At 41.4% G+C, this 72,089-nt stretch overlaps 2 protein-coding genes across 2 annotated transcripts in view; both read right to left on the bottom strand.

The window, feature by feature from the left end:
• Positions 1-1,691, bottom strand: part of LOC135202090 (uncharacterized) — a 33,793-nt gene extending 32,102 nt beyond the window's left edge. Inside the window, exon 1 of the mRNA XM_064231351.1 lies at positions 1,533-1,691. The gene's annotated coding sequence lies outside the window, so the exon portion shown is untranslated. The remainder of the gene's footprint in view (positions 1-1,532) is intronic.
• A 38,340-nt stretch (positions 1,692-40,031) lies between these two features.
• On the bottom strand, positions 40,032-60,815 carry LOC135202081 (autophagy-related protein 9A-like). The gene is made up of 2 exons (XM_064231337.1): positions 59,622-60,815; positions 40,032-42,411 (listed from the first exon to the last, which is right to left on the bottom strand). The coding sequence occupies exons 1-2, from the start codon at positions 60,255-60,257 to the stop codon at positions 40,561-40,563; spliced, it is 2,487 nt and encodes an 828-aa protein (XP_064087407.1). The 5' UTR covers positions 60,258-60,815; the 3' UTR covers positions 40,032-40,560.
• Between the last annotated feature and the right edge of the window lie 11,274 nt (positions 60,816-72,089).

The following is a 72,089-nucleotide window of genomic DNA, read 5'->3' as shown; positions in this document are numbered from 1 at the left end:
TTCATCAATGACAGGTCTGACCAGATACGTACTCTACCCTCGATACAGGTGCAAGGTTTTGAGTTTGAACGTCAGCTGCACTCTCTCTCTCTCTCTCTCTCTCTCTCTCTCTCTCTCTCTCTCTCTCTCTCTCTCTCTCTCTCTTGCTAAGATCTTAGCTTCTCAGTTTCCATGTGCTACTTTGCAAATCTTTCTCTCTCTCTCTAATATATATATATATATATATATATATATATATATATATATATATATATATATATATATATATATATATATATATATATATATATATATATATATATATTATATATACATCGTTACGAGTTTCTCAGTTTCCATGTGCTACTTTGCAAGTCTCTCTCTCTCTCTCTCTCTCTCTCTCCTCTCTCTCTCTCTCTCTCCTCTCTCTCTCTCTCTCTCTCTCTCAACAAAGGAGGCATTCAAACCCAATCTAGCGCATCGCCTCCAATGATCCCAGAGAAAGAGCCGAGAGACTATCATCATCACATCAAGTTCAAAGGAAATGTATCGCAGAATGACCAACTACCGCGAATGGAGCAATGCCCCTCAGTAAACGCTGCTGTATTTTCTGCGTCATAAGAAGACGAGAAAATGTCATCACCGCCTGAAACAAACAAATGCCTTGATTTCAATACTAAATGGAAGTTGAACGGACTGCTTTAAATTTCATAGCAAGAGCACCAACTAGCATAAGGCCAACAGTATTTTATAACCACAGTTCTGACTCCCGAAATCGGGAAGGTAGGAGGTGACAAAATGAAATGCATTAACCCCTTATCCAAGAATGGTTCATATTTAGGATGTTGCCGAACAGGTATTAGGTACCCAAGAACTCAAGAAGACGAGCATAGAGAGTGACCAGTATGCAAACCACATGCAGAGAGAGAGAGAGAGAGAGAGAGAGAGAGAGGAGAGAGAGAGAGAGAGAGAGTACGCACGTTTATGACAAAACAACCCTGAATTCAGCCGCAGGCCTATGCCACTTTTGTTCTCTCGGCCAATTTAGTCTTTTAGGGCACAACGAGTTACCAAATCTAAAGTCTAATTTAAAAATGAGATTGTGGATTTTACGTAGGCCTATGTAAAGAATAAATTGGAAGTTCCGAAAACAATTCATGTCAAAGTTCTGGGTAAAACGTAAGTCAAAATTACTTGCTAGCCGTTAGTAATTCATTATATAAATAAGTCGATCACTAGTCTTCACAAATCACTAATTCGTTTCCATCTACCTGAAGAATTAAATATGGCAGGAATTGCAATCTCATTTCCCGAAGTGAAAAATTCTTGTAGCTATTCATAATCTGCCATGTTACAACTTGAGAGTTATTTAGAAGTAAAGCCAAATAGGATACGATAATCTACAACCTTGCAGTAACCACCCACAATTGCTAAAAGCGTGCTGTTGCCATGACGTAACGAAATAGGAAAATACAGTGCGCAGGTGTAATTCAGGAAGGCACTGCAAAATACACACTATATCAAAATCTATGTAGTCTTAAGAAACAACTCACCAGGGACTAGAGGTCTGCTGATAATATATGGGACTAAAAAATTAAAAAAACAATCCACGTTCCAATGATCGAAGATCACTACGTACACATGAGCACCGTGCAACCTTGGACTCACTCACTCACTGAGGATTCAGTGAAGAGAAACTTCACCGAAACTGAATAGGAATAAGCGCCCCCCCCCCCAAAGATGATCCTCCCCTCCCCACATCCTACCAAGTCCACCCCCAACAGAGCCATCAGTTCGGATTTATTTATTGTCCCAAATTCAATCTAAGGAGACACAGTCTTTACCAGCTTACACGATACTTATGGAAATAAAAGATGTTTAAGAGAGAGATATGCAGTTGATAACGTAATCACTAAAAAGAAAACGTAAAACACATTTATTTTGTATCTGGAGTCAACTCAAGGTCCCCCAAATGGCAGTCCCCCCCCAAACTCCCTCCAGGTAAAACGTCTTCCTGTGGAAGGGTGTACGATAATTTCGTTTCTTTTTATCGCTAACATTTTTCTTTTCGTTTGCACTGCACAGACTAAGAGTTGAAAATATGCTGACTTACTATACGCTTCTGTGGGCAAACAACAAACAGTAAATGGGGAAGGGGATACACCGCAAGTAGCGAAAACTCGCTACAACAGAACTGGAAACAATCACATCGTAACTTCAGTTATGGAATGCCGCCATGTCTGTGGGCACAGTGTTTGTCTTCAATAAAACAAGTCTTGGGGGATTTCTTTCATTATGTGAAACAACGAAAGTCATCTCAGACCATTCTGACATTTCTATTCTATACAGCTGAACTGAGCGAGGGAAAAAAAACCATTACTGGAAGATAAACCTTGAAATGGTTTACTTTTCTATACTTAGATGTCGCTGAAGTCGTCGCCATATGAGGCTAAGGAGTAAGGAGTTTCTTGAGTGACGAGCAATATTCCCCGACTCCCGAATAAACGCTAATAGGTGACCAACATATTCAGAAAATCATATCACGCCGAGGCTGCTTGAGGGAGTGTTTCTGTTCTTAATTCGTGTGCCAGGCTGCATCCGATATCAAGTTCTGGGAGCAAGACGGAAAGGTCCAATGTCAGACAATCACATGCACCCGATCAGCATGACGCTTTGGTAGTTGCGATTCAAAACCATTTACTGAAGATCCTGTCTCAGGGGCGTGCACGGACTTTCAGAAGGGCCTCAGGGGTTCAAGTGGAAAAAAGGACACTATCCTAGTTTTTGAAAATGAAATATACCATGCTTTATATGCTACAGTTTATTTATAAATAATATGAGACACATACATATGTGTGTGTTAATTGAAAGAACATTGTGACATTATTCAAATCCAGTAAATTCAATGGAAGTATGCTAATGACAAATATTGGTCCAATATCAGTCAACCTATATGTAGTACGTATAATATGATCCAATTAAAATATTTCTGACATAAAGGGCAACTTAGCTATGAACAAGACAAGGGGCGGGGCTCGAACATCCCCCCGCCCCCAACACCGCACCCCAAGTGCATTCTCCTGTTCTAGCAAGTGAATATATTTACCGGATGCTTTACTTATTTTTTTTTTTATAATTCTGAATACGTCCATGTTTGATTTCCGATGTGATTCCATCAGAAACTCAGTGTCACAGGTCAACCTTGAACCATTATTAATCAAAGGCATCAGTAGTTAGTCCTACGGAATCTCTCTCTCTCTCTCTCTCTCTCTCTCTCTCTCTCTCTCTCTCTCTCTCAAATTAGCTTAAGCTTGAATTTCCAAATAACCTCAACCGCCAGTAATAACGTATGGACGCATTGTACTTCTGCTGTAAATAGACTAAAACACGATCGAAGGACGATTGCCTGTGAAAAGGTAAGAGAGAATCTGCTACACCCCGTGGACCATAGATAAGGGACTGAGGTAGATTACGATTGACCTAATTCATTGTGAGATTACCTTCGAGTTCCAATTTTGTGTGTGTGTGTGCGTGTGTTTGTAGTACCTACTAGTTCTTATGCTTTATTTCTACATAAATTCGGACAAAGGGAGGGACTGAACTTATTCGAAAGCGGGGACTATTGAAGAACAGGGCATGTCAGAGTAACTTCCAAAACTTTTTCGAAATATTTAGGAAACCAAAGCGATATATATATATATATATATATATATATATCTATATATATATCTATATATATATCTCTATTAATTTATATTATATATATATATAGATATATATATATATATATATATATATATATATATATATATACATGCTGTGTGTGTGTGTGTGTGTGTGTGCGCGCGTGTGTAGTAGTAGTAGTAGTAATAGATGATCAGAGATCTACATATGAATTCAGTTGAGTATCGCATCACACCGACTGGTGGCCATAAAGACATGCGAATGGGTACAAATGTAGGGGGGGGGGTGTGATATTGGAGTTGGGGCTGAGGGGGAACGGAGGGCGAACAAGGGAAGAAGTTATAAAAAAAAAAAAAAAAATCATAGTGATGCTGGGTGAACAACGTATCAAGAGCTTACCGGTTTTACTTCTAGCAAAAGACAGAGAGAGAGAGAGAGCGAGAGAACAAACGGCAAATTTTAGAATATGACTTTGTAAATTCGTCTCAGAGAAGCATAAACGCGTGCGCGCGCACACACACACACACACACTCAAAATATGTAATGTGTGAATGATCATGAGTGCAAAAGCGATTGAAAGCATACACAAGCAAATGAAATGCAAGGGGGTATGTAGTGAGCTACATCGCTTACGATATCTTTTTCTCTCTCTCATACAAATTTATTTTTATCAAAGCTAAACAGAAAAGACTTTCTATTGGTTCTATTTTCGGTCTTTCGAGACAGCCCTCGATGCTGGCCAAAGGAGCAACTTGAAGGTTCTCCTCGATCCATCCAACTGGAGGAGGAGGAGGGTTAACCTTCCGGATGGATCTGGGTCAAGACCATCCCCAGTCTTCGACCCAGAAATGACTCGTGGGTCACATCCGTATAGGCCAGGGCAGAGTGACAATAATGACAATATTCCAGGGAGTTTCCGGCTATAGTTATCTGTGCCATTTTGAGGCTCGAAGAAATTTTTATAGTTTGATAGTTCTGGAGTCCCGAAAAAGTTTGTGGTTGAGATGGTTACTATTTGTCTGTCCGTGCGTACTTTTTCTGTCCGCCCTCAAATCTTAAAATCTACCGAGGCTAGAGGGCTGCATATTTTTACGTTGATCATCCACCCTCCAATCATCAAACATACCAAATTGCAGCTCTCTAGCCTCAGTAGTTTTTATTTTATTTAAGGTTAAAGTCAGCCATGATCATGCGTCTGGCACCCATAGCCACCACCTGGCCATGGCTGAAAGTTACATGGGCCGCAGCTGAGAGTTCCATACAGCATTATATGCTGTTCAGAATACTCGATTGCGACGAAGAAACTTCGGATCATTTTTTACTTATATTTTATATATACGTATATATATATATATATATATATATATATATATATATATATATTTGAGCCTCGAGAAAGTTTGTATTGCTTTAGAGGTATATGTTACCTGGGTAGAGTGAAATTGTACAAAATCAAAAAAATCAAGTTGCAATTAGTACCATCTTCTGTTGTGCTTGAGTTTGCCTGCATTGACTGTGTTACCTTTAACCATAAATAATACGGAGACAGCGCCTACAGTTAATCTCCGGTGGTGGGGACAATAATTGATGTCAGATACGGGATGTATAATTGCCGACTCCTTTCCTTCTACCTCATTCACGAGTCATTTTCACAATTTTGGGAACTATTTCAGGAAGACATCTGTGTATTTCTCGCACTCTAAATCCAAATTGACCCAAAACTCGAAGTCCTAGGGGTATGAAATGCTGATCTTTGAAATTAGGATCTAAAAATCCATAGTTAAACTTATCCGGTTTCCATGACCCCTGAGACAGACTCTAGTTGGTCTCCTTCCTGTATCTGACCTTTGAAATGCCGTGTAGGTACTGCCATAAGCAGTTTGCGATCCATTCTAATTTCTGCTGTGCCTGATAAGAGTGGCATGATTAAAAACAACAGAGTTTGGTCGGCTGTTAAGTTTTTATCTGAGACAAATGTTATTTTCAGTGAATCCCATAATATTATAAGAACATTGTTTGTTTATGTATGAGCGTGTGTTTGGGCGTGTAAGTGTACACGCTCAAATAACGCGGATTGAGCATAGACAGATAATTACTTTTAAAAAATAACGTATTCATTCACATTTACAATGGCTTATGTAAACACACATATAATCATTCTGCAGATAACCCCATCCCCAATCACTTTACCTTTTAAATAAAAAATTATGCCCTTCTATGGCAAAGCAAATCAACAAGATTATTAAGAGCTGGAAAAAAGTCTGAACGACAGTAACATATAGAGGCATTTAAAAGGGAAACGATGCGGTTCGTAAATCATAAATGGAAAAAGAATTCCTTACTGGAGAAATTGGCCAATTAACGTTCAATTCTTTGCCCCAGATCCATCAAGCAAACGAGCCGCCGAGCGAAAGTAAACATACTCGTTGTTCTTTTTTCATCCGAGGAGAGCAGACCTGTAAGCGTTCGCTTTATAATATTTGCGCAACCTCCGAAGGGAAATCTCATTAGACAGGTATCAGTTGGGAAGCGCTGTCTAAATATGGTAGCGGCAGAGTGCGCTGTTTATCATAGCAATTCAATTTGAACTTTTTTGCAGCTCGAGTCCCTAAAAACACTTAACAATAAACTTTAGGGTTCAGTTGAATTCAGCCTGCTTAATTTCTCCAAGTGCCGAAATGAACAGAATTTGCATTAACGGCAACTTACATATTCTAAAAATACATTTTCCCTCTTATTTCTTCATTCAAATAACGTATGTGACTAGTGAATAGACGGTAATGAACACATATTTACAGAGGATTCCTTTCTCTCACCACCACGCAGAAGATTACACTACAGTACTCATATAACCGTCTCTGATACCAGTTAATGTTTTTTCATATGTTTCTTATAGCCAAAATATCATCATAATGAATCCATAATGAAATTCGCTTTCAGCTAGTAGAGATTTGGGCTAATATTGGTCTTTTCTGAAATATTTTCAAAGTGGTATGTCGGAAGCAAAATCAAATGACTGCGGGCTCTGCGAATCCATATCCACCTATGAAAGTTCAACTTCAAATAGGGCTTGACCAGTGAGTTTGTGCTTCTGAAAATACAATTGAATTTCATTAAGCAGATTGCATCACTTTCAACCGAAAGGGTTGTAGATTCGAATTATTTATAAAGTTGTCTATTGTGAAATAACCTACTTGTTGGAGACCATGGAAATTTACCACTCCCAACTTGTAACGACATGTTTGAAGAAAATTCTAAAAGCAGCCAGCCCAGCATTATGTACACTGCCTGATTTCGTTAATGTTGAGCCAGATATATGAACAGCCTTCTTATTAGATCGAGAACACCTTTACATTAACTATAAGAGTTTCCCCTTTCTCTCTCTCTCTCTCTCTCAATATTCAAAGATGTCTGAAACTTACCACTGCGCCTGTAGCCGAGTTGCAGGAAAGTTAAGAACTGTTTGAGCATTTCACAGGTTGAATGCTGTGAAAAATTATAGTAGTCTCCCGTGAAGACATTGAGATAAATAATAGTTAACCATTCGTTAACATCATTAATTACCAAGATATATCTTCTTCCCAACTGGTTCCCATTTTTATATGGGGTCGCTGTTTCGGATGAGCCGTCTCCATCTATTTCTGTCCTGCGCTTCTGCCTCATCAATTCCCTTCTCATGTAAGTCTCCTCTCACACAGTCCTTCCATCTCTTTCTTGGTCTCCCTCTTCTTCTTCTTCCTTGAACCTCCATCCCCATAGTATGTCTCCCAGTGTGGTCCTCATCTCTCCTCAACAGGTGTCCATACCATCTCAGCCTCCCCTCCTGCACTTTCTTTGATACTTCCACCACCTTAGTCGACCTCCTTATGTAGTCATTTCTGATCTTATCCTCTCTTGTCACCCTAGACATCCACCAAAGAATTCTCATTTCTGCCGCATCCATCTTCTCCTCTGTTTTTCTCGTGTTTGCTGTTTCTGTACCATACAGCATTGCTGCTCTTACCACTGTCTTGTGAAATTTTCCTTTTAACCTCAGCGGTACTCTTTTGTCACAAAGAACTCCAGCGGCTGCTCTCCAGATGTTCCAGCCTGCCTATACCCGATGTTTTACTTCTTCTTCCATACTTTCTCCAACGTTAACAAAAGATCCCAAATACTTAAACATATAAACTCTCTTTATTTGTTCTCCACCAAGCTGAATACTTTTTCTATCATCCCCCTCAGTGGTGGTACACATCTATTCTGTCTTAGATCTAGATATTCTCATTCCACTATCTTATGGGACTCCCCTTTCATATCTGGTTGCGCTGGGATAAACATTATATGTAAGTGTCAAGTATAATTAAGAAGTTTGTTCAAGAATATTGGCGCTCTCTGATTAGGCAGCTTATGTTTTTTTTTTTTTCAGAAAAGTATCACCAGGGTTGCACCGAATCCCCTTTGAATACCGAAGAAATTGTTAGTAATGTCTTTGTTTACATTCAAATCCTCAAAAATCATAATCTAAGCAGGTATCCAAGTGGCTATATGGTGAAAATATAGTCAGGGTGGTTGCATCATATGTAATGGGAGAAAGAACTGCATCTATGCTGGAAAAGAGGGTTTAAGCACGCATGGACTAGACCTGCATTGCCATAGTTTTGTAAACTGTGGTGTACATGTACCCATTTGTTTATGATCCGAGGCCCCCAACGTATTCTGAATAAGGCGAAATTCACACCCATTGTCAAATCTGTGTTGGATGTAACCAGCTAGATCAAGTACATGATGACATGTACTTGACCATTTTCTATATGCATACTTATTGTGAATGAAGATGGCGTACTTGAATGATTTAATTATCAACTGTTGGAAATTTTATGGATGCTTATTCTCATCAGTTCAAAAGACGTTACTACACGTGACATTGTGAAGCACCATGTACCATGGCTTAATTTTTGTCATTATTTCTTAACTGTTGGGTTTATATATAAACAGGGCGTCCTGAAAGTTTCCAAACTACCTCGAAAAACTGTTGCAGAATGGAAGGTAAAAAGCAAATTCTTTCACATAACTTGCTTCATTTCCATCTGAGCTCCATTTGTCAGACATTGCAGGCTATGACTAGAATCGCTCCTAAGATGTTCCTTGTAACGTGGCTTCACTAGTAGTGCTGTAAACATCAGTTAATCTTTCCGTTCATGTTCAGCCTTTCATATGACTGCTTTCTTTAACTAATTCCATTAGGAAGTAACATTTGTGAACGAGGCAGCCAGGAAATTTGGTCAGACCACACTAATCTAGAAACCACTTGACCCTGGTACCTATTCACAGATGTAACAGGGATTGTATCTTGTGGAGTAGGTTCGCCACTGTGTTCATCTGGTCATTGTTTTATTAAGGTTAATGTGGAAATGGATTAGGTTGTTCCTGGGGTTAGCTTTCCAAGAAAGGTATACTTGAAATCCTAGGCCAATTTGGGGTGGCATTCACCCTGATCTTATTCAGAGTAGGTCGAGCGATATTTATTGAAGTCCGAATATTACTGAATGTATAAATGATCACCTTAAGACTATTATCAAAAGGAGAATTCCTTCTAAAATCCTCATTTTTTGTCTTGAAGATCAGCCATGGTTTAATGCCGCATAGAAGCTTACCATTTATGGAGGAACAATCAATCGGACTTTCTGTGGTGTAATTTAAATGAGCTTGAAAATCAAGTTCAGGTTTTCTATGAGAAAGATATAATGAGAGTGTGAAGTGAATGAAATCTTGCTCTCCAGAGGTGATGACCATAAGTGGTCTCTCTCTCTCTCTCTCTCTCTCTCTCTCATAAGTGGTGGTCTACCCCCAAATCATCACTCTTTGGCTCTTTTGAGTCGATTCCAGCATGCCTCTCCTCGTAGAAGCTGATAGAAATGCTGTATATTGCCTTCAACAGAAGGCAGCACTTTTGGGTCAAGTCTTGGTGAGCAATTGTTGAGCCCTATGGTGTTGCCTCAGTCATGCCTTCCAGAGTCTAAAGTTGCGTTATGATCTTCAGGTCTAGGCAAGTTAAAACTTTGTTTCTGGGTCTTGACATTTACTGCTGTGTAGACCCTACTGGAGTCTTTCCCATCTTTATTTTTTTAAGACTGCTAATTTCATTTTTCTGAGGTGACTACTACGTAGTCAAAAGATTAGCCTGACTTGCAAGTTTCCTCCTGTTTGGAGGAAGGCCAACATTGCAGCATTACCTAAGGAGCCAAGTCAATCGTCCAGCCCCTCTGAATATAGGGAAAATTCCCCTGTTTTTATCAAAAGATTTTGAGAAGCTGCTTTCCTAAGCTTCTTTGTAGGATTTCTGAAAATGATAACCTACTACCAGCATTACAGTTTGGGCTTTGTGAAGGCCTTAGTACGTATGAGGCTTTCTTGTTATAGCAGAGGCCACCTAGCTTTGCAGAAGCCCCGCACACTGCACTCCAGTGGTTGGTTAGCTCTTGAAAAGGGAATGAAGTCACACTAGTTGACAGTCCAATTGATTACAAGTACGGATTTGACTTTGTTCGGTAATGATGAGTTTTGTGCATGTATCATGACTCCACAGTTGTTCCCACATGGTATACAAACCATTGAACCTTTCATTTGGAATTACCTTCAGCAAAGCTGGAAATGGCCACTCGACTTTTATAGCAATGAAGTTCGGTAGTTAAACTACCGCCCGGGTGGGAGAGCTCCTCCCACCCCAGCATAAGCATATCACTTTGCTTTCAGCCGCTGTCAGGTCCGGACGTGTATCATATCGCTCTCTGCTTGACTGTCTCTAGCTTTTCCTTACTTGTGTATCACGGTGAGATCTTTCCTTGTTTTCAGTGTGAATCAATATCTTGAGTGTATTTGCTGTTGTTCGAGACCAATTTTCAACATGCAAACCCATGATTATGTTAAGCCGGCTTCTATGCCCTCCCTCCCCAATTGTGTGTGCCCCGGGGTGGGAGGTAAGAAATGCAATAACTGGCGATCACCTGTGGATGTCGATCCAAATACCCTCTGCAGTTCTTACAGAGGGCGGGATTGCAATCCCTAATTGACTTGCAACGAGTGTGTTTCTTGGTCCCCTGTGCAATGAGTGAAGTTTGCAGGGAAGAAACATTATCAGAGGAAGGGCACCAAGATGCCATCGGAGGGGTACATGCCACCGACAACTCCCTTGGTGCCAGACCCCTCATCCTTGTTTCTTTCTCTCAGCTAGCTCCCTCTTCTACAGAGGAGGCTTCCTCTTCGTCGAGCAATGAGGTTGGAGGAGAGGCGGGAGTTCAAGAAGTTCTTGGTATGGAGTCCTCAAGTTGCTCTGAGGGAGTTGAGTTCCCCTTGGGGCAACATGGTGCCCCCTCCTCTAATCTGAATTTTCCTTCTTCAGGTTTGACGGAGGAGCAGCCATCAGATCTCATGATGGCGTGACATTCTTTGGGCCATGCAGGAACCCCATCATTGCAGGCCCTGCTGTGGCACCTGGCTGTCTCTGTCACAACTCATGCAGTGGAGACCCCCACCACCACCTCAGTCACCAATACTGCGTTTGCCAAGGTCCCACATCTAGTGTATTGACACCATCTGACTAATACAGCTCCCTCAGTGGTGACAAGCACTGCTGTACACTTTTTAGCACCTCGAGTCATGGCATCTCGCCCTCCAGGCTTTATGACCATCATCATTGTGACTGCTGTTCCAGAGGGCCCTTTTGCTCATGCCAAAGCACTGGCAAGGGTGGAGCCTCTACCAACACTTGTGGTTGCTCCGGCCCTTGTTATCCAAGCAGCTCCTGTTCTGAGTCGCAACCACCCTCCTGGATTAAAGACTTTGCTGCAATCCTGAAGAAAGTAACAAAGAAGTCAAAGAAGAGGTCCCAGAGAGTCATAATTGTCATCGTCATCTGCTGCCTTGCCCCATCCTCCTTCCAAGGCCTCCTGACCTAAGAAAAAGAAGGTTGTCTCTCCTCCTCCTAAGAAGTCTTGACATGAGTCTTCTCAGGATCTGCCCTCCTTTTTGGAGGAAGCAGATTGTTCTCTCGTCAACTTTATCCCACCTGCGGGTGGAGGTATCGGCCTGCAGGCCCACAGTAGGTCTTCAGAAGCAGGAGCCAACGGAGTGGGTACCTTGATAACTGCTTCCTCCACTAGTTTGAAGAAGTACACTTCTAAGACTCTAGTGCCTCGACTCTCCCTGCCAGTAATTCTACCGGTACTCGGCCAAAGGCCCAAACTAGGGCCTTGATGTCTAACCGAGCACCTGGAGAGATGAGGAATGAGTCCTCTGTACAGACTCTGGCATGAGCTTTGGCCCTGAAGGACTCTGGAGCATGTCAGGAGAGGAAAGAATGCTCTCGTCTGCAGGTTGTTTCCTTGACTCCTACCAGTCCCCCATTGCATACAAGTGAGGGGTGACTCAGCCGAGTTGAGGGTGCAGCTTGAGCCCGGCCCTCAGCTCAGCAATTCTGAACTGAATACTGGTGATAGGTGGTTATGTCTTGCATTAGAACACTGCGCCATGGTGATGTCTTGCATTAGAAGACGAAAGATTGCAGGATGGGAGAAATAATATCCCGAGTCGTAGATTTCTTTATTCCAAGCAGCAAAAGGTAAATATGTACAGAGGCTCTGCAGGGCGTGCAGCTCGCGCCAAGAGAAACAAGAGGAATTGCCATGCGCATGTGCAGGGTTCATGATACAGGGCGATACATGCGGATGCGTTCACAATAGGTGATTTTATTAAATATATGGAAATGAATCGTACAGCAATTGCATAGTAAAATATCCATTATTCCACAAATACCAAGCCAGGACTCCACTGATCCTCCACACAGGAGTCCTGCTTCTCAAGCTTATGTCCCTAGCTCAGTCCTTGGACCAAACAGGACATACATTGAGATAGTGAGGGAAGGACCTCAGGGGTCTGGTGAGGTTCTCTCCCCCGAGAGAAGGGTAGATCAGGAAGACCTCACCTTCGAAGGACTCAAGGATCCTCTGGCACTAGATGCAGATACTCCCGAAATACAGAGGATGTTTGCAGAGATCATAGCGCTGATTCGTTTAGGGGAAGGACCTACGGCTTCATCTGTAGACTGCCCCTCTTGAGTGGAGTCTTTCTGGGGCCTGAAGAAGGAACCCAAGGCATCAGTGGAGCTGCCATGGTCTTCTCATGCTGACAGAGTCCTCGATCAGGTGGACACGCTTGTCTCCGGACAAGAGAACTCCCTCAGGTCAAACCACTCAGACAAGTTGCTTCCTCCTCCTCTACCTTGCCAGAAACAATTCTATCAACCTTTGGAGAGGTGAATGGAGGCCAAGCAGATTGACTAGGGTTTAGTTTGACTAGACCCCAGTCTCTAGCTGCAACAACTAATTGCAGAGGCGGTTTCCCTCTCGCAGCAGGAAGCAGCGACCCTGGAGACTACCACCTTGGCAGCCTTCTAGGCAGTCTCATAGCTTGATCTTTGGTTATTTACAGTGGCCAAGATAGCGGCCTCCTCGTGGGCTATGGTCACTGGGGAGGATTCCGTGTTTGCGGGACTATGCTAGACTGGAGGTAGAGCAATTTCCTACCTAGCCCACCAGATGGCAAACCTGTGGGCTAAACTACTCCCACAGTCCAGATAGAACAGGTCAGCCAGACAGTGTCCCAATTTTAAGCCTCTTCTGCACACCTACATCATCTGAGGGAGCGCGGTGTGAGAACCATTAAAAATGAAGGTCTAACACGTCAAGAATCTTTTTAGAAGAGAATGTTTTTGATAATGTGATCTTTCAAGTGTCAAAAGAATGTAAATAAAACAACATTTGCATTTTGAAAATATTTTATTAAGTTACAACTTTTATCTTTTTTCTTAGTGCCTCCCTGCATGGTTGTCCTTGACGTTTCCTATACTTTATCAAATTATTAAGATATCTCATTCGAAAATATACGGTTATCTTTACATAAAAAGCTATAACATCATCAGGAACTTTAATATTCTGCTTTTTCAATTCAAAGCAAAGCTTTTTAAAACAATGTTTGCCCTCTACGAGTTCTTTCCCGTGTACAGCATTAAAGATCTCCCGCATTATTACTAACTGTGAAAAAATATTACTAAAAAAGGTACATGCACCTCCCCCCTACTTACACAGTCTATCCAAGTATCACTCCTTGGTACTTCTTTATTCTTATTTCCTAACTCAGGGTATTTCCCACAAAATATTTTGACAATATACTATATATCCCCCAATGTATTTAAGAGCCTCCTCCTCAATTACTCCCTCTATATCTTTTTTTATTTCTGTGTTTGCTCTTAAAAGGTTTTCTTCCTCATCAAAAACATCGTTTCCTAAATCAAAATCTAAATTTCTAAACATCTGTGTTGTTAGACATATTTCTAATGGTAACTCCCTTTCTTTTGTTACATACTCACCTTCGTTGGGAGATTCAAGGGATTTTGCAACTGAGGTGATATTACACTTCTCACTTATTACTTTCATTTCCTTCCCTAACAACAATTTTTTATGCCTAAATCTAACATTCACTGCATTTGGGTGATCATGGTGACCATCCATGGCCTTATACACCCAAAGAAATGTTCAAGGAAATATTGATCTAATCTTTCTGTCAGCAGGTTGCCAATACTATGAAAGGCTTTTAACATTAAATAAAGCAATGGTGGATTTATATGAAAAAAATTATTCCTTTCTCCAGAAATATATATATTTTTTTTTGCATTAGGACTTTTAACTCATAATACTCACTAACTCTATGGCCTTGAGCAATTTAATTTACCTGTTTGCTTTTCTACATCAATACCAAAAGCAGTGCTTTTACCAAACTCTCCATACATGCATGAAGAATTCATGATGTCGAGCCAATCAGTCGTTATTAAAAGAATAAAATCGGGCGGTTCACTCCAGTTTTGACACTTCAACAGTCCTTTCGCCTAAATATTTTACTGAATTGGCACATGTAGACACCAGTTGCACTGCTAATTTAACGAGCTAATAAAGTATTTCTTACTAATTTGATTAAATGGGGAACATCAGAGAACACGATGTTAATTCTGTCAGCACGACAACAGGCATGTACCCACTAGTCTTTGTATGGCTTTTCTTTTGGAAAACAATGGTACGTATTTTATATTGGAGTTTTTCGTTTTTTCACGTGTATTAGAACAGCCAAATAATGCGCAGTTACTTGGCATTATCAGTGATAGAATGAATGAATGAAAAAAAAGATATATGGGCACACAGCAAGTCCTATAGTCTACCTTACGACTATGGGTAGCATATTGTTTTGGTTAACCGCGTGTGAGAGACCAGGGCACGTGACGTCATACCCAAAGCTGCGCGCTGGCTGACCTGTTGTATCTAGACCATGCCTAGTCCTGAAGAGGAGAGACGCTGTCTATATTCGCCTGACCAGGACCTTGGGTCCCCGAGTCCCCCATGACCCTAAGGAATGGACCGCTGCTGAATTTCCTCTCTCTTTCTTAGCGATAATGATTGCCTCGTCCAGCAGGCAGTGATGAGGTCGTTGGGACCTTCGTGTGTCACGGCGGCCCAATCTGTAGCCCAGGTTCCCTCTTCCTTGGGCCCTAAGAAGACTCAAACTTCGAAGGGTACTAGAGGAAAGATCCAGCATTCTTCTTTCTCATCACAGAATCATCCCTTTCAGCCCTCCTCTTCCTCAGGTAATGTAGGAACGGGTAGCAAAGAGAAGATGAAGAAAGGGAAATGCTAGGGACATCATTCCCCTTCAACTGCTGCCATCCTTGGGGGGTTGCCTATTTTGCCACCGGGCAACTTGGCAGCGATACAGAGCCAAGATTTGGGTAGTGGATGTCATTCGGGAGGGGTATCTACTCCACTTTGAGTCTCAACCTCCCCTAACCGATCTCCCGGTCCATCCACAGACTTATGTACCTAGTTCGTTGACAGACATGGCACTCAAGGAAGAAGTGCAAGCCATGCTGACCAAGGGCACAATAGAAGTTGTGTCAGGCCAGTCCCCGGGTTTTCACAGCCGCATCTCTCTCATAGAGAAAGCTTCGGTGGGTTGGAGACTGATAATAGACCTTTCTCCTCTGAGCCGATTTGTTCACCAGACTCAGTTCACAAGGGAGACAATGCATTTAGTGATCACCTCCATCAGGGAGAACGAACACTTCATACTGACAATGGGTCTGAAGGATGCATATTTCCAAATGCCCATCCATCAATCCTCAAAAGTACCTTCACTTTATCATTGGGGAGACGGTATTTCAGTTCAAGGCACTTTGTTTCCGACTCTCAACCGCTTCTCAGGTATTAACGAGTGTTCACCATCATCTCGGCTTGGGCCCATTCACAGGGGATATGTCTGTTGAGGTACCTCGACTATTGGTTAGACCTGGCGAGCTTCCACTCACAGTTACTTTAGGACAGGAAATGAAGTTTTTATGATAAAACAAAGTTTTATGAATACTTACCTGGCAGTTATATATACATATAGCTATAGCCTCTGTCGGTCTGGCAGATTTTTCAAAACTCGCGGCAACCGCCGAGTGGTAGTTGTTCGGTTAGGTAGTTAACAACCCTTACAGGGTGGTACTTGGAATCATTCCCATTTTCTGTTCCTCAGATAATCTCTTGCCCAACCTGTCTCCTGAGGGGAGGTGGGTGGGACTTAAAATATATATATAACTGCCAGGTAAGTATTCATAAAACTTTGTTTTATCATAAAAACTTCATTTTTACGAATAGAACTTACCTGGCAGTTATATATATATATATATATATATATATATATACTATATAATATCTATATATATATATATATATATATATATATATATATATATATAGCTGATTCACACATTTGGAGGTGGGTGAAAGACAGCCAACATCGTTGGGAAACAACTAAAAGTCGTAGGTAATCACCTTGATTCCTTACTTGCTAAGGTCGCTGACTTCAAAGGTCCCTGCCTCTTGAGTCGCTTTCCCTTAGGAGCGCCAGCCAGGTGGAGACCTGTTATGCTGAAACAACTCACTCGAATCTGTCAAACGGGGCGAGACCAACAATGTGACTAGACTTCTGCACTACCTATTTCCCCTTTTATTATCTGCAACCTTACTCAACCTAACCACCTAACCTTGCAGACTAGATATCTTACCTATCTAGCTAGACTGAGGGTGTTGTTCCCACAAGTCAGTTTCCTCAGACAACCATAAAAACACAAACCCAAATACAGGCATACCGTACCATAGTTAAGGTTGAGGGGAGGTAGTAACTCCTTTACCCAATAACAAAGACGTAGCTACGTATGGGCCCAAAGTGTAACACTTTTCGTAATCAACTCTTACCTCTCTGAGGTAATGAGAAGCGAACACAGAGTTGCTTCTCCAAAATGTTGAGTCCATTATTTGCTTAACTGACATGTTCTTCCGATATGCAAGTGACGTTGAAATGGCTCTCACCTCGTGAGCCTTCACTTTTAACAGACCGAAGTTCTCCTCCTCACATAAGAGGTGAGCTTCTCTTATCGTCTCCCTCAAGAAGAATGATAACGCATTCTTCGAGAGGGGCTTTTGAGGATCCTTAACTGAACACCATAAAGAGCTGGATGAACTTCTTAAATTCCTTGTCCGTGATAAATATGCCCTGAGGGCTCTAACTGGGCAGAGGAGTCTCTCCTCCTCTTGGCCCACTAAATTTGTGAGGTTAGGAACCGCAAACGTCCCCGGTCAGGGTTTGGATGGGTTCTCATCCTTAGCGAGGAACTCGAGCCTTAACGCACATACTGCTCCATCTTGATTGAAGCCCACCTGCTTCTCTATTGCCTGAATCTTGCTGACCCTTTTTGCTGTGGCAAGAGCCATCAGGAGTAGTGATTTCTTAGTTACGTCTCTAAGGGTCGCTTGCGAGATGGGCTCGAACTTCCTGCTGCATAAGAACTTCAAAACCACATCCAAATTCCAAGCCGGTGGTCTTAATGTCTGTTTAGTCGTTTCAAACGACTTTAAGAGATCCTTCAAGTCTCTATCTTGCGATAAATCTACGCCTCTGTGGCTAAAGACCGCCGAAAGCATACTTCTGTATCCTTTTATGGTGGATAAGGCCAGCTTAGAGTCTTGCCTGAGGAACAATAGAAAATCAGCTATCTGGCTCACAGAGGTAGAGGTTGAGGACACTTTGCGTTGCTTACACCACGATCTAAAGGTCTCCCACTTCGATTGGTAGACTCTCTGTGAAGATACCCTCCTCGCTCTGGCAATTGCTCTCGCAGCTTGTGCTGAAAAGCCTCTCGCTCTGACAAGCTTCTCGATAGTCTGAAGGTAGTCAGTTGTAGAGCGAGGGGGTTTTGATGATACCTCTCGAAGTGGAGCTGTTTGAGAAGCCTTGGACTTGGAGGAAGGCTTCTTGGAAAGTCCACTAGCATCTCTCCACTACCTCTGTGAACCACTCTCTTGCTGGCCAGAATGGAGCTATCAGGGTCATTCTCCCTGCCTCAAGGAGAGCGAATTTCTTGATGACCAGGTTGATAATCTTGAAGGGAGGGAACGCATAAGTGTCTATCCCCGTCCAGTCCATCAAGAAGGTGTCTACTGCTATTGCTTCCCTGTCCGGGACTAGGGAGCAGTAGTTGGGGATTCTCTTGTTCTGGTTGGAGGCGAAGAGATCTATTGAAGGCCTCCCCCATAATTTCCACAGTCTCTGGCAAACTTGAAGGTTGAGGGTCCATTCTGTGGGCAGAACTTGCCCTTTCCTGCTGAGCATGTCTGTTCTTACATTCTTCTGTCCCTGCACAAATCTTGTTAAAAGCTCTACACCATTCTCCTTTGCCCACAGAAGGAGCTCTCTTGCTGTTTTGTACAGGGACAGAGAATGAGTCGCTCCTTGCTTTTTGATGTAAGCCAGGGCCGTGGTGTTGTCTGAATTGACTTCTACTACTCTCCCCGAGACAGAATCTTTGAAGGCTTTCAATCCTAACAGAATGGCCATCAACTCTTTCCTGTTGATGTGCCATTCGTTCTGTTCCACTTCCCAAGAGCCTGAGGCCTCCCTGCTCCCCAGTGTTGCTCCCCATCCTGACTCCGAAGCGTCTGAGAACAACACTAGGTTTGGGTTCTTCCTGAGCAGGGAGATTCCTTCCCCTAATTTTGACGGATCCAGCCACCAACTCAGATGTCTCTTGATCTCTGCTGGAATGGGAAAGGAAAAGGAGTCCTCCTGATTCTTCCTGTCCCAGACTCTTGAAAAGAAGTGTTGCAGAGGTCTGAGATGCAACCTTCCCAGGGAGACAAACTGCTCGAGCGAGGAGAGGGTGCCCAGCAAACTCATCCAATCACTCGCCAAGCACTTCTCTCTCCCCAGGAATTCCTGCACCTTCTCGAGGCACCTGCTTTGCCTTTCTTGGGAGGGAGAAGCCCGAAAACGAGCTGAGTCCAGAACTATCCCCAAATAAAGAATCATCTGACTCGGCTCAATCTGGGACTTCTCCTTGTTGATGATGAGACCCAGCTCCTGGGTCATCAGAAACGTCTTGTGCAAGTCCTCCAGACACCTGTTCTTCGACTGGGACCTTATCAACCAGTCGTCCAGGTACAGGGATACTCTTATCCCCTCTTGATGAAGCCATCCCGCCACGTTTGCCATTACTCTGGTGAAAACTTGAGGGGCCGTGCTGAGGCCGAAACAAAGGGCCTTGAACTGGAAGCACCCGTTCTGGACTACAAATCTTAGGAATTTCCTTGAAGTCGGGTGGATGGGGATATGAAAGTAAGCGTCCTGCAAGTCCAGAGACACCATCCAGTCCCCTGGACGGACCGCTGCCAGCACCGACTGAGTCGTCTCCATGGTAAACTTGGTCTTTCCTACAAAGACGTTCAGTGCGCTGACATCTAGAACGGGTCTCCATCCACCCGAGGCCTTGGGCACTAGAAACAGGCGATTGTAGAACCCTGGGGATTCTAGTTCCAGTACAGGTTCTATCACTCCCTTCTCCAGCAACTGGTCTACTAGATCCAGGAGTGCCCCTTGTTTCACAGTGTTCGAGTATTGAGCCACTAAGGCTCTTGGTGCTCTTGAAAGTGGCGGCTTTCTCATGAGAGGGATCTTGTACCCCTCCCTGATGACTGAAAGGGACCAGGTGTCCGTCCCTCTTTCCTTCCAGGCCTGCCAAAAGTGTGACAGCCTTGCTCCTACTGCTGTCTGGAGGACTTGTGTCTCATTTCCTAGTGCGGGCTCTGAACGTCCTCCTGTTCGCTCTACTGCCCGTCTCCCTCTGAAGTCCGTCCTAGTTGGAGCTCTACCTCGAAAGGGCTGCAGAACCTTCTTCTCCTCCTTCTTCGAAGATGACGGATTCCCCGGTAGACCCTTCCTTGCGGAGCGCGTCAGAAGATCTTGCGTAGCCTTCTGCGTCAGAGAATGGGTAATGTCCCTGACCAGGGACTTAGGAAAAAGATGTTCCGAGAGAGGGGAGTATAGGAGTTCTGCCCTCTGTATGACTGTAACCACTTTGGTCGTGAAGGAGCATAATAGAGCCCTCTTCTTCAGAACCCCCGCAGTAAACAGGGAAGCCATCTCGTTTGCCCCATCTCTTAGAGCCTTATCCATACAGGCCATAATACTGGTTAGGTCTTCCATTCCTGTGGCTTGTATGGGTTCTGCTTTCCTGGCCAGAGCCCCAAGTGCCCAGTCTAAGAAGCTGAACACCTCGAAAGACCTAAAGATTCCTTTGATGAGGTGGTCTAGCTCTGTCATAGACCACATCACTATGGCAGAATTGAGGGCATGTCTCCTAGACGAGTCTACCATGCCGGAGAAGTCCCCCTGGGATGAGGCAGGTACTCCCAGGCCAAGAGCTTCTCCAGTCTCATACCACATGCCCGCCTTAGAGGCATGCCTAGCTGGTGGAAACGAGAAGGTGGACTTCACTGCCTGCCTACGTCCTTTAAGCCAGTCATTGATCCTTACTAGAGCCTTCTTTGCCGAAATCGACAGTTTCATCTTGATGAAAGCTGACTGTTTCTTCGATTTCTTCCTGATGAACTGTGACTGTGGAGAACGAGGAGCAGCCGGTTTAAATTCCTCTCCATACAGCTCAAGGAGGGAGCGAGAGAGAACCTTATAATCAGCAGCCACATTAGCAGGTTTATCTTCGTCCTCCAAAATATCCTCTAATTCAAGAATTCCTTCCTACTCCTTAGTCTCCCTTTGAGTTGAAGGAACTAAGTCGGAGGTCTCTTGTGCATCCAAATTATGTTCCATCCGGTGTGCACAAGTATCACTCTCTTCTTGCTGTACACCTGCGTCAGGGGAGTAAAGCCGATCACCGGATGCGTCCTGGCGTCGAGAACTGGATGCTTCCTGACGTCGGGAGACGAATGCGTCCTGGAGCCGAGAGCTGGGTAAGTCTTGGAGTCGAGCACTTGATGCGTCCTAGCGTCGAGCGCTGGATGCGTCCTGATGTAGGGTAGGGAGCTGGATGCGTCCTTGCGTCGAGCGCTGGATGCGTCCTGATGTAGAGAGCTGGATGCGTCCTTGCGTCGAGAGCTGAATGTGTCCTGATGTCGAGAGCTGAATGCATCCTGGAGTAGCAGGCTGGATGCATCCTGATGTCGAGAGCTGGATGCGTCCTGACGCCGAGAGCTGGTTGCATCCTGATGTCGAGAGCTGGATGCGTCCTGACGTAAAAAGTTGTATGCGTCCTGTCGTCGAGAGCTGGAACAGTCTTGTCGAGTGCTGGTCTGTCGAGAACGAGAGTTGATGTCTTCACGGCGTGGAGAACTGAATGTGTCATCGTGTCGAGCAAGGAATCATCATATCGGTGAGAGGCAGAAAATTCCTGTTGTCTAGAGGATGGAGAGGCGAGGCAACGAGAGCTTGATGTATCGCGGCGCCGAGAGTCGGGAGAAGAACCCTGAATGGTGCCAGGAACTTCGTGGTGCCAAGAGAGGGGTGTTTCCCTGGGCGAAGTGTGACGTATCCTCCCCTCACCACGAGAACAGTGCTGTCTGTAGTCCCTAAAGGGAGAGGAACTCCGTTCCCTCTTACCAACTGAAGAAACCTCTGCAGGCGTTTCTTTCCTTGACCTCTTCACTGGTAACTTGTCGTCCTTAAGTCTGCCCAACTGGGGGGGAGGGCGGCTAAAAGCTTGCACTAGAGAAACCAGTTGGTCTTGCATGACGGTCATGAAGGATTTCGCAACCGCTGCTGGGTCTTGCGGTTCCAAAGGAGAAGGCTGTTGAGCCATGCTGGTAGCAGGAGAAGGATCTCTCGAGAGTTCTCCGTAACCTGAAGGAAGAGGAGATCTCTCCTTCCTCCATGCGTCCTGCAGAGAATCGTCCGTTCTAGGTCTTGACCTTTTTGCTGGAGAGGCGTTCCAATCATCGTCGGAAGGAAAAGGTTCCGGGCTACTCCATCTACTCGAAAGGGGAGAGCGAGTACGGGTCGGGTCACCTTGCTGCATCCACCTTCTCTTGGTCGGCCTCGACTCCTCATACTGCCATCTGCGTCTTGGAGAGGGGCTCGGAGAAGACACTACCACGTCCGACACGCCTTTTCCGTGGCGGTCATAAGCAGCCTCGGAAATAGCAACAGGACTGCTTGAGGCGACGGCTGACCGAGGATACGTTCCTCTCACCCCCTTGCGGTCATCGACGTACCTTCTCCCTTGGTCCTGGGAGCTTGGTAGAGGTCTAGACCTAGGGGCGTGACAGGATCGATCAGTTGCCACCTCCACTGCACTTTCACAAGCACTATCACTAATTTCACTTGCACTCTTACCTTCCTTCAAGGCTGCAAGTTGGTCCTTAAGGTCCTTCATCTCAGCCACCATCCTCACATACTGAGGGTCATCCAAAGTAGCTACAGGTCCTGTAGAAGGAGCAGGGGCTACTACCTCAGGAGAAGGTTTTACTTCTAAAGGAGTTGAGGGGTTATAAGAAAGGTCTAGGCTAACATCACTCACAGACTTAGATTTAGATTTAGAAGCCCTCCTTACTTTAACCAATTCTAATTTACGCACATAGCATTTCATCTCCATCCATTTCTTTTCATCCAAAACCTTGCATTCTTTACACCTTTTATCCAGAGCACACTCAAAACCCCTGCACCCCAAACAAACAGTATTTACCTCTAGGTCAGATCATATTTTAGATGCTGTGTTTTGTTTTGCGGGTGATAATTACTTTATGAATTTGATAGTGGAGCCAGATTTTTCTATCTCTTTTTACCACAAGCTTATTATGTTTGATATTTCAGTCTTATTACCAAGTAAACTTAGGACTAAAATAACATTTAGGAACAAACGGTTATTAGACTCTACTGTACTAATAGATGTGGGTGTTACAGTTATTGAAGAAAAATATAATGAACCCTGTGGATGTACTGACTTAAATAGTAGCAGAAATATTTCTGTAGGTGAATGTGTGGTCTGTCTTGTTGCTTTGTATTTTTCTGTATTTTCCAAAAAATATGATAAAATGTGCCCTGTGGTAGAGAAAGATATTGTCATAAAAGACAGCTCCCCATGGTTCAATGCTGCAATTAGGGAAGCTAGGAAAAAACGGAGGTTGGCAGAGTCACGTTGGCATAAGCATAAAACAGAGAGAAATCGAATGTTATATGTGGAAGCTAGGAATGAGGTAAATAGATTATTAAGAAATATAAAGAAGACATATTATAATGAAAAAGTAACTGAGGTTGGGTCCAATATCAAAAGGCTGTATTCTGTGTTCGATGAACTTTTAGGGAAAATTAAGTGGCATGTTTTACCAGACGGGAGGTCTGAGCTTGAATTGGCAAATGAATTTGCTGAATTCTTTGAGTCAAAGGTTGCCTGTTTACTTTGTAACTTCACGACTGATGTTTCTTGCCCCTATCCTTACTTTCCTGATTTTCCTTTCTCAAAGTTCTTGCAGTTTAGGCCAATTTCACTCGATGCTTACAAAACTACGTTCATTAGTTCTGGCCGCTCTTATTGCAGTAACGATCCTTTTCCAATAAATGAGGTCATTGACGCCCCGAACATAGATAGGTTATTGCAATTGCAGCTTCGAATAGTCAACTTGAGTATTACTAAGAGCTTAGTCCCGTCCTCTGAAAAAGTTGCTATCATTAAACCATCTCTTAAAGGATCCCTTGATCATCAAGAATTGAAATCTTACAGACCAATTTCTAACTTGTCTTCTTTGTAAAAAATGATCGAGACTTCCGTTTTAGATCAACTCAGTCAGCACTTAAAAGTAATTGGAGCTATTCCTGAAGATCAGTCGGCTTATCGGAAATTCCATTCTACTGAAACAGCTCTCTGTGCCGTAATTAATGATTTGTTAGGTTTCTCTGATGACGGTAAATGTAGCTTACTTATTCTCCTAGATCTTAGCGCTGCTTTTGATACAGTGGTTCTTGAAGTGTTAATAGAGGATATGACTGCTATTGGGATCGATGGGGATGTTCTTAAATGGTTTAATAACTATTTATCGAATAGATCTTTCAAGGTGAAGGTTAAAGATAGATATTCTGAAAGTAGAAAGCTCACCACGGGTGTTCCACAAGGAAGCGTACTTGGCCCGGTTCTTTTTAGTATTTATACAATCGAGTTGTCTTGGATATTTAAATTACATGGCGTTCAGTGTAAATTTTTTGCTGATGACACCCAGTTCTATTTAATAGTGGATGACATTATTGAAGATCAAGCTGTTATTGATAGACTTATGGCAGATGTTTCGAAATGGATGCAAAAGAAAAAGCTGAAACTAAATGAAAATAAAACTGAATGTATTCTAATTGGCACTAAATATAACTTAAGAAGGTTTGATAACGTTAATAGCATCTCCATCAATAAGGAAAATATTTTGTTAACTGATAAAGTCAGAGATCTCGGGGTACTAATTGATGGTTCTTTAACATTTGATGAACATATTAACAATGTGGTTAGGACCGTAAATTATCATTTGAGGAATATCGCATCCATTAGAAAATATCTTAACGAAGATGCCACTAAGCTGCTAATTGATAGTTTGGTAGTTAGTAGAGTAGACTATTGTAACTCGTTGTATTACAATTTACCTAATTATTGTCTTAAGAAACTTCAAATGATTTTGAATAGAGCTGCTAGACTAATTGTTGGTATATCCCCGCGAGAACATATTACTCCAACCTTAATTAAATTACACTGGTTACCAGTCAAAGCAAGGATTATTTTTAAACTTTGCGTCTTAACATATCAAGCTATCAACACGGGAGAGCCATTGTATCTTAAAGGTTGCCTGAAAAGATACGTAGTAGGGCCTGGTGTTCATACACGCCTTTCCCGTGATGATTTCAGACTTGAGCCTCGTGCAACGACCACTCTTGGTACGAGAACTTTTAAGCACTGCGCTCCTAGATTGTATAATCAACTTCCGCCATCAGTTAAGTGTGCTGAAAATATCTTTCAGTTCAAAAAGCTATTGAAAACCCATTTATTTTCACTCAGCTACAATACTGAGACAAATGCAATTAACCCTCTTTACGTTACATAGACTTTTAAATTTTTAACTATAATATAAGTGATTTGGAAATGCCGTCTGAACGCTTAATAGCGAAAGCAGGGATACTTGATAAACCGTCAGACATAGACATAGACATAGGGTCCACCGAAGCTTTCGGCAACCTCACCTTGCATTCCTCACTCACACACACTCGAAAATGCTTCTGAGACATCGTATCCAAAGAACAATCAAAAGAATAAGCCACAAAAGCGATTGCCAATCCACAGTATACGTCACCAATTATCAGTCGAAATACAGCGACACAGGGAAGCGAGCGAAAAACCCAACGGCGGACTAGCAACGATGTTGTCAGTCCAACTGGCAGAGATGATCTGAGGAACAGAAAACGGGAATGATTCCAAGTACCACCCTGTAAGGGTTGTTAACTACCTAACCGAACAACTACCACTCTGCAGTTGCCGCGAGTTTTGAAAAATCTGCCGGACCGACAGAGGCTATAGCTATATATATAACTGCCAGGTAAGTTCTATTCGTAAAACTGACTTTTCGAGTTTTGTCGCACCCTTGGGATAGTGATAAACTTAAAGAAGTGTCAGATCTCATACCCAAGCAGAGGATAAAGTACCTGAGCATGTTGATCGATATGGTAGCAGCAAGGGTCTTCCTCAATGACTTGCGCACCAGCAAGTTCAGGAAGGTAGCGCTGCTGTTCCTGTCTCGATGGGAACAACCAGCACAGCAATAGCAAGTTGTAGTCACCTGTCGTCCTTGAAGAACCTGTTCCCCCACGGATGCCTCCACCTACATTCTGTTCGATAGAGAATGAGGGAATACTGGTCCCAGTCTGGAGATCCTCAATCCATCTTCATTCCTCTATCAGAGGAGGTGAGGAGGGCCTTGGATTTATGGTTGGATGACAGGGTCCTCTCAATAGGAGTATGTACCCCTGCATAGTCCCCCTCCCTACATGCTTATGTATTCGGATGCATCGACCGAGGGATGGGTTGCACAACTCGAGGAGTTGCTGACCTCCGGGGTGTGGGTCCAACGTGACAGACACCTCCATATCAACATCTTGGAACTCAGGTGGCCTTCCTGGCCCTTCAAGAATCCCAGGGCAGAGTGATGGGGCACTCCATGGTGCTGATAAATGACAACACCACGGCAGTGGCATATGTCAACAAGCAGGGAGCCCTCGTTTCTCCTCAGCTCCACCAGTTGACAATGCAGGTACATGAGTGGGGGATAACTCACTTGGTGGAGTTGTCAGTCAGATACATTTCAGGCAGGAGGTATGTAGTGGCAGACAAACTCAGCCACCAGAATCAGGTGATAGGGACAGAGTGGTCCCTACACCAGGATGTAGCCGAGAGGTTCAACCTGTGGGGGCGATCAGTAATAGATTGTTCGCCACCTGGCACATAAGAAAACTTCAGGTGTTCTGTTCATTCATGCCAGACCCATGGGCGGCTGCAGAACACTCATTCTAGCACCTGTGGGACAACCTCATAGTCTACGCCTTTCCTCCATTTTGTCTGATTCACAAGGTGATCAGTAGGGCACTGACCACCCCGAATCTCATAACGATTCTGGTAGCTCCCAAATGGCCTCAGGCTATTTGGTATCCAGTTCTGCTGGCCCTTCTCTTCGAGACACCAAGAGAGCTACCCCATTGGTACAACCTCCTGTGACAACTAGGCAGTGCAGACCCTGGCTCTTCATGGTTCGAGGTTATCCACTGTCTCTTGCGAGTGAGAGGCTTTTCACACCGCACTGCAACAGATGTCCGAATACCTCAAGAAGTCCTCCGCAGCCATATACTAGGGAAACTGGGCCATCTTCTGTGGTTGGTATCATTGAAGGGTAATCTCTCTGGTCGGAGCCACTCTTCAGCAGGTCACAGACTTCCTTGTCTTTCTTCACTGGGAGAACCTTCTCTCTGGTTCAGAAGTAAAGGGGTATCGAGCTGCCCTTGGCTTAGTGCTGCAGCTGAAAGAAGTCAATACCTCTCCATCCCTATAGATAACTCTCTTGTTGAGAAGTTTTGAGAAGTCTTGCTCACCCAGAGATCTCAGGCACCATGCTTGAGATGTGACTCTCATCGTAAGGAGTCTGACTCATGCTCCTTACAAACCTTTATGAGATTCGTCAGACAGGGATCTGAAGACTGTCTTCCTGTTTGCCTTGGCATCGGCAAATAGAATATTGAAGTAAATGGAATTTCTTTTGATGTGAAGAACTGGGGGATAGGGATCAGTTACACTCAATTTCGTCCCGTACTTCGTCAGGTTCGAGTCCTTTACAATCCCCTCCCTAGAGGACTTCATGGACAATGATGCAGATGAGATGCTGCGGTGCCCTGTTAGATCACTGTGGTGCTACCTGAGGACTCGGCACCTTTGGCCTGAGTGTCGACGACTTTTCATTTGCACTGATTTGTCCAAGAACACTATTTCCTTCTGGCTGTGTGAAGCGATCCAAAGGGTGTATTCCACTGCTGGAGTAGACGACACAGATACCCCAAGACTGAGCGCCCACGAGGTCTGGAGCATCGCCCCTACCCTCGCATTCCGGAAGAATCTGTTAGTGCAACAGGTACTGCAGGCAGGAATGTGTAGAGGCAGACCATCCTCACCTTCTACCTGCAGGATGTTGAACACAACTGACCTGCAGGATGTTGAACACAAGTCCTTGGACAATTTCTCCTTTGGACCTGTGGTGGCTGCTCATCAAGTTGTGTAAGCTTACCCGGCTCCTTTAACAGGACATATTAGCATCTTGCCGTAGATATAAAGTTGCAGATGAGAGTATGAATGTGGATGACTGGCTCCCTTCTCCCCCAATCCCCCAGGCAGAGAGCGGAATGGTCGTCACATACTGGAACTGACCAAAGATACAGGTAAGTGACATAACAGAGTATCCATTCGGTTGTCACAGACAACAGAACCATTGGCTTTACTCTTGCAAGGGGAGGAAAGCGGGTCCCAGAGAATAAGACAAACCCACTACTACTTGTTTTTTGCCTTTCTGTCATTCTTCTTCTCCCTAGCTGTAACCCATTTCTATATGGGGCTGCTATTATGAATGAGTTGTCTCCATCGATTTCTGTCCTGTGCATCATTCTCATTAATACCTTTCCATAACATACCCTCCCCTACACAATCACACCTTCTCTTTCTTAGTCTTCCCTTCTTCCTTCTACCTCGCACTTCCATTTCCATCATATATCTTCCAACATGATGTTCCTCTCTTTGGAACAGGTGTCCATACCATGGAAGCCTTCCTTTCTGTATTTCTTTTTATATTTTAACTACCTTTGTCGATCCTCTTATATTACTCATTTCTAATCTTATCTTCCCTTGTTACTACTGACATCCATCTAGACATTCTCATTTCTGCTACATCCATCTTCTGTTTTCCTCATACTTGCTTTTTCTGTTCCATATAACATTGCTGGTCTGACCACCATCTTATGAAACTTTCCCTTCAATTTCTGAGGAACCTTCTTGTCACAGAGGACCCCTGGTGCAGACCTCCAGTTATTCCATGCTGCCTGAATTCTATGCCTCCCCTCTTTGTCCATGCTTCCGCTATCCTCTAATATGGAACCCAAGTACTTGAACTTCTTATGCTACTTTCACCGTCCTCAGTAATACCGGAACACATATATTCGGTTTTTGATCTGCTTATTCTCATTCCTCTCTCATCAAGTGCTGCTCTCCACCTCTCCAACTCTTCCCTCCCCTCTGAACACATCACAATGTCATCGGCATAGTATAATATGCACAAAGGCACTGCTTCTCTAACATCCTTAGTCATTACATCCATCATGATGTTGAAGATGAATGGGCTAAGTGCCAATCCCTGGTGCAATCCAATTCCTATCTCAAATCCATCTGTCTCTCCAACACTACTTCTCACTCTAGTAAACAAATTCCTGTACATCTCCTGAATAATTTTGAAATACTTTTCTGGCACCATCTTCTCCCTCAAACATCTCCATTTTTCTAGCCTTGGCACTCTGTCACAGGCCTTTTCAAGGTCTATGAATACCAGATGCAGGTCTTGTTTTTCTCTGAATTTTGCCATCAGCTGCCTCATGCAAAATATTCCATCCGTTGTGCTGCTTCCCTCCATAAATCCTAACTGTTTCTTACCTATTCTCACTGCTTCTCTCAGCCTGCCATCTACTATTCTTTCCTAAATCTTCGTGTGAGACATTGAGTTTTATACCTCTATAATTACTGCATTCCTGGACACCACCTTTACCTTTAAGTAAATATAGGTATCAATATACATTCCCACCATTCTTCTGGCATCTTTTCCTTTTCAAACATTTTTACCATCAGATCATTGCCTGTCAGATTTATTCAAGCCCAGAAATCTGATGAATGATCTCATAGTTCATATACTCCAATTAATTCATCAGAGGCCAGATTCATCACCTTGCTCTTACAACCAGAGTTTGAATCAAGGGGAGTGCGCTTCCAGTCAGCTCAGGTGACATATCAGAATCCTCCCTCCAATAATGTCTTCCTAATGTAAAGGACTGATGGTTTGTACACCATATAGGAACAAATCACAATTTCTTTCAAAGTAAATTGTATTTTTCATAAGTATACAAACCTGAGGTCCTTTACACATTAGGCCCACTTCATGCAACCCCTCATTCTGCTATTCCAGGGCCAAAAGCAAAGTGGTCTGGGTATACCTTGGTGGGAGGATCTCTCCCACCTGGGCGGTGGTTCAACTCCTGAACTAAATTGCTATTAATGTCTAGTGGCCGTTTCAAACTCCGCTGAAGGTAATTCCTAATGTAAAGGACCTCAGGTTTGTATAGTTAAGGAAAAATTACAATTTACTTGAAAAAATTATAATACTTGGGTTCCCAGAGTTATGAAGTATGTAACTGATATCTCTGGTAAAATATATCGAGTTATATATCATTATGAAGATTTTGGATCATTTTGTATATACATTTTTTTATATCATATTACACAGCCTAAATACACACGCATCTTGCTTTTTTTTTTATTGGTGTTGGCCAGTTACTATAAGTGTGTCTTGGGTTGGTGTTGGCCTACATGAGCAATCCCACATAGACCACATTAATTGGAATGAGGCATAGACTTATGCAGCCAGCTCTGATATTAGGGTATTTATTCATCATAATCCTGCATGTCATATGTTAACACCATTGAGAGATAAGGCCTTCATGTCCATTTCTTATATTTTGAAGCAATGACAGGGCATAGGTCTACTCATCAATTCCTTATGTTTTGAGTCAATGATAGGCCATAGACCTAGTCAATTTCCTTTGTTATGGCCATTTTGCAAAATTGGTCATTTTACAAAATTGCCGGCCATTATGCAAAAAGACCAAATTCGTGGTCACATTGCAAAATGACCTAACTTTCTCAACATTTTGCAAAACGACCAAGATTTTGGTCAGTTTACAAAATAAACAGTATTATTGTTGGTCTGTTTACAAAATCTCCATACAGCAAGCAGCCAGAAGGAAAAAAAGCTTGTCATTCACTTCTGCAAATCATCTCTTATAATATTGGTTCATTTACTGGTTCATTTACTCGTTTCCCACTACGGGTAATTGTACTGTATAATTGTCGATCATTCACTTATTATCCTCCCCCCCCTCTCTCTCCACAATAGTAATGGGAGCTGACTGGGGACACTGTTGTCAGTAAGGCACTGCTGAAAGCCAAGAGAAGACGACCATCCACTGTCATTAACTGCATCTCCTGTGGTAGAAGATATTTTGGTTCAAATGTGTGCAAGGTGTGTGAGAACCCGTCACACTTATACTCCGTGTTCTATGATGAATAACGATGCTGATGAGCCTGTGCTTTGTTCCATCTGCAGTCGGAGTCAGAGTATTCATACTGAACAAATGAAGGCCAACATAGAACAACAGAAACAAGCCCAAAAAATTATCACTAATTCTGTGAGGAGATTTCAACCAGCCAAAGTATGGGACACTGTGATGGTTCCTGTTCCATTAGTTGACTGCAGACATGCAGTTTCCTAATCTGAAGGCAGTTGTTTTTCAGGCATTGGACAATGGCACATATAAGCTTGGTACAAAACACGGCCTGCTTAAACAAGTGTACACTCGCAACCAATTTACTCCATGTCAAGAAAAATTCCTTTTGCTAGATGATGATGTACAGGAGCGGGAAATAAGCCTGCGGGAATTAGCCATTGCAGAATCAATGGGACAAGGTCAGGGATTTGCTAAATGCTCTTGCACTAAGTCATGTATTACCAGATGCTGCAAGTGTTTAAAAAATCTGTTTTATGCAACAGCAGATGCAAATGCAGTGCCTCATGCTCTAACAAGGTCGACACGCAAATACATTAAAATTAGATGTATTTTGTAATCTATTTTCTTTAATGTATTGTACATACACTTATGTTTATCATTTACTTTCTTTCAACTAGTTACTTGCTAAAACTTTAAATTTCTGGAAATGAATAAAATTAGTTATGTTCAATACATTTTATCATTCCCTCGATTATTTTTCCATCTGGCTGCTTGCTGTATGGACATTTTGTAGACTGACCAACAATAATTTTGTAAACTGACCAAAATCTTGTTTGTTTTGCAAAATGTTGAGAAATTTAGGTCATTTTGCAATGTGACCACAAATTTGGTCCTTTTGCATAATGGCCAACAATTTTGTAAAATGACTAATTTTGCAAAATGGTCGTAACACCTTATATTTTAAGGCAATGACAGGCCTATGGCCTACACGTCATGTATTTAGTTTGGTAAAACAACCACAGCAAATCAAATGAAGATGAAAAGAACCACAGATATATTAACTTTTCAAAACTATTGCCACCCAATCAGCTTCAAGGAATGGTCTCACATAGTCAATGGGCAGAGCTTAGCTGCTAAGCTCAGTGGACTCTGCTATAGTATCTGGCATCTTGAAGAGTGCTCTTGATGTGGCTCTAGTGGTATGCATGGATTTTAGTCAGCCTTTGTGTGCATCATGAAGCACTATAAGTAAAGATTATTGGGAATTGGTGGATCTTGTTTTTTTTTTTTTCTAAGTAGGCAGAACCCAAAAGGGCCTGTGTTGATGGTCAGTATAGCAGATTTAGTCATTTCATTTCAGATATTAAAAATTTTCTAAGACAATTTGTATTTTTCATAGCTACAAACCTGAGGTCTTAATGTTATACTGCCCACCTCTAGCCTCCCCTCTATTTGTTAAGTCATCCTGAGTTGGGAAAGACTGGCGTAGATGAGCGGTGTTTGACCACTCTTCACCCGATCTACGCTTCAGTGGCGTGGCGTGGTTGGTATGGTGTTTGCTTCCCACCTCGGTGGTCGCAGGATCGATTTTCTGCCATTCCATTGAGTGAGAGGTGTGTATTTCTGGTGATAGAAGTTCACTCTTGACGTGGTTCGGAAGTCACTTAAAGCCGTTGGTCCTGTTGCTGAGTAACCACTGGTTCCATGCAACGTCAAAATACCATACAAACAAACAATTACTCATGTGTTGCCAGATATCACAAGATTCCTTGCTTTCATCTGCTTTTTAACCGGATCCAGCTAGGCGCTAGAAATTATCCTATTGTTAAGACCTCAGGTTTGTAGCTATGAAAAATACAAATTGTCTTAGAAAATTTGTAATTTGTTCATACGCAAACAAACCCTTGGTCATAACAATAGGATAGACTCATACTTGGAGGGAGGTATAAGACATCCTAGGCCGGCTTGGGGGCCTACCCGCCAGTCCAGCTCTCAAAAGAAATAGTTCTTGGAGAGGGACTGAAGCCTGTTGAGAAGCTACATACACTAATACCTAACCACTCAGAACCTGAGTGACGTACAATAATATATGGGATAACCATTGTATAGGCAACCAAAGAGAAACTTTGACTGTCCAATAACAAACCAAGACACTAGGGTTTGTAGTACTCCCGACTCCTCGTTGCCCAGGAGCGGAGCCTATGCTACTAAATAGTGGGTAAGATATTGAATACTGCACGACCACACTACCAGTATGATTACCTCACTCACCTGTATCAGACCAGTGCAGCAAATGACGTGTCCATTCCTTAAACTGCCCGAAGGATGAAGGAAAGGTACAAGAGAAAGAAGGAGACCAGCCGACTCACTCATTCTCTCATCCACACAATCATCTTAGGTAAGATACAAAGGTACCCCGTTAAGGGCAACTATGAGTTACACAACCTGTTGGGCAGCCACCACAGGACCCAGGGAAAACGTGTCCATAGATCTGTGGGCAACATCCTTAAGATAGGTGAACGTGGACTGGCATAACCAAGTACCAGCGCTCAGCACTCTATATACAGCCAAGTTCTTTTTGAAAGCCAGAGAAGGACCAATACCCCTAATGTCATGTGCTCTAGCCTGCACAGACGACGTGGTGGTGGAATCATCAAGAGTCAAGTATGCCTGTCTGATGGCTTCCCGTATCCAAAAAGACACCTCTTTCTTTGCACGGCCTGTACTAACAAAAAGTCTGCGGCAGCCTGGTCTAAGGTGCCGAGTCCTTTTAAGATAGCAATGCAGGGCCCGGACAGGGCACAACAAAAGCTCTTGAGCATCACCACCCACAAAATCAGTCAGTGATGGAATGGAAAAAGAAGCGAACCTGTCATCATGCACCGAGGGATTTTGGGTCTTGCCCACGAATTCCAGGACAAATTCGAAGGACGCTGACTTCCAATCCCTGGTGTGCTTCACCTCATAACTCAGACCGTGGAGCTCTCCTACCCTCTTGGAAGATGCCAAAGCCAAAAGGAAAACTGTCTTGAGCATCAGGTTCCTGTCAGATGAGCGATGCAAGGGCTCATATGGACCCTTAGTTAAGCTCTTAAGCACCAAGGAAAGCATCCTACATTGGAGGCTTGAGTTCTCTAGGAAAACTTGACTGCTCAAACCCGTTAACTAGCAAGGAAAGTTCCCAGGAAGAGGAGAAGTCGATACCCTTCGGGCGTAACACCAAACTCAGAGCCGCCCTGTAGCCTCTAATAGCAGAAGCGGACAAACATTTCTCGTCTCTGAGGAAGGTTAAAAAGTCTGCTATTCGCTGAATAGAGGTCGTGAGTGGAGAAAAACCCCGTTTACGACACCAATCACAGTAGATCGCCCATTTGCCTTGGTAAACTGCGGAGGTTGACTTCCTACGACTGCTGGACATGTGCCCAGCTGACTTCTGAGAAAAGCCTCTTGCTCAGAGGAGATAGTTGATAGCCTCCAACCATGAAGAGACAGGGATTCTACTGACTGGTGGAATCTCTGACAACAATGACAGCAGAGAACGGAGAGAAGGCATACATACACCTCCAGGTTGTCCCAGGGATGTTGGAATGCGTCTTCTGCCAATGCTAAGGGATCTGGATCCACTGAACAGAACACCTCCAGCTTCCTGTTGTAGCGTGTCGCGAAAAGGTCCAGCATAGGTCTCACCCAAATCTGGAAAAGCTTGTCTGCCACCACTTGATGAAGGGACCACTCTGTGCCTAGGATCTGATCCCGGCGACTGAGTTTGTCTGCAACCACGTTCCGTTTCCCTGGGATATACCTGGCTGAGAGCTATACAGGCAGTCCCCGGGTTACGACGGGGGTTCCGTTCTTGAGACGCGTCGTAAGCCGAAAATCGTCGTAAGCCGGAACGACGCTTGGAAATATGTCTTAAACTAATAAAAAGTTATAAAAACCTTACTTGTAATCCTTTGGTTACACTACATGTCGTTTCCTGTAGTTTTATGTACAACCTAGAGTTATTTTCATAAAAGAATGCTGGTTCTTGAAGGTAAAAACTATTGTAATCCTCTGGTGACACTACATTCTTGAAGTTTTATGTACAACCTGGAGTGATTTTGCAAAATCTTGAGGGCTACAAGAACAGCTGATTACTATTTACGTATCATATAGACTAATTAAAGTAAATGTATCTTTAAATAGGCTTATATATTAGTATCAACAAAACATTTCCTGCCATGAGTCAGAGGCCGTTTAATGAAACGAACACTTCTCTGTCCTATCTGTTCAGAAAATAAACGTTACGTCAATCCCCATTGTTGCCAAGGCGTCTCTCTCTCTCTCTCTCTCTGATCAAATTACATTGGAAACTTGACATACGATTGCCCTAATATACGAATGTTTTGAGATATAACAGAAAATTTGCAAAAATACAAGCTTTGATATACAACGAAATATTTGAGATACGATTTTGCGATGAGTGTTAGTTGTATAGGCGACCGATAAATGGCGTTCAGTCTGTTTGTTGGTGCTGCATGTTAACACGTCGTTGTTTAGTTCGTTGTATTTGCGCCTATTTTTCGTGTTATTTTGTCTATTTTATTATTAACCATGGGTCTCAAAGCTAAAGACAAAGCAGGTGATAAGAAAAAACCCAAGAAAATGATTTCGATGGAAGCAAAACATGAAATTATAGCAAAGCATGAACGTGGCGTTCGTATCGTCGATTTGGCAAACGAGTATGGTCGAAATCCTTCTACAATATCCACGATCATCAAGCAGAAGGAAGCTATAAAAACCCCCGAGACCATTGTTGCCAAAGCGTCTCTCTCTCTCTCTCTCTCTCTCTCTCTCTCTCTCTCTCTCTCTCTGATCAAATTACGTACTGGATAATGTCTCTTTGGATACTTCGATTTTGCCAAATATTGAGGGCTACAAGAACAGTTGATTACTATTTACGTATCATATAGACTAATTAAAGTAAACGTATCTTTAAATAGGCTTTACATATTAGTATCAACAAAACATTTACTGGCGTGAGTCAGAGGCCGTTTAACGAAACGAACACTTCTCTGTCCTTAACTTGGAGCGTCGGAAGACGCCTCTCTCTCTCTCTCTCTCTCTCTCTCTCTCTCTCTCTCTCTCTCTCCCTCTCGTCTCTCTCTCTCTCTCTATCTCTCTCTCTCTCTCTCTCTCCTCTCTCTCTCTCAATCTCTCTCTCTCTCCTCCTCTCTCTGATCAAATTACTGGATAATGTCTCTCTTTGGATACTTGGAATTTGCGTTGTAATCTAACCACCAGAAACTTCGTTTTGTTATTATTACTGGAAACAAGCAATGATTTTTTCATTATTTGCGCTTTTGGACTGTTATATGTAAACTAGTATGTATTCATTCGCTCGGGAACTAGTTCTGCATATGAGGCGTCACTAAAAAACATAGAAAAATACAACATAAAAAGTGTCGAAAATCATCATAATCTCAAAATTTTTGTTGTAATCTAACCAGAAACTTATTTTTATTAATATACTGTGCTAAACTATAAAGGATTTTTATCATAGTATGCGTTTTTTAAAAGCGTCGTTAACTCGGAGCGTCGGAAGCGTCAGCGTCGTAACCTCGGAACAAGCGTCGTAACCCAGGACGGATTTTTCCATTGAATATTTAAAAAAAAGCGTCGTAACCTCGGAACGTCATAAGCCGGAACCGTCGTAACCCGGGGACCGCCTGTACCGAATTGCTGATTGCCCACTGGTGAAGCTCGACTGTCAAGGCATGAAGTTGCTGAGAAACTGGCGTCCCTGTTTGTTCATGCAGGCTACCACCGTGGTGTTGTCCGACGTGAGAACGACAGAGTGACCCTCTACCATCCCCGAAACTCCTTCAGACCCAGGAAAGATGCCTTCAACTTCAAGACGTTGATATGTTGCTGCTTGTCCTCCAAACCCCAAACGCCTGAAGCAATGAGGCCACCTAAGTGTGCGCCCCAACCTGCGAGGGAGGCGTCCGAGAACAGAAGGAAGTCCGGAGAGAGAGAATGCTGAGGGACGCCCTTCAATAGATTCTGGTCGTCCAACCACCAACGAAGGTCTTCTCTCACTTTCAAAGACAGTGGAACCATAAACAGGGGAGAGTCCCTGCCGGAGGCCAGAATTCCCCAAGTCTCCATTGCAGAGACCGAAGATGAAGACGCCCATGAGGGACCAGCTTCTCCAGGGAAGATAGCACTCCCAGAAGAACCTGCCACTGACGAGCTGACTGATGCGACTTTGACAGGAAGTTGCGCGCTACAGTCCGCAACTTCTCCAATCTCTGATCCAACGGGAAAACTCTTGCCACTGTCATGTCGATGACCATGCCCAGGTACAGAATCCTCGAGTGGGTACGAGGTTCGACTTTTCCTGGCTGACTACTATGCCCAGGTCCAGACAGAACCGAAGTAGACAATCCCTGTCTTGCAGCAGCTTCTCCCTGGAAACTGCCAAGACCAACCAAACGGATCCCCTGAGCATGGACCTAACTTGACAAGAGAGAGAAGACCCTTGTGAACACTCGAGGGGCGGTTGTCAGCCCGAAGCACAAAACTTTGAACTCGAAGATCTTGTCCGCCAGAGAGAAGCGAAGGAACTTCCTGGATGTGGGATGAACAGGGATTTGGAAGTATGCGTCCCTCAAGTCTATCAACAGCATAAAGTCACCTTCCCTCACGGCTGCCAACACCAAGCGCGGGGTCTCCATCTTGAACCGTGTCTTCCTGATGAAGCGATTCAAGGTGGATAAGTCGATCACAGGCCTCCATCCTCCCAACGCCTTGGGCACCGAGAAGATGTCACTGTAAAAACCCGGGGACGGACACACTACTTCCTCTATCGCATCCTTGTCCAGCATTTTCTGCACTTCCTCCTGAAGAGCCAAGAACTTCAGAGAATCTGGAGGATACGTCTTCCTGAGCTGTGGCTTGACCGACAGAGGAGGAGAGAAGTCGTATGGCAACAGGTATACCACCCAAAGGACATCTACATCCCCCACTTCTCTGCCCCGTAATGTTCTGAGACCTCTTAATATATACAAAATGAGTACAAGCTAATTGCATATGCCGATGATGCTACTCTTCTGGCTATTGCTGCTTCTCCATGCCTTTGGTCTGTGGTTGCAGAATCCTTGAACAGAAAACTAGCATGCGCTCATGAGTGGAGTGGCCTTTGGGACATGAAGGTTAACCCTTTCTGAAACTCAAAGTATGATTGTTAGTCAATCCAGAACACTTTTGCCTTTGTATCCTGATTTACATTTAAATGGTACTTTTTAAAATGCCAGTTTACAGATCTTATGCAACTTTTGATAAGACTCTGACTTTTGAGAAGCATATACATTATATTGCTTCCCTCCTTTCTAAAAAAGTTGGTATCTTGCAAAAAATTTTTTTAAATCATTCAGGATAAAGCTGTTGAATAGAAGTTTTATAGCATTCTCCTTCCTTGTTTGGAGTGCTATTCTCCAAATATCCTCTGCACCCTTCTTTATCTAACCTAACTGCTTTTGCTTGCAACACTAGGTAGGCTGCTGCTGCAAACAAGTGTTGTTTTCCAGTATCAGGTTTGTTTAATGATACTTGGATTGCGGGAGTTTTATTTTGACTGGAATGTGGTATAGTTTGCATTGTGCATTTGTGGAATCTTCTGATCTATTGTTTAAGCAAGGGGCAAATTCACTCCTCGTTCTTTTTTTTTTCTGCCGACATCTGAATTCAAGTGTACCAGTGCCATTTCTTATTCCTTCTTACTTTTAAACTTATCCTATAACTTATCTCTCTTCGCAGGCTGGTTTCCCTTTTGAGCAATCTTCGATTTCTAGTCTGTTGACTGTCCACAAGGGTTTTCAGCTGAGGATTTCAATGGAGAAAACAAAGGTGACAAGCAGTTTATGTAGGTTCAATAATAACCACCAAGTTCTATGTACTTAAAAAATATAAATAAATAAAAAGTTTGCTAGTTTCGGTTCATCACGATTTAAAATACAAAACCTAGAGTAGGAGTGTGGTGCAAGATTAATTAATGGGCACACTTTATTTGCAGTGTATCTCTTGTCCTGGAAAAACTGCATATATTCTGAGATGTGGAAAGACGCTTTTTTTTTTCAAACAATAAATATAGTATGCACAACAGACACAGAGAGGAAAGAGACATTGACAACCAGAGGGCTGAGACCAATTAGAAAATCTGAATTTCTGGGCTCAGCCGTGTCGCTCCCGTGAAATATGTCTGCTAAAAACCCCTTTTACTGCTCTTGAAAGAATTGTATCAGTTGATGATAATCTTATCGATGATTTCCTGACTGGTCTGCTATTCTTATATACAAAGTGACAGGATCACAGTTTGTCCTTTTATATGAATAATTACCACCTCCAGTCCCCAGGCAAACCTATGAACAAGACGTTCCTTCTCTAAACTTCCACTTTAACATGGAATAGAATGATTGTCAAACAGCAGTACCAGAAGTAAAGCACAAACACTCCTTAGTTATAAGAACAGCACATGGCTGCTACACCACAAGAGCCCATAATAAACAATACCTGGTACAGTGTGCTGTGGGCAGTACCGATCCTTTTCTACAGTATTCCTTTGGATCCAGCTCTACTTTTCATTTGCTCTCTTAGATCTCTTCTCAATAAACTGTACTTCTGATGCTTTATTCCACTATTGGTGCCTCAATTTTAAGAGTAATCACTCAGGCCAGTCCTGAAAACAATTTCTTGTCTGGTTAAAATGCTAAAGAATAATATTTGCCATGAGTAAGTAGACATCTTTCCCCTTTCAGTTTCCAGGATATCAATGTTTGAATGGAGGTAATGTACAGCCAGCACTTGGAAAGCCACAAAAGTTGAGCAAACAATTTACCTTAAGCTCCACATACTGAACTCGGTTTCATCATGGCATACTGATCTAGAGAGCTAAACAATAAACCATGTTTACCAGTAGTCTCAAGTACACATAGAATCATATTGTTAATATACCTGAATCTGCCTTACTTGATCTCTAATCCTCACATTATCACTAGTGGGCTGTCCATCTACTCTTAAATCTGTTGCAACAATTGTATCTATCGAATTGAGTGACTTAAAAACATGAACAAATAAAAGATTTCAAAATCACAGCATCATTTAATAAACTTACTTACAAATAAAGTAGTCATTTTACAAAGCTATAATGAAAACCTTATTCATTCGCTCATTCATTAATATCTACAGTAATTGAAATGGATGCATAAAATCAGACCCAATGCATTAACTTTTAAGAAAATACAAAATACTTATGATACACTTTTTACATAATAAAGCTCTCATAACACATCATAAAAACAGCTGTCACAATTCAAATAGTTGAAATAATAACTTAGGACTTATTGGCTTATCATAAAAAACTAAAACCTACCATCAAACAAATTCAAAGGACTAGTGACCTTAGATATGCTCTCTACATGATTCTACCAGAATGTAGAAAACATATTTACAAAATTGTGCCCAAACAATTTTGGCAAATTATGTATTTTATATATCTTCATATATATTTTAAAGATTAGCAGTATATGAAATTCAATGTACTGGTGATCACTGGTTAAATACAACATCACTGATCACTTTGCTACACTGCTTTGAAATGGGATGTGTAAAGGCATATTAAGGTTCTGCAAGTAAAGGGGTTTTCTCTTGCGCTCGCTGAAATGATACGGTAGGGGTGTTGTCACCACCACCAGGTTGCATATCTGAAGGCTGTCCCACAAATGAGACATTTTGGAATGCTCCACTAGGAGGTAAAGTTGAAGGCCTGGGTGGTTGAACAGGGTTATCTGTGTAAGTGGCCCGATGACGGTGACGGTGATGGATCTCGTGCAGGTACATTGTGCTCAAACTCATATCTATGGCAGTGAGATCTGGGGGCATCGTTGTGAGATTTGCATTCCAAATAGCTGATGGCACCGTGGAACTTGGAGCTAGGACTGGATCAATAACAGGACCTGATGTAATGTTACTAGTTTCAATTGGATCGATGCTTGACTGCCCCATTGGATGCTGAATGGAGGATAAAATTCCTCCCGTGGGACCATGTATTGACCCTTCTACATGAGATATATTACCTCTGAAGCTTCTTGGAGACCAACATGACTGCTGAAATAGGATATTGGGCTGATATCCTGGACCCCTCATCCATGGAGAGAACATACTAACACCTCCAACTCCCAAGCCACCTGCACCACAAGAAATAGAATTCAAGGACGAATATACAACATTTTCTTCCTGAAGTGTGGGAAGGGTATTTACGTCTCTCTGTGCCTGAGTCTTCAGGGCTGTTATAAATGCTGACGATTCCTGTGGTGGTTTCCATTTTGGATTGGTCATAGTAAAATGAAGTAGTGATAATTCTGTCTTACCGCCATCAGTTTTTGTATCTTGCTTATTGAATTCACCCTGATCAATGTCTTCTAAAAGGATTTCAGGCTGCCAAGTTGGACTACCATGCTGTCTGACATCCATCTGGGCAAAGGAGCAAACATCGCCAACACCAACTACTTCTACAGTAAAGTTTCGGAAAAAGTCCACAATCTCAAGTGCTCTGTACCTTAGTTTGAAAATGAAAATGAGTGGAGTGAGAATAGGCGACACCAAATCTTCTAACACGTATGTTAGCCTGTACTGAAACAGCTGGGAAAATTCTAGGCGAACCTTGCTGGTGTGAGCTTTCTCTCGCCAGTGATCTGGGATATAATGAACCTCACTCAAAACTCTTCTCATCAGTAACTCAGGACAGAACACCAAATTTTCATCAGGGATAAATACAGCGCATATTCCCACACCAAGGGCAAACAAGGATCCTACAGTGATCATGTGCTCCACTAATATAACATCTTCATCCCAAAGAGTTAACCCAGCTACCACTGCTACTACTGCTCCAAATACAAATGAAAAATGCCTAGCTACAATGGCCATGACTGGTGAAGAGAAAATGTTCATGTATTGTGTTGCAGCCTTGTATCCCCTGCATAAACGTGCTGATAATTCATGTTCCAGTTCATTAAAGTGTCTAAGATATACACGACCATAGTCTGACCAGCGACGGCTACCCAAACTGCCAGGTTCCCTTTTAATTGATTCTGCATAATAGAAAAAAGTATACAAAACCTGGAAAAGAAAAACAAGAGGGCAAAAGATAAGATTAATAATGCCGACAATAAAAATCTTTTTTGAAAGTTCTTCTGCTAACTTCTGGCGATTCTCAGCTCGTTTATACTCATCATTCAGGTGCCAGTTGTTCTTGAAGGGAGAGAACGGGCCCCAAAAGAGCAACATATCAATGTTGAACCGCAGGCCTTTGGTCAGCACCACAATTTCTCCAAGAAAGGGAACCTCATACTTGAGAGGCATAATGTTCTTGTTCACCATGGCAATGAAATAATTGTTGAACCGAAGAATTCTATGGTAAATGTCGAGCTCTGTTAACACTTCCTTATGGATGCACATTCGCTGCTCAACCTATGGATATATAAAATGTGTTGTTAATGATAATTGCCAGAAAAATGACCTTCAATTAAAAATTTTAAAATTAAGAGAATTCTACATTTCTAACAGACAGACATAACTTTTTAAGCAATATGTTTCTTAACAGTACAAACCATTTTATTTTTACAAACAGACGTTGGCTCTGGGGAACAATATGGGTCATCCCAAAATAATGAGATTACCACTATCGTACCAGAACAGGTTAACAAGTATGGCACTTATTGTTTATTTATTTACAGAGAACCAAGTTGACATTCTTGACTTGCACAAGGCTCCCATGAAAGGTTCAAGTACAAAGTGAAATTAACTAGCCCTGAGAGGAAGGTCTCTGCCACTGCCTCTACAGGACTTAGTACCTCTACCATCTGATGAATTCAATTTATGTGTTTGTACTACTATCTGAAAAGTTTCTTTGAACATTTTAAAATTTCCCCCCCCTCATCCATTAAACAAAGCTTGAACTTGTTTACTTTAGCAAAAAATTCAAAATGCCTTTCTATGACCAGTTTCTCTTTGATGCAAAATTATGCAGGCAAATCCAATCACAACCAGGATGTTCTACACTATCCTAAAAGTAAAAATGAAGTTTTTATGATAAAACAAATTTTAATGTATACTTACCTGGCAGGTATATATATAGCTATATTCTCTGTTCCACTGGCAGAAATTTTCAAAACTCGCGGCAAACGCTAGTAACCTATTAGTAGTTCAGGCAACCACCACCCCGTTACCGTGGCGCTAGCGCTAGGAACCATTCCCATTTACATCAGATTTTCTCTGAACCCTGTCTCCTGAGGGGAGGAGGGTGGGAATTTAATTATATATACCTGCCAGGTAAGTATACATTAAACTTTGTTTTATCATAAAAACTTCATTTTAATGTATGACACTTACCTGGCAGGTATATATATAGCTGATTGGGTCAAAGACAGCAACATTGTTAGAGTACAAATAATTAACATTATTATATTACCCTAAGTTCCTTACCTGCTAGGTAGCTGACTTCATAGGTCCTGTATGTTGAAGAAACTAAAACCGGATCTGACAACTGGGCGTGACCAATGTGTTGACAGAAACCCCAAAGCCCTCTTATGCCACGGCATTCAAGCTAGGAATTGTACATTCACCTGAACTACACACACACCACATAAAGAAAACCACTAAAGAGACTGAAAAAAGGAACAAAACCTTTCTCAGACGACCACAAAAAACACCATCACCTGATAAAAATTACCTAGCCTATTACAAGGTTATGGGGTGGTAACTCCTTTGCCCAATACTGTACCAGAGGACACGTATGGACCCAACGTCTGACAATTGTCAAAGGTTGTCTTAATATCTCTGAGATAATGAGACGTAAATACTGAATTTGTTCTCCAAAATGTAGTCTCAATAATCTCTATGAGGGCTAAATTCTTCTTAAATGCTAAGGAAGTCGCTACTGCCCTGACTTCGTGAGCCTTAACTTTCAGAACTCCGAAACTCTGTTCTTGGCACAGCATATGCGCTTCTCTAATCAATTCTCTCATAAAGAAAGCTAGAGCATTCTTTGTCATGGGCCTACTGGGGTCTTTGACTGAACACCAAAGAGAATCAGAAGTCCCTCTGATATCTTGTTCTTTCCACATAAAAGCGTAAAGCTCTCACTGGGCAGAGAACTCTTTCCTCTTCATGCCCCACTAAATTAGACAAACCCAAGACTTCAAAGGATCTTGGCCAAGGATTAGAAGGGTTCTCATTCTTGGCCAAAAAACCTTCCTGGAAAGAACACACTGCGTTGCCATGTCTCCAGCCCACTGTCTTAGATATGGCCTGAAGCTCACTAGCTCTTTTAGCCGTTGCCAAGGCGACTAAAAAGATAGCCTTCTTTGAGACATCTCTTAGCGAAGCTTTATCTAAAGGTTCAAACTTACTAGAAGTTAGATGCTTCAAAACGACGTCCAGATTCCAAGCAGGGGGTCTGCATTGAGGCTGCTTCTTGGTACCAAATGATCTAACAAGATCTCTAAAGTCCAGATTATTAGAAATATCCAAACCACTGTGTCTGAACACCTAGGTCAACATACTCCTATAACCCTTAATCGTAAAAATCGACAAGCCTACCTCCTTCCTTAAATAAAGGAGGAAGTCTGCGATTTGGGTCACAGAGGTACTGGATGAAGACACCCTCTTCTTACACCACTTCCGGAAGTTCTCCCACTTCGACTGGTACACTGTAATTGTGGAGGTTCTTCTAGCTCTAACCACTACACTGGCCACCTCTCTAGAATATCCCCTCGCTCTGACAAGACTTTCGATAGTCTGAACGCAGTCAGACCCAGAGCGAGGGTATTCTTGTGAAACCTGTCGAAGTGGGGTTGTCTGAGTAAATCTACTCTTAGGGGCAGTGTTCTTGGTGTATCCACTGTCCATTCCAGTACCTCTGTGAACCAACTTTGGGCCGGCCAATACGAAGCTATTAGAGTCACCCTCGTTCCTTGGCTCTCTCTGAACTTTTTCATCACTTTCCCCAAGACCTTGAATGGAGGAAAAGCGTAAGCGTCCAGGCCTGTCCAATCCATCAGGAAGGCATCCACTGCCACTGCTTCCTGGTCTGGAACTGGAGAGCAGTAGTTTGGTAGTCTTTTTGTTTTGGCTGTCGCAAAAAGATCCACTACTGGACGGCCCCACAATTTCCACAGGCTCTGGCATACCTCTAGATGCAACGTCCACTCCGTCGGGAGAAGTTGCCCTTCTCTGCTCAACAGGTCCGCTCTGACATTCTTCTCCCCCTGGATGAACCTGGTGAGCAGAGAAACGTTTTCCTCTTCCGCCCAAAGCAGAACTTCTTTCGCCAGTATGTAAAGGGGAAATGAATGCGTCCCTCCTTGCTTGCGGATGTATGCCAGAGCCGTGGTGTTGTCTGAGTTGATCTGCACTGTCTTGTCGCGTACCAACTCCCTGAAAGACTTCAAGGCCAAGAAAATCGCCATCAGTTCCTTCCTGTTTATGTGCCAACTTGCTTCGTCTTCGTTCCAAAGACCCAACACCTCTTGAGGGCCTAGTGTCACTCCCCAACCTGCGTCCGACGCGTCGGAGAACAAGATGAGGTCTGGGTTCTTCTGCCGGAGCGACATGCCCTCTGCTAACCTGCCTGGCGTTAGCCACCAACTCAATTCCTCCTTCACCTTGGTCGGAATTTGAAACTGGAAGGAATCCGGTTGCGATTTTCTTGGCCATGCTTCTTTCAGGAAAAACTGTAGAGGTCTCATGTGCAGTCTTCCTAGAGAAATGAACCTCTCTAGCGAAGAGAGCGTGCCCAGTAAACTCATCCACTCTCGTGCCGAGCATCGTCTTTCTCTAGAAAGTCCTGCACCTTCCGAAGGCATAGGGCTTGCCTGTCGGGGGACGGAAAAACCCGAAAAGTCGCTGACGATATCTGAATCCCTAAATAGACTATCTGTTGATTGGGGTTCAGCTGAGACTTTTCCAGGTTCACCAAAAGACCCAACTCTTTTGCTAAATCTAACGTCTGTTTCAGGTCCTCCAGACATTGACGTCTCGACTGGGATCTTATCAGCCAGTAGTCTAAGTAAAAAGAAACTCTGATCCCTAGTAAGTGTAACCATCTTGCTACGTTGGACATCATCCTCGTGAACACTTGGGGGGCTGTGCAAAGGCCAAAGCACAGGGCCTTGAATTGAAAGACCCTGTTCTGGATCACGAACCTTAGGTACTTCCTGCTTCCTGGATGAATCGGAATATGAAAGTACGCGTCTTGTAGATCCAGGGTAACCATCCAGTCCCCTGGACGTACTGCTGCCAGTACTGACTCGTTCGTCTCCATGGTAAATTTGGTTTTCTCCACGAACACGTTTAGTTGACTTACGTCCAGTACTGGTCTCCAACATCCCGAGGATTTCGCAACCAGGAAAAGCTGATTGTAAAACCCCGGAGATTCGTGATCCAGAACAGGTTCTATAGCTCCTTTCTCTAGCATGGAAGAGACTTGATCCCACAGTGCCTTCTCTTTCACTAAATCGTTGTAATGTGCCCCTAGGGCTCTCGGAGATGTTACGAGAGGAGGTTTCCTTAAGAAGGGGATTTTGTATCCTTCTCGAGCTACCTTGATGGCCCAGGGATCTGCATTCCTGTTTTGCCAAACTTCCCAAAATTCTTGAAGTCTGGCTCCTACTGCTGTCTGGAGGACTTTGTTCTCATTACTTAGAGGTAGTCTTGGCTCCTCTTTTAGCGGGTAATCTTTTGCCTCTAAATGCAGGTCGAGCGAAAGTCCTGCCTCGAAAGGGATGTTGATTAGGTCTCGATTCCTTCGGTGCCTTCTTAACCAACTTAGAAGGTAAAAACTTCCTCACTGAAGATGAGAGGAGATCCTGAGTAGCCTTCTGAGATAGAGCCAGAGCTATTTCCCTAATGATCTCCGAAGGAAACAGCTGGTTCGAAAGCGGTGAAAACATCAACTCCAATTTCTGAGAGCTAGAAACTCCTTTCGAAGTAAAAGAGCACAAAAGAGACCTCTTTTTAAGCACTCCTGCTGCGAAAAAAGATGCAAGTTCATTAGCTCCATCTCTAAGAGCTTTGTCCATGCAGGACATAATACTCTTAGGCACTTCCGTGTCTTGAGAATTCTCGTCTTCCAATGTGTTCGCCAAAGCTCCCAAAGACCAATCGAGGAAGTTGAAGACCTCGAAAGTCCTAAATATCCCCTTAAAAAGGTGATCAAATTCCGACAAAGTCCACCAAATCTTGGCAGAATGTAACGCCTGTCTGCGTGAGCTGTCCACTATACTGGAGAAATCCCCCTGGGAGGAGGCAGGTACTCCAGGCCAAGACTTTCTCCAGTAGCGTACCACACTCCTGACTTCGAGGCTAACTTGGCTGGAGGGAAAGCGAAAGAAGACTTCCCTGCTTCCTTCTTCTCCTTCAGCCAATTATTCACACGTTGAAGAGCTTTCTTCGCTGAAATCGAGAGTCATCTTGAGGAATGAGGACTTCTTGGGAGTTTTAGTCTTCGAAAACTGCGACAGGGGAGATAAAGGAGCCGTAGGTTGAAATTCCCCTTCAAAAATCGTAAGAAGACAGGAAGTGAGGATTTTATAATCCGATGAAGGTTCCACATTCTTATCTTCAACAAAGTCTAAGTCTTCTTCTGCTGAAGAAATGTCCTGTAAATCACTATCGTCATCTTGACGTCCTGCAGACGGATCAACCTCCTGCCGCCTGCGTACTGAATCCAAATAAGAAGTATTGGCATCCTGCCGCCTGCATCCTGCGTCCACCGCACACATCCGCGTCCTGCGTCCACAGCAAGAGGCTCAACGTCCTGCCGCTTGCGTCCTGCTTCCACAGATATGATCTTCTTCTTCCTGCGTCCTACGTCCTGAAACACTACTCGATCGTCCGTCCTCGACATGACAGTGCGTCCTGTATCCTCGACAACCGAAGAACGAGAGAGAGAAGGCAAATTCTTGTCTTTCGTCTTCTTGGAAGACTTCACGGGAAGGAAATCGTCCTTACGTCTCAGAGAACCTTGCAAAGGAGACTCCCACGAGTTAACGAGAACTGCTAACTTTGACTGCATTTCTCTTAAGAAGTCTTTAGTGCTATCTTCCTGACGGAGGAGAAGGACGAGTAGGACTGTGACGGAAGGGAGAGCGATCCTGAACTCTACCCGAAGGAGAGAGACGAGGAGAAGACAAGCAAGAAGACGGGGGCGAATCTCTTGCCGAGATCAAGGAACGCAACGGCCGTACTGCATCCTCTTTCGAACGAAAGATCTTCTTCCTCTTGATCGGAACTGAATCCCCATCTTCAGAAGAGGACAAAACCTTTGGACTACTACATGCATCTCGATTGTGTGACGGTCTATCCTGAGCGGTCGATGTCCTGAAAGTCCTCTTGAGGGGGCGAGACACTACCGAATACCGACGTTCCCGGTCTGGAGTAGAACCATCAGAGGACGCACACTTCCCAGTTACGCCTTTCCTGAGGCGAACTGCAACAGCCTGGGATTTAACAACAGGACTGTCCGAAGGGACGCCTGACCGTGACAAAACCTCTCTCGCCTCCCTTCGACTGTCGACATGCCTTCTCCCTTGGGTCTGGGAGCTTGACAGAGGTCTAGGTCTAGGAGCACGAGAGAGACGATCAGACGCCCCCTCCACTACACTTTCACTCACATCAAAAGCACTGACTTTATCTGTTAGACGCTGTATCTGGTCACCCATGGACGCAAGGGCAGCGAACACTTTCACAATCTGTGTATCCTTCGCCTCCTCCGATACAGCAGCGGGCGCAGGAGAAACCTGGGGGGAAGGTTCTACCATCTCTACATTAGAAGGAGCTGGAGAGGAAACACATTCACTCCTTTTACTAGAAGTATTAGACCTCTCACTACGAGAAACAGATCTCCTCACTCGATCTTTCTCTAACCTTTCAACATATTTCGTAAGGATCTTCCACTCCTTCTCTGTCAAATTCTAACATTCAACACACCTACTCTCCCAAGTACACACAATCTCTCTACATTTCTTGCAAACTGTGTGAGGGTCGACCGAAGCTTTCGGCAACCTCACCTTGCACCCTTCTTTCACACAAACTCTAAACATACCACCTGTATCTGACATATCCAAAGAATAATCAAAAGCGAATGCCAAGCCAACATTCCAAGTACAATACCAAATAATCGGTCCAAAATCAGCGAAAAGTCGGCAACGAGATCGAAAATCTTAGCAGGGAACCACCAACAATGTTGCCGGTTCGGCTGGAAGAGAAAATCTGACGTAAATGGGAATGGTTTCTAGCGCTAGCGCCACGGTAACGGGGTGGTGGTTGCCTGAACTACTAATAGGTTACTAGCGTTTGCCGCGAGTTTCGAAAATTTCTGCCAGTGGAACAGAGAATATAGCTATATATATACCTGCCAGGTAAGTGTCATACATTAAAACCAAACTTAAAGACTAGTGTCAATTTACAGGTATGGTATGTTAAAACTAGGTGTGCTTTTCCAGAAAGGGGACATGCGCAAAATTGGAACCTAAATGCAAAGTGATACATATAGTAAGCACAACTAAGCTGTAACACTGAAAGTCCTATTGTCCTTTCATACCCTGAGAGAGCATGATGTTCAACCAGGATCCTCCAATGCCTAGGTAGTTCATTGCAGTTACAATTTTATTACGTTGGATACAATGACAATAACATGCATGAGGCTGGCATGACAACATACCAGAAGACTTCCCAATTATTATATAATACTATTCAAAATAGCATATGGAATAAGCCTAAAAGGGAAATGACTGCACAAAAGGCTTTTACAGAATATAATGCCCATAAGCAGAGAGAGAGAGAGAGAGAGAGAGAGAGAGAGAGAGAGAGAGAGAGAGAGAGAGAGAGAGAGAGACCAAATGTCATCCTGTGATAGTCTAAATCAACATTACCATTACAGTATTTGTAATGAGACAATTCCCCCCCCCCCCCCCCCTCCAGAAACCTAGCCTAAAAGATAAATATTCTAGCAGTTTGCTGACATCCAAACAAAAGAGTAACTAGTGATAAAAGTTCCCAGGTGTGTGCCTTAAATACTTTCAAATAAATGTTTAGCAACATTTATTTGATAAAGCAATCTTTTCCAAGTGCTGTGAAAAATAATGACACAAATTGAATAGGTGATGCCATAAGAAATCACCAAGATTATGCCAACTGAAAAGATACCAGTTATTAAAATTCTGTAATGTACTATTCTTTGCAAAATTTGGCCTTCAACAATTAAATATAAAGTAGATCTTAATCTAACAAGCATATATAAATGAATGACCTATTACTGGATAAAAAGTGAAGATTCCACTGCACACTTTTCATACAAGCACAGAAAATATTCATCACGCTCTTTTTCAGTTAAAAGATAGGATCACTAATTAAAAAGGATTGAAATGCAATATGTTCCACAAACATATTTAAAATAACAATAAATACTTAACAGTAATTGAAATATATATTGTCAAATTTCCGGTCTTCTGAATTTTGTCATTATCAAAAACCTGTAAAATTCCATTCTTCAAGATACTTTACAATATTCATTACTGTTGGCCTAGGTGGAGATACTAAGTCCAGAATTTAAGAGTTAACCACACTTATTAGTATGGTTAACCAAACTGATAATTCTTGGAGATATTAACCAGATTTTGCATAGCTTTACCAGATATCAAAATCTCACACGGATATACACATATAATAGTAAAAAGTTGTGTGAAATGAAGAACACCTTCCAAAATTAAGGGTACTCAATTGGTTTCAAGTAGGTAGAAAAAAAAGCTTGTAAAGCTGCCCCCACACTTTCCTGGTCAGGTAGCAATGCTGCAGTCTGCGTTAGGTTGTTTCAATGTGCCTTTTTGAACTACCGCTGATGCACTTTTGGGGTAAAATTCATCTTCCCATGAAAAAAATTTTTTTTTTGAGCTCTGAACCTATTTCACCAGTGTTCTTGGAACTATTCACCCTAGAATTTCCCAAACTATCAACAAAGTTTGCCACTGTGAGCACAAATAACCAACGATGTTGAGAAAACGCACAATGGAGGTCATGATAGATCGGTCCCCAGGCTTTTACAGTCAAATCTTTCTAGTCAGTAAAGAATCCGGTGTGGAGGTCAGTCATCGATCATTTTCCCTTTAACCAATTTGTTCGGCCAACTCATTTCAAGATGGAAACGAGTCAGTTTGTGCTTGCTTCCATCAGGGAGAATGACTTCATGCTTACAGCAAACTTACTTTAAAAAAAGATGCTATGCTAAATATCATAAACATAGGACTTAAACATGAACAAAAGACACAAACAGAAGGGGTAAATGTTCTGGTCAGCAACTGGCAGGGACCAGGCACCACTAATACTCTTCATTTTACACCTTGAAATATTTTGCAATGTAGTCAAATTATACTTATAACCATGTTTACATTCTTGAGTTGAAAATATAACATGTTTAAAGTTCATTTCGTTATTGGTGAGGATTCCATTCTCGACAGGGTGCTGATAAGTGAAAACCGCCATTAACCGAAAATGCATTTTATGGTGATTATGGCACCATGTATCAGTTCATTGCGCCAATAACTGGTTAATGACACCTCTGTTAGTTATATTATGGCGTCATAACTCTATTATATAAGGTGCCAATAACCGAAACTCGGCCTAATATTGTGCCATAAATTAACTTTTCTATTGCGCTAGACAAGCGCGATAAAACTGGATCGCCAATAACCAGGGACTGCCTGTAGTGGACACCCAGTATATATTCTGTCTTCCCACTGTGGACCCCTATAATTGTAAGACAAATGTGGTCCAGAATCTTTATATTACTCATTTGTTCCCAAAATGAATTACAAAGGACAAGAGTTACACATCTGCACCAAACAAAAAACTGTCAATGAAACGAACCCGGTTTTTTAATGGCGATGCCTTAAGTCCAAATCCCACCTAACTGAGTACCAATCTGTTTCAGCATTTCCCACATACACACACTTACTGGTTAAAATAACACACATTCCAGTTATCCAAGCCATTTTTAACCTCACTGCTCTTGGACAAACAGTATATCCACGAAGGCAACCTAAAGTAAAGTGGCACCCTACAACTGGGTGGGAGGTTCTACCAGCTGGGTGGGAGATTTTTTCGTTAGACTCCAGCCACCTCCCACACTGAAATTTATATTTTACTAGGGTAAAACTCATAAAAACAAAAAACTTCTTCTCAATGCATAACCTTTGCAAATTCTTAATAACAGAAAAAACACATAAATTACAATAAGTTGGAAATTTGTTCTAAGTTCATTGTTGATGTTCATGGTGTCATGCTGGGTCTTGTTACGTCGTATGTTCGTTTCCACTCCAGATAATACGCACTGTGACAATTTTTGCCTACATGAGCAATGAACCCACCCACTAAGCAAGATTCTCCAATGAGAATACAGTACCTGCAGTAAAAGCATCACTATTGGCAACTGGTTTTTGGCAGACTTCAGCTAATGTGTTTTAGGACAGCAACCTGTTGATGAATGCATTCTCCACAGGCGTTTCTTATCTCTGCTGATCTAGCCGAGTTTAATTTCAAATCAGCCAATCAGAATTCAGATTGATTTTATTCTCTAGTTTTCTTTACTTTTTCCATGGATGTCATTGAAAAAGGCAGTTCAAACTCAAATTGAAATATTTCCTTGTTGGAAAATGCAATTATTCAAATGCCAGTTTAGTCATGGCTGGGACTTGTGGAACTTGCAATGTAACCGAGTACGAGGCTATCAGCCATTTTTTTTATGAATAATGCAGAAGCTCTGCAATTTTTGAGAGATTATGGCATCCTTCCTAAGGAAGTAAAGTGTCTGCAGTGAGGCAAACTGTGTTTTACATACCAACAGGCATTATTGGCAATGTAATGCCAAAACCCGGAAGCCTAAAACAAAAAAGCGTGTAGCGTGCAACTTTTCTGTAAGCAATTATAAGGGGTTATTTCTTGATAAGTACCATTTACAACCTTGAAAAGTGGTACTTTTTGTAAATATATAGTTGAGGAAACGTTTAACTCACGATCAGATTTTCCAAAATTTGAATCTCAAGGCTGAAACGACTGTCAATTGGAGGAGTTTCTGCTCGGAGGTGACTGAACATTTTGTGGAGAATCAGCCACCAACTGGAGGTTGACACGTATTGGTTGAGATCGACGAACCAAAACTTGGATAATCCAAATACAGACAAGGCTGGGAGGTTCCTGGAGTGTGGGTCTTTGAGGGATAGTGTTTTGAAGTTTTTTTATGGTGCCTCTCATCGAAAATCCCCATAGAGACACGGCTACTCTTATCCCACGTATTCTAAATATATAAGGCCGGGGAGCATTATAGTTAGTAACGAGTGGGCGTCGTACAAGAGACTTGGTGAACTTGGATATCGACACCTGATTATAAACCATGGTGAGGCTTTTGTGGATCCAAGCAATCCACAAATTCACACACAAAATATAGAGCGCTTGTGGAGGGATATCAAATCCTATATCTTTACATTAGGTCCGGTGCTTGAAAAGAATATTACCTGCAATAACTCTTGCGCTGTGTTTATTAGGTCAGTATTGGATCATCAACAACTCCTTTACACCTTCTTCCTCGCTGCTGGTAAACTTTATCCTCCCTTTGGTCATATCTCCCAGCCTGCACCCAGAAATATCAGACTCCGACTGGTAAGGTAAGAAAGAAAAAAAAAAAAAAAAACCCACTAAGGGTATGGGAGCGAAGCCCCCAGTCAGGCAGCAAGGCCAACTATGGGGGTACGAGGGCAAAGCCCCCAGTCAGGTAGCATGGCCAATTATGGGGGTACGTCCTAGTCAGGTGGTTAGGTCAAGGTATGTTGGGTTAGTTTACAGTCTGTGCAGTTATTTCTTAGAACAAATACTGCCATCCCACCCTCGTCCATAGCTAATACAGCAAAATTTTAAACATCAAACACATAGATCATGTTATTTTGGTATTTTTAGTTTGTTTTGGTGCCCTGTTATCATTACCATTTGTTCATGGAAAACTATTTTTCTGTTAGTTTTCTCGTTTTGTTAGGTTCTGCCCGTTACTATCTTCTGCAGATCACTCGTTTTCTGTTATTTCATCATGCGCATCGCCTGTTTTCTGTTTTCCCCACTCACAACCATGGTTCGCACACTGGGAGGGAGCAGTGGCCACGATGGGAGCCCCTTTGTTGTGTACCTTTGCGGAAGATAACATCAGAACACAACAAAACGGGAATACTACCAAAAGAAATGGTTTTCCATGCAAAATCGGCTAGCTGGAGGCTTCCAAAAAATTACCAGGTAGTCAACTACCATACCACCTTGTTGAAAGTTTAACGGCCAGATTCCAACTTCGCTGAATAGTATTTTTATCAAAAGATCAAAAGGTTTGTATACTGTATAGGAATAAGCAAAAATGACCCTACACTCCTGCCATAGCATAACTTTGTAAATAAAACTGGCAGCAAAACATGGTATTACTTTTGAAATTGAATTTTCTTATAGCATTTTAGTTGCTTATTATGAATTCACTATCATTTTTTATTGGTCAACTGTAATTTACCTCAGAAGTTGTATGCTTGCCACCCTGGGATGCTACTGCGCATGTGCAGTATCATAGGAGAGCTTTTGGTAAAAAGTGGAGAGCCTCCCAGTTATGCAACTGTCTGCTAGGTTAGGTTAGGTTAGGATACATAAGGTTAGTACAGGCAGTTCCTTTTATAAAAGGTTTCCTTAGCCAATCCCTTCTTAAGGGGAGCGTTTAACGAAAAAATAGAAGAATTTAAAAGTTCCCTGATGTCTCATGTACAGACTCATACATCTCTCGACTACATTCTCTGAAAATTTCATTTAAAAATTGGCAATAGTTTTGGAGTTATAAGCCAAAACTGTAACCCTACTATCGAGAAAATTACACTTTTCATATAATATATATAATAACTTCAATATATTGGTAGTAAAATGTAGTATATGGCAACTATATCCTTAGCCACCTGCTTACATGTGCCTTGGGAGGGGGGGAGGGAGGTTTTACTCAGTCGCAGCTAAGAACTCTATTTACCAAGACGTCCCTCTCACCCAACCTCTCCTTTGTCATTTCGCCGAGATTTTTTTACTTTACAAGTCAATTTTTTTTGCTTCTCTTGGCTTTTGAATACTTCTTTGTTCATAAAAAAACATGCCAAGAACAAGAAAATGTAAACTTCTGCATTCCATAAGAGAGAAAAAAAAAAAAAAAGACATGAAGTTAAGGGTACTGGCAGTCAGTGGTCTAATGGGTGGGGTGGGTTAGGCTACAACTACCCAACAACTATTACCACATCCATCTACCTTTCGTACTGAAGAGAGTCACGAAGATATTTTAGAAGAGGAAGTTGTTCATTGGTACTTATTACGAGAGAAATTGTCGGATTAATTGGAGAAAGAAGAGAAAAGAGTGGTGGATGATTGTAAAAACACTGTATTGTTATGAAGAGGCAGAAAGAACCTATAAATTTCAGATATAAATGCAAGGAAAAACCCCTTTTTATCTCATAAAATGGCGCCTGGTGTCATAGAAATGGTTACAGATATTCAATGCATAAGATGCAAACGAAAGATCGTCTTTCCAAACGAGAGGAAAGAGGGGACCAGGAGCCTAAATATATAAAATATAATGCAATATACATAAAATAATAATCACAGAGAATGCAAATATGATATATAACAAATCAAATTTGTCATAAAACCCTCAAACTGTGCGACAACAAGCAAATAAATGGGTAGACGCAAAAAATATCATCATAAAACTTTGGAGGCCGATATCTCACAACTAAACTTATGGACCTTCAAATGGAAACTCAGACGTAACAAATTCACCTATCTTAATGAAACAAAAAGCAAATGGAAGCTAAATAAATTGTCTACAAAACTAGCAGAGTTTTTTATTTTGTCCCCCCAAAAATTGTGGGATTCATTATCCCAAGAAATCAATCCAAGATTTTTCAAAAATTGAAAAATATTTGTAAAACAAACATTTGAAAGAAATTGAAAAAAAAAAGCTCTATTACTTTATTCTAATATATAATATCTGTCTACCACGTATTTTTCAGCTCTTAGGTTGCAATAGTTAACCCTCTTACGCCGGAGCCCTAAAAATCAAAACGTCTCCCGTATGCCGGGCCTGGTTTGGAGTGAGCGCGGAAGTGGAAAAAATAATTTTTTCAAAAAATTACAGCGCGCGTACTTTGAAGATTAAGAGTTCATTTTTGGCTCCTTTTTTTGTCATTGCCTGAAGTTTAGAATGCAACCATCAGAAATGAAAAAATGATATCATTATCATATGTAAATAATGCGATATATGGTAGCGCAAAAAAAAAAATTCATACATAATTGTATTCAAATCACGCTGTGCAGAAAACGGTCAAAGCTAACCAGTTACTTTTTTTGCGTTGTATTGTACACTAAATTGCGATCATTTTGATATATAATACATTGTAAAACAATAAAAGCAACACCGGAAAAATATTATCACAAAATGATGTACGAATTCGTAACGAGCGGACGTAAAAAAATGTTATTTTCAAAAATTCACCGTAATTCTAAATAATGTTCTAGAGACTTCCAATTTGTTTCAAAATTAAGACAAATGATTGAATTACGATACTGTAAGAGTTTTAGATTAGAATTGCAGATTTCGACCATTTCGGACGAGTTAAATTTGACCGAATGTCGAAATTTTAAATATATATATATGGACATATTTCAAAGATCGAAAAAGCTACAACCTTCAATTATTTTTTATTGTATTCTTCATGAAATTGCGCACATTTTGATATATGAAACTCTATAAAAAAGGCTAATATGAAAAGGAGCAAATATTAGGATAATGCCATGTATGTATTTTCGGAGACTTGCGGCCGCGAATCGGCGCGCGGAGTGAAGGTAAATATATTTTTCAAAAATTCACCATAAATCACAATATTGTTTTAGAGACTTCAAATTTGTTTCAAAATGAAGAAAAATGACAGAATATTACTAGGCCGTAAGAGTTTTAGCTTACAATTGTGTTTTTCAACTATTTCGGTAGAGTCAAATTTGACCGAACGTGGTTTTTTTTCTATTTATCGTGATTTATATGCAAATATTTCGAAAAAAGAGAAAAAAAAAGAACTATCAACCTTCAATCATTTTTAGTTGTATTCTACATGAAATTACGCACATTTTCATATTATAAAACTTTTTTTATGTAACAGCTAATTTTAAATGTGCAAACATTTCGACAATCGCACAAAAAAAAATTCAGATTTTTTCGGAAGTTACCGCGCGAACGTAATGTTTTTTTTTCAAATAAATTCACCATAAATCGAAATATTGTGCTAGAGACTTCCAAGTCGTTGCAAAATGAAGGTAAATGATTGAATATTACTAGAATATAAGAGTTTTAGCTTACAATTGCGTTTTTCGACCATTTCGGTAGAGTCAAAGTTGACCCGAAAGTTGAAATTTTTGCACTTAACGTTATTTATATGAAAATATTTCAAAACTGATAAAAGCTACAACCATGGGTTGTTTTTTGTTGTATTGTGCATATAATTGCGCACATTTCCATATATAAAACTTTATGTAACGGCAAATTTAAAAGGGTGCAAACATTAGGACAATCGCACGAAAAAATTTATCGGAAGAGTTATCGCACGAACGTAAGGAAAAAGTTTTTTCATAAATTCACCATAAATCGAAATATTGTGCTAGAGACGTCCAATTTGTTGCAAAATGAAGGCAAATGATTGAATATTACTATAATGTAAGAGTTGTAGCTACAATTGCGTTTCTCGACCATTTCTGTAGAGTCAAAGTTGACCGAAGGTTGAAATTTTTGCACATCGTTATTTATATGAAAATATTTCAAAACTGATAAAAGTTACAATCATGAATATTTTTTTAGTTGTATTGTGCTATGAAATTGCGCACATTTTCATATATAATACTTCATGTAAAGGATAATTTAAAATGGTACAATAATTATGTCAAAGTGACGAAATAATTTCCGAGATGTGGTCACTGTACTTTTTAGTGCGATAAGAAAGAAATTCGCGCTTTGCGCGCCTGCGTAGCGATTGTAAACAAAACAACGCCTTGATCCGTGAACTCCCAGCATCCCCCAAGGCGCGTGATACAAAAGTTTTCGGCTGGTAGGCCTATAAGTATTTTTCCGCGAATTTTTAAAAAAAAAAACTTTTTTTGAGCCGACGTATGATACGTCCAATCGGCATAGAACGGGAGACCTTTTGACTCGACGTTATTCGTCCAATCGGCGTAAGGAGGGTTAAGGCAGTTATTTTTTTTTAAGAATTTTTTAGGGAGTGGGGCTCCCAGTGAATGGGGGGCAGAATAAGGAAAAAATGAATGCGGACCTTTTTGCTATACATAAACTAAACCATGCCCAAAATTTCAAACTGATACATTAAATCAAACCAGAGTTATTAATGGAAAACTATTTCGTCAAACGCTCCCCTTAATCATATGGCTCCCTAATTACTTGTGTATGCGCAGAACCATTCCATAACAATAACATAGCAGTCCAGTTCTCCCAACATTTTCCCCCATGCAAAACCCCACTTTCCCAAAGGGCCCCCAATCATGTTGGAATATACCTACTATGAGGTTAATAATAATTGACCAAAGATATAAATAACACCAAATCCTTCATCAGCAACACTGGGCTAAATGTATAGGATAAACCAATTCCAAAGGTAATAATAGAACGTGCAGAGCTGTTGCTTAGAAATACCATGACAAGAAATAGGTATATAGCTAGGTACATGAACTCTTCCACAGAACCAGTTTAATCTTACCATACAGGGCAAAATGCCAAATGGCCACCTGGCGGCCACCTCTACCATAGCATGACCACCTTCCCAAAAATCGGAAATTACCTACTATGGCCTTAATTTGTGACTTGGAAGAAAAAACTTACTTCGAGGGGAAAGTAGAGGTCTCAGGGTGTTGCTTCGATGGATGCTGGCTCAACTAATGTCTATTCTGGGTTACATGACATGTTAAAGTTCTTTTATGGGAAAGTGATCCCGCTACGGTAGAGGTTGGCCATTTGGTACTTCACCCGGTAATTTTAAGGCCCCATTCCGCGGTTACCTAAGTAGACTATGGCAGTTGACGTTTGCCTATGTTATTTTACTTACTGAACAAGAATTTAAAGTAATATTTATTCGGACGACTGTAATTAACCCCCAGGGGCCAGCACTAAACACAGTGAAATACATTGGACACCCCAATCCCTAGTGGATGTTGTATTCGCGGTTACGTTTCTTGCAGGGTAATTCTAAAGAATAGTTCTGCATGGACTGCAAGGAACGTAACCGCGGATACGACATCCACTAGGGATTGGGGCGCCCAATGTATTCCGCCGTGTTTAGTACTGGCCCCTGGGGTTAATTACAGTCGTCTAAATAAATATTACTTTAAATTCTTGTTCGGTAAGTAAAATAGGTAGGTAATGTAGGAAAACGTCAACTGCCATAGTCTACTTTACAGCGGAATGAGGGCTTAGAATTACCTTTTACCCTAATTTCTCATAACTTTGAATTTTACCCTAATCTCTCATACCAGGCAACTTAATCAAATAAAACAGTAAGTCATAAGCAGCCTACCTGTACTTCCATGAGGCGTTGTTGTACTTCTTCCCAAGTAATGTTGCCAAGATCACTGTCATGTATCCCTAGAGCATTATTGAAGAACAACTTGACCTCCCAAAAATGGCATAATGTAAATATCACATATACAATGCGCACCATCCAAATAATGGACGCTATTATAATTATGAACACCAGCAAAGGTGTAAAATGTTTCAGAATATCATCGTGACTTCGAAAAACATCACTGATATGGATCTTCGAAGTGAAGTTCAAGGGTAGTGGCGTGTTCTGCGGAGCTTTGTCCCTGAAGAGAATGTCATAATCAATGCAAGTGAACAACACGGTTGAGAACACAATCACAAATGCGAACTGTCCCAGTTCCGAGATGTACTGCAACACCATGCACAACAAGCCATAATTTTGGTGGTAGTGGTACACCCTTTGGAAAAACGTGTCCAAGTCCTCTATGTGATTCCAGCGTGACTTACACGACTTGGGAACCACGTGGAACACCATGCTAGAGTGCGTGTCGGGGGAGAGGTCATCCTCCCTCTCTCTGTCCATGTTCACACTGTGGGAGTCTGGGTCACCACCCCCCCTGGTGTCATTCCCACCAAGGGGCTGATAATTCGTTTGGAAATTCTGAGACATTTTCAGTATATGCAACGTTCCTGCTAAGGTACATTAATTTCCACCGGGGTTCCGGGAGAGGCCCGAGACTAAGCGTCTACACAAAGGCAGCCCTTGTTTAGGTTAGCCTGTGGTTTTGTGACAAACCTGGCTGGGGGTCGGGCTACTAATTCTCCCACATCGTCCGTCACACGATCACCCGTCTTCCTGATGCAAAACCTCTGCTAATTATTACGGTGAACATGAACCACAAATGAATACGTGCACCTTCAGTCACTTTTAATGAGCCTCATTCTTCGTCGTTGCGTCTTCCCACGATCAGCTGATTGGCCAAAACAACGAAGAGACGTCGTCGTCGATTATTTTCTCTCCTCTCGTTGACTCCCTGCCTACACCTAAGCAGCCTCAGTCCACATCCGTTTTTCTCTTCACATCTTGGCACACGTCACCGTCTAACCGAAACAGGTACCTTCACACGACCGCCATTCTATGTCGAAGAAACTACGTCTAACCATCTCACGCATTGCGACTCATTCTTCAACCCTCGCTCGCAGAGCCCCTCTGGCGAGCCTTACTTTACTCGCAATAAATACGCATCGTGTTTTGGATACGAGCTGGGAGTCTTTGTTCTTTATTTACGTTTATTTTCTAACCATGGGGATCATTTTCAATTTGAAAACGGATCTGGTTGAAAACGTTACATGTAAAATTGTCCATAACTGTAATAATTTACTATTCATTCTCATTCCTCGGAACAGAAATTATGAGTGAATTTTCTTCTTACAGGGTTTGGCAGCTCACTTCGCTGCTTAACCCGGATCTAACTTTCGAAATGTTACTGAAAGGTTTGTCATAATTATTCCACAAATCAACATTCTAGAGAGAAAAAAAATAAAAGAATCGCCGTCACAAATTAAGCCATTGTCGATCAAGAAAATTATTAATAAAGGAGAGGCAAGAATATTGTTCAGTTTATGAAATGTAAAAAATATACATAAAACCTATTTTAATCGGATAACAAAATAAATTCCTAAGAAGTATTTCATGTAGACTCAAGGAAACTCGCTAACAAAGACAATATATGAGAGATGGAAAATAATTTCAGATAGTTTCAGGCTGAAATGACAAGGCAATTTTGAAGTCTAAAATCGTTGCTATCTCAGATAAAAGGGAATAAACCCCCACCCCCGCCCCTAGAACCCCACGGGCGCGGTTGTTGTTTCAAATGAAGAGGTTAACTCTTGCTCCAAGTGACTAAATAGGGATGCTTCCGACGTCACGAAGCAAACTTCACCTACCTAATCCAAGTATCGACCATAAGTCTTTATTTTCTCTTGTTAATTCCTTGTAAATAGGTTTGTCTTAATTTATATAGAAAATATCTTTGTTAACATGAAGACCAGCCGCCCAATCTGATTAAAATTTGGAGTCTTGGTCCTCCACGCAAATTATCATATCTGTTGATAGAACATTTTACGTGATTTGTCCGATGAGTTGAACGAACATGTGAGATAGTGTGACGTACACGCTTTCTATTCCTGGGTAAAACCGCACCTGAGATGGAAAACTAAAGATTATAGACAAATTTCTGTAAAATAATTCCATATTGAAATATATTTCTTTCTTTAAAACTATATCTGGTACTCTTAGGAAACAATTATCCATTCAAGAAGCAAAATAGAAAAAGAAATTGAGACAGGTGTTGGATGAAGGAGAACCTATTCTGTAGTAGGAATAGGATGTGGTGACCTCGAATGCCCCAAGCGGGAGAATTATATTGTCATTTGGCCTGTTGTTGTTGTCCTGGATTTCTTGTTTTTGACCATGGACTAAGCTGGCCTCCCAGCACGGGGTCTTGGGCTACCTACCACTGCCTATCAGCTGCCTCTCCGCGAGGAAAATTTAGACAGAGAAATGCTTCTGTTTACCTATGTCCCGGGACATTACTTATTCAGTTATTTTTTATTTATGTTGGACAAACTTTTTTTTATCTTTTCGTAGACCCTAGAAGCTAAGTGTCGTTGAAAAGTATAAAAACACCCAGCCTCATCCTAATGCAAGCAAGGGCTCTTGCTATACTGCGAGCAGCCCTTATGACAAATCGCTGAGTATGGCATCCAGAAATAAACAAAGGCATCGCAGTTGCCATGGGAACTGCTTATCTATATGAAAGTTCGACGTTCGATTGATGATTTCGTTGGTACCATAAACAACCTGTGGTCATTTTCGAGTTCTAAGGATACTAAAACCATATGTAGCTACATATTAAGAAAAATAACCAAGCCTGCATTTCGGTAATATTTAAACTCGTTTGAAAATCCATCGATTTATTCACAAAACCAAACCTCTAGGTGCGTCATCCCTTTATGTTATAGGAGGTCCGTAGTCCTTAATGGGTAATGGGTATAACCAGGACCACTAGTGGGTCCTGGGTATAACTACACTCTACAGCTTCCGGCTATAGTTAGTCGTTTTCGTGAATAACTAATGGTATTTCCAGACCTCGGAATTGCTAATGTGGTGAATGGCGCTGCTGAGTTAAAAGTTCGCAACCACTTTGTTAGTATCGCCTTATAACATTAGTTTTCTATATGTAGTTAGACTCGTTGGGCTTATCATGTTTTGTAATTATTTACCTACCTCTCGCTATACCTCGAAACCTCTCCCCCCACTCTCTCTCTCTCACCCCCTCTCTCTCTCATATGGGCGGGAATAAGTAATCAAAAGGTTAAAGAACAACTGTCTTGAACCTAATTATAGCTATAGGTACCATCGGAAATAGAGATCGAATTCAAATAGAAGAGAAAAGACGAGTTTAGAAAAAACTCTATAAACTAAACTGGTGGAGGTTTGTGTAATTAATTTAAGCTACGAAAACACGAACAGCACGAACAGTGAGGACTTTTATTAGATAAAAGAAAAAAATTATATATCGTAGGTGTGGGGAGAAAATGAGTATCAGAGTACTACCATTTAAGGACAACAATGTAAATTATACTATGTGCGTACCAAACAGCATAGAAACCACTAACGCCGTGTGTGTGTGTGTGTGTAATTGTCTATCTATATGATCCGAGAGAAGATTTATAGACCCTCGGAAACAACAAAGTTCGATCCGTATCACCCGACGAAAGGAAAATACACCATCTGCTCGACTCCCAGTCAAATACTTGCTCTGTAATTTCGAAAGAAATTATGGCAATGTCTTGATAAAAGCGACGATATTTTTCTTTTGCATTCTTTCTATTCATTTTGTTTCATAAGAAATCAAACTTATAGTACAGACATGCATACTAAAGAGATTTACTATATGGACGCATTGGCAAGTATAGGCCCAGCCAAGATTAAGATTAGCACTGTTTCCCAAGGGTAGCCCTCTTCCTCCAAGGTAGGCCTAAGGATTCAACACTTCCAGTGTCCCATTTTACTTTGTAGTTAAAAACAAAGTAATTAGAAACAATATGAACAGAACTTATGAGGTTTCCTTTGACAAGCAGTGCAGTGAAATACTCGAATATAATTCCACTTAAAATTCTACTTTTAATGATACATACGATGATTTACAGAAGTGCTGAAAAGATACACACACACCACAGGGTCCAAAAGAGAGGACACTCTTCTTGACTCATTATCAACCTCCCGCCACACACACACACACCACACACACACACACACACACACACACACACACACACACACACACACATATATATTATATATATATATATATATATATATATATATATATATATATAATATATATATGTGTGTGTGTGTGTGTGTGTGCGCGTGTGTGTGTAGCCTATATATATGTCTGTGTATGTATACAGAGAGAGAGAGAGAGAGAGAGAGAGAGAGAGAGACGGACGGGTGGGGATGTGGGGACGATTCAGGAATAGGATGGAGATCTTAAAGACAGACGCAAAAGGCAATCGATGTTTAAAGAAATTATCATGAAATGACTGACCAGATATTGAATTTGCGTGAATTTCTTTTGTGGTAAATGCCGAGAATACCTGACATAATTTCAGTGTTGACCACTTTCCTACAAGGAACGGGAGACTGCGTCCAAATGATGCGTTTTTATTTACACCAGGTAAGAAGGTATAAGTTAATTCCCGATTAACCAGGGGTCTAAAATTTTCGGCAAGGCCGCAAGGGTTATGAGCCCATAATATAGTCATTGTTGTTTATGCATGTAACTGCGATGACGTCACCAGCGAAGGCGAGGCGAGCCAAGATCAACAATGGTCGGACTACCTGAACTGAGGAAAACCAGATTGAAACCATTTAAACGAAACGTACTCGATTGCTGCGTACATTAATTTGCAAGAGATTTTTATTGATGTATAAACACATTTACAGTTCTGTAACCACACGCAGAACATAATGACGAAGGTCTGTTGATTAAGACTGTAATGAATGCAGTTTATATGATACCATTTTTAGAACTCCAAGTTTTCCCAGCTGAATACCCACTCATTTAAGAGTAGCCGTTTTATAGCGCCATAGTTACCAACATGCTAAGGAACGTGTGGTTTATATGATATATTCGAAGCTCATTCGATACAGCAAAATTTGTTCCTTCGAATGGGAAAGTCTGCATTCTAACGATTCAGAGTAGCTGTACAGACTGTTTCCCATTTAAACGATATTAATAGCTCACAGCTGATTTACATAGTAACATCAATAATTGCGACTTAAGAAGCTCTGTCGTCGTTTTCTTTTCGAATCAACGGAAGATTTAAAGCAAATGAAATGTTTGTGTGCAAAGTTTCCATGTTAATATTAAACTTGACTCAGCTCACTTATCATGAGCTTTAAAGATTTTAACCGCTCACAACTTCCGAAACTCGCCGATGTGAAAATCATTGTGAGAAACAGAACATTGGTAATTTTATGTGTCGCTACAATAAGCATTTTATGTCGTTAAACTGCTTGTGTTTGGCTCCTTTCTTTTCTTCTTTTAGTGAGGTTCGTTCCCTGAGGTTTTCGTCCGAGACACGTGGGGATTATGCCCCCAGGGTTTTTGTCTCACAGAGAATTTAGCCTGGGGAATTTGGTCCACAGCAGTTGTCGTCCTCATCCCGAAAGCATGTAAACAAGATTTTGTTTTTCTTTTCTGTTTCTCAACTAAATTAGCCTCTTCATATTTCTATAAAGACTTTCTCTTCGGTGAAATTTTAATTATGGAGTTTACATGATTGTATATTTTATCATTTGATGATACAACTTCTTTTCAAAGTCACTGCATACTAAAGAGGCGCTTCTTTGAACTCTTCTGTTTTATAATTGGGGGCTCTCGAGCACTGTTCTGACAAAAACTGAAATCGGCGAAGAGTCGGGAAAACCGTTGTCATTCGTCTGTCTATATCTGTCACAGTCCATGCATACATTTGGTAAATCCTACATCATTATTCCAAGGATTATCATTCGACACTCGATACTGACGAGAAAACAGACTATCATTATAAAATATATAAGAACCTACTTATTTTGAAAAGGGTACAATAAGAGAATTATTTCTGTGGAGGACTGTACATAAAACCAAAGTGGAATGTTTGAATAGTACTGTAATCCGAATTTGAATGCCTCTCCATTGTTTTCACTCGCGTGTAATTAGCCTATAGGTACTCCTTCAAAGACGCCCTTTCTTGTCAACGACCCTAGTTTCCCTTCCCTTAAGATCTTCCTCTGCGATGCAAGGCGGCCTTCGATGTCTGTAACTTTGGCCAATTTTCAATTTTTCATCCAAGCTGCAGCATGTGGCCAAGACACACGTGCGTGCCACAACACATGTTTGCATATACTGCGTTGAGGAGGTCTGAATCCGTCTGATGTTCCTTTGTTCGTTCATTTATTCTTGCCTGGCTATTGTGTTTTGGAATTCTCTCCATACTTCTGATTTCTCCTTCCTTCCCTCACTCTAAGGAATTTCCACGTTTCATTGAGTTGATAGAGGTTGCCTGTGCCTTGACTTAGACATAGATGGTCAGGAGATAATCATTCTCGCTCTGGATTAAGAAATTCCACGGAACTTTTACACCAACATAAAGTGCAAAGAATGTTGAGGTTTCTAATGAGGCAACAAATAAATAAATAAATCAGGACTGCAGCCTTTGTTATCACTATAGCCACTCAGGGACACAGGTGTTGACGACGACTGACGGAGAGAAAGCAAGGTTGGTCTCTGCAACAGTCTGTGCACCTGTGAAAAAGTTCACGACTTCGACAGACTACAGCTAGGAGGACGGTGACGGTTGTAGGGAAGACATTTCCACCGAAATGTCCCGGCTGTCCTCCTAATGTATATGCTACCTCTTCTTTTACATATACCAAAATGTAGAGCCGTTTGCGGCCTTTCCGCTAATATATATATATAATAAATTTACACATCCTGTACGCTTGATTATATGTATATTTGTGGGTGCAAGAAAGCACAATCACAGCGAGAGCCCGCTCCCTGTTGTTGTTTGAGATTAAGCTGGCCTTGCGCCAGCACGGGCTCTTGCTCGTAGAGCAGCCCGTATAACCCCCTCCCTTTTTTCGTATGTGCGTGTGATGGACACTACAATTCCGTCCGCAGACCGTGAGGAGAATTCCACAGAAGAAAAAGCAATATCTTCCTCTTTGGTTCCACGCGACCTCAATTACAATTCTCAGGAATCCTCGCCAGGTGAATTCCATTAAGTTTTGTGGCTTCTTATGATGGTCAAATTGGGATTTTTTTTTCTGATCACCGAACTGGGCACCGTTTGATACGGCTTCAAAAGGAAACAATTAGGAAGACTTAATTCCCAGATGCAAGATTTGTCATTGGAAGGAATTTTTAGGTAATTTGTCTTCCGAGAGAACAAAATTTAGAGCATGTGATAGAGCAGAGAGAGAGAGAGAGAGAGAGAGAGATAATGCGTGCTTCTTTACTCATAGAAAAACAGGAAAGGATCGAGACAAACGCTTATTTGAATGTGGGGAAGAAACTTAGATTTTGCTTTAAAAAAATTAGTAATAAAGGGATAAAATTGGCCAGCAAACTTTCGAAAAGATTTCAAAGAGTTGTCAAATGAGAGTAGGAAATGATAATGAAATTTATGAGTAGCTACTGAGGTTTCAGAGACGAGAAGATGACAGATGCTGATTTTAAAATATGGGGGTTGGTGGGTGTTGTAGAGGGAGAGACAGAGAACTCAAGAGAAGGAATGAATAATCTATAAATACTTGCGCATATATTCTAATATATCTATATATATATATATATATGTATCATATATATATACATATATTATATATATATATATATATATATATATATATTATATATAATGTTTATAAGCGATTACCACAGGAAAAGGATAGTCAGAAATCCAAGCGCTTTTCGTCTTTACTAAGTCATTGTCCATTCGCTCCTTGACAATGTCTTAGTAAAGACGAAAGCGCTTGGATTTATATAATTTTCCTGTGGTATTCGCTTATTTTAATGAAGTCACGTGCATCTACTGCGATTTTTTAAGCATATATATATATTAATATATATATATCTTATATATATATATATATATCTATATATATATATATATATATATATATATATATATATATATATATATGAATAACTTGATCACGAAGTATATAAAACGTGACGCTATGTATAAATAAAGGTTTTTTGCCACGAAGGAAAAAATGAAAAAATTTTTATATTATATATATATATATATATATATATATATATATATATATATATATATATATAGATACATCAATAACATTTCCTTTAGGCGTGCTTGAATTGTTCTTTCCTTGTATACCGTGTTAAGAGTTCTCCCCTTATCAGATATACCTCTTCAAAACGACATATCTTAAGCAGTTCACCTCTCACGTGATAGCCATTACGAAACGTGCCTTTGCGCAGGAGTACACACACACACACACAATATATATATATATATACATGTGTAGTATGTATATATAAGTATATGGTGGTGAAAGACTGCATCTGTTGCTTACTCCGTAGGAAACCTATGAAAAGTGTTCTCTCTTGCCTACCCTTCTCGACAGCTGAGGCGTCTTCAATTACGATGAGATTATTATTATTTTTTTTTTTGTAATATTTGCTTGATTTTATTTTATAAATAAATATATTTGTCAGGTAGATTAAGTCGTCCTTGTTTCTATTGATTTTCTTCTGAGATTTTCATCATTCTTTTAAGTATTCTTATATACTGTATATGCTGTACTTTATATATCAAGGACTTTATACGAGCTACAAGAAAAAGTAGCATAAATGTTCGTATAATGATATAAAAGAATGTTGATTTGAATCCCCTGCGGCGACATGACAATATATGTATTATATCTTAATAGCATTAAATCGTAGTAGTAAGACCACCGAGAGTTACTCAGTGGTTTTGGTTATAGCCCATATCGGTTGAAGTGAAGGTTCTTTATTCAATCCTGTGTATGTATATATATATATATATATATATATATATAGATATATATATATATATATATATATATAAATGTGTGTGTGTGTGTGTGTGTGTGTATGTATGTGTGTATCCTGGGCAGAGCGATGAGTGATTCTGATAACGAAAGAATCAAACTATGACATTAACTGATAAGGAGTGGAAAAATGGTAAGTGCACAGGCAACGTCAGTGATAATGATTATACTCTGCTTTTTTTTTCCATCTGTCCACCCGCCTGTGGTGTTTGCGTATGGTAACACTGCGTCCCGGGCTTTAGATAGTTACATTCAGCTTACATTCAACAATAATAACAATAACCTATTTCGAACATCAACGGTGTAATTCGCATACAGTAAATTATTAAAACACTTTTCAGTTGCAAATGTACCCCCAGATATCCTTTTATTTACCTAAAACTTATACATAGCGTAATTATCTAAAGCCCGGGACGCAGTGTTACCATGTGCGACCACCTCAGGCGGATGGACAGATGGAAAAAACAGAGTATAGTTTACCTTCTCTTTTGCTGGTCAATGAATGCATTATTCAATGCCACTGCTTTAAACGAGAAATAGCCATTTGACCCTGCCCTAATTCTCCCGTCTCAGATCCCCCCCCCCAACCCTTCCATCTTATCTTGTCAGGCCTATCATACAGTCAATCACAATTCTATTTCAGATTATGATTATGCACAGCTCATGACCCACTGAACATACCACTTGGATAATGTTGGCTAATCGATGAATTCTTGTCGTGTCTTACATGGAAATGACAACAAGACTTACTATACTCTGTTTTTTTTTCATCTGCCCATCCGCCTGTGGTGTTTTTGTATGGTAACACTGCGTCCCGGGCTTTAGATAGTTACGCTATGTGTAAGTTTTAGGTAAATAAAAGGATATCTGGGTGTACATTTGCAACTGAAAAGTGTTTTAATAATTTACTGTATGCGAATTGCACCGTTAATATTCGAAATAGGATATTATTATAATCGTTGAATGTAAGCTGAATGTAACTGTCTAAAGCCCGGGACGCAGTGTTACCATACAAAAACACCACAGGCAGAGTAATGACATTGGTTCAGTGGCTATTGTAGAGGGGAAATCTGAGGTTTCAGAGGCAGAAATGCAATCAAGGAAATGTATACGTATACATAGAGCATTTCGCTAATAGGGATTATAATGAGCATTTAGAAGCAGTAAGCGAGCTCTTGGCAGAATTTGGGGACACAGTAGCTTTACAAGGGGATAAACTGGGATTGACTAATGTGTTAGAACATAAGGTAAACTTAGAGAAAGGCACAAAACCTATTTTTATTCCCGCATGCCGCATACCTTTCAAAATCAGAGAACAGGTAGAGAAAGAGATTAATAAATGGGAAGAGGAAGGAATCATTAGACCTAGTGTGTCTCCATACAACTTCCCTCTGTTAGCAGTGCCTAAGAAGGAGTATGCATCGATTTTAGACATTTGAATGAAAAAACAATCCCTGACCGTTACCCGGTCGTATGCATACCAGCTCTTTTTGTAGAAAACAAGGGACATAATATTTATAGCTCAGTTGATTTAGCACAGGGTTTTCTGCAGGTCCCTCTTAGTGAGAATAGTATGGAATATACGGCCTTTTCAGTGCCCAAGGGACACTATGAATTTACGCGGATGTCGTTTGGTTTATCGGGCAGTCCGATGACCTTTACCAGATTGGTGAACACAGTTTTGCACGGGTTATTGGGTAAAAATGTTTTTGTATACATGGATGACACATTAACTGCAACAGACTCGATCGTGCAAGTGCTTAAGGAAGTACTTAGGAGACTTAGATTAGTAGGGTTGAAAATTAAGCTAGCTAAGTGTTCATTCTTGAAAAAGCAAATCACATATTTAGGTCATGTCATATCCAAGGAAAGGGTTGGAGTAAACGACGATAAAGTCAAAGCATTAACGGATTTTCACACCCTGAGATCAAAGAAAGAAATTAAGTCATTCCTGGGTATGGCGGGGTACTTCCGTATATTTGTGAAAGGGTTTTCTAACATAGTAGCTCCTATAACAGATATATTGCGGGAAGACATTCAATTTCATTGGGGAAAACCCTAGAATGATAGTTTTCAGAAACTTATGGATGCATTAATGAATCCCCCAGTTCTGAGATTTCCAGATTTCAGCAAACCATTCATTAGTGACTGATGCCAGTCAGGAGGGTATAGGTGCTTGCCTTATGCAAAAATTTGATGGGAAATTCAGTCCCATAGCATTTTATAGCAGAAAGTTTAGGACAAAGGGCATCAATGAAAGATGGCTACCATATAAAGAGGCCTTTGCAATAGTATCAAGTTTGATTCATTTTAAAATGCTACTGATGGGGAATAAAGTAGAAGTCCTTACAGACCACGAGCCATTATTGGATCTTTTTATAAGCCCGATTTGTCACCTAAAAGAGCGCGATGGTTTTTAACTATCAGGGACTTCGATGCAAAGCTCAAATATATAGAAGGCAAATTAAATGTAGTTGTGGATGCCCTTAGTAGAAGTTTTTATGACATGGAAGGATCTCAAGTTATGCTAGTTACTAGCGATTCTATACAATGGGATATGAGTCTCATAGAGCAAAGGTAGGATGAAGATGAAATTTTGGTAGATGCAAAAGCGTTTCTTAGAGGGGAATTAGTCAGCAAACATTTTAAGTTACCTTTTTTGGGTTTAGAATTAGAAGGTAATCAGTTGGTCAGGAAAATTAAATACAAAATAAAGGACTAGTGAAAGTAAAGGAGACACAACACAGATCGTAATTCCGATAGTCATAATTCTAGAAGTTTTGGATATAGCACATTGCAGGTTCGGTAGTCCACACTTGGCGATAGAAAAAAACGTATAATGAGGTGCGAGCTAAATATATTTGGAAAAATATGGGCAAAGATGTAGAAAACTTTGTGAAAAACTGTACAGTATGCAATGCTTGCAAACCTGCAAGGATAACTTCCTGCAAATTAGGGTCATATCCGATACAAAGAGACCTTTTCAGAGAATACATATGGATATCCTTGGAAATTTTTGTGAATCTAGATATGCAAATAAGTACCTATTAGTGATAATAGATGAACTTACGAGGACAGTAGAAATTTTTCCACTTAAGCATAAAACAGCTGAATAAGTAGCTATAGCATTTTTCAATGGTACATTTGCAGATATGGCTCACCCGAGGTTTTATTAACCAACAATGGCAGAGAATTTGTAAACAAAACTTTAGTATGTTTGGTAGAAGTCATGGGGATACAGAAAGTAAAAATTATTCCATACAGACCCGAAGCTAATGGGTTATGTGAACGAGCAAACAGGAAAGTGCTCGAAGCTCTCGGGAAGACTGTAGGTGGAAAGGATAAAAACTG

This window comes from Macrobrachium nipponense, chromosome 23, assembly GCF_015104395.2.
Source record: "Macrobrachium nipponense isolate FS-2020 chromosome 23, ASM1510439v2, whole genome shotgun sequence".
NCBI lineage: Eukaryota > Metazoa > Arthropoda > Malacostraca > Decapoda > Palaemonidae > Macrobrachium > Macrobrachium nipponense.
This window is presented reverse-complemented; position numbering and strand designations above follow the sequence as displayed.

What these genes read in the sequence shown, in the direction of transcription:
- LOC135202081 (XM_064231337.1), bottom strand. Translation starts at nt 60,257, where the DNA reads ATGTCTCAGAATTTCCAAACGAATTATCAGCCCCTTGGTGGGAATGAC. An exon ending in AACGCCTCATGGAAGTACAG is followed by an intron (nt 42,412 to 59,621) that starts GTAGGCTGCTTA and finishes ATATATCCATAG; the next exon opens with GTTGAGCAGCGAATGTGCAT.